At 49.4% G+C, this 72,089-nt stretch overlaps 1 pseudogene; it reads left to right on the forward strand.

The window, feature by feature from the left end:
• The first annotated feature begins 9,222 nt into the window (after positions 1-9,222).
• LOC115600031 lies at positions 9,223-35,775 on the forward strand (annotated as a pseudogene).
• Positions 35,776-72,089: the final 36,314 nt, after the last annotated feature.

Raw genomic sequence — 72,089 nt, forward strand, 5'->3', positions numbered from 1 at the left:
CAGGAATAGGGGAGAAGTAAAATATCTCATGGAGTGTAAGTGCAAAGGAGTGATCCCAACTCAAGCCAGGAGGGGCTCACAACCCCAGTACCCTGGGCCACACCCAGTTCCTCCTTGGGTTTTGGGTGCCAGCGTAGCTCCTAAAGATGAAGTAAAGGATGATCAGTGGGTGTCCAACTCTATGGGTAACCTCCTCATTCCACCTCACACTCCACTTTCACCCACAGGAGGACTGATGTAGGTTTTGGCTGCCCTCACCCCACAAAAATCTCTCCTCTACTTTCTCACTGCACTAGGGCTTCTTTCATAGGCACGGGGTGACTCCATCTGGGCAAAAAGCTCTCTGGGTACCCCAAAGATCAGACAGCTTTTGGTCAAAGTTTGACATGAGTGAAAAATCATTGAATCCATCCAGGAGAAAAATTTGGCATCGTCCAGGAATGTGGGAAAAGGTTTAGGATCTTCTGGGCCCATCTCCACCATCAGAAAATCCATCAGGGTGAGAGACCCCAGAGATGTCCTGACTGCAGGAGACGGTTTAGCGACAGCTCGGATCTGGTCCAACGGTGACACCATCACACAGGCACCATGTCCTACACCTGCCCTGACTGTGGGAAAGGTTTTAGCAGGAGACCATCTTTTATCCAGCATCAACAGATCCATACGGGTGAGAAACCCTTTAAATGTTCTGAGTGTGGGAAGGAGTTTTCCCAGAATTCCCATTTATCACAGCATCGCCGCATCCACACGGGAGAGAAACCCTGTAAGTGTCTGGAGTGTGGGAAGGAGTTTACCTGGAGTTACAGTTTATCAAAGCATCAGCGGATCCACATGGGGGAGAAAACCTATAAATGTTTTGCGTGTGGGAAGGAGTTTACCCAGAGTTCCTCTTTATCACAGCCTCACCGCATCCATACAGGAGAGAAGTTGTATCCCTGCACTCACTGCGGGAAAGCCTTCAGCAATAGCACCTCTTGGATTAATCACCAACATGTCCACACTGAGGAAAAACCCTACACGTGTCCCTAGTGTGGGAAGGGCTTCAGAGCCAGCTCCGGTCTCTCCTATCACCTACGGATCCATACGGGTGAACGTCCCAACAAGTGTCCTGACTGTGGGAAGAGATTTTCCAGGAGCTCTGATCTCATCAGGCATCGTCTCATCCACACAGGGGAGAAACCCTACTCGTGTTCCCACTGCTCCAAGAGCTTCAGGCAAAGCTCCCATTTGCTGAATCATCAGGACCTCCATAGGGGTGATCGACCCTAAAGCTGCTCCCAGTGTGGGAAGAGTTTTTACCAGAGCTACGATCTCATCACCAGACCCACCAGGCCATCTCTTTTTCCAAGCTTTAAAGTTTCCAAGCTTCCACATCTTTTGATTCTTTGAAAACAAACAAGGTAAAAGAAGGAAGTGATTATCATGATGACACACTCATCAGGGGAGGTGTCTGAATGGGCTCAGGTCTATCTATTTTTTTAGCTAGGGAACACCCAGATATGTCGGAGGGTGCAGGCTTACGGAGCAAAGAGACGACTCAATATGAGTTAGCAACAAAGCTCAATTTTATTAAGCAAAGTGTTACATTTATACGGTCTTGGCGTCTTCGTGGCTCATGTTGATTGGCTGCGTGCTGCTGTTCACACACCTGTTGTCGCGTTGCGATTGGGTGCTGCTTATCATCCTTGTCCTGCTTTGCTGATCGCAGGCATCCTGTTTGCAACTTTTTATCTGCCGTAACTTTCTTCTTCTCAGGGGCTCAGAACTGGTTAAATACAACTGTTTATGTGCTGTCTATGTGATGCTTTCCCATCCTGTTATTCTTCTTTTCTGCTGCCAACTCCCTTATCTTTTTGCACATAGCTGATCTTTTAATAACCTTGCAGCTGGGCCTCAAGGCCCTTAGCTCACTCTGGCTAAAGCTAAATAGTCAGGATTGCTCACATATCCGCTTTCTTCCAAAAACTCCCAACAGTCCCGTGCTGTTGTGCCAGCAGCAGGTGGTTGTGCTGGAGTGCCCTGACATTTCCTGTAGCCCCACAGGGCTGTGCTTGGCCACTCAATTGAGCAGCTGCCCGTACTACGGTTGGAGCTCCCCTGGAACCTCCAGGTGGCCAAGGGGACAATGACCTCACTCCTTGACAGAGCCCTTGGCCACCTCTCCTGCAGGCTGTCCTACACTGTCCATGCCTGCAGCTCTTTCCCTTCAGGCTGTTGTCACCCTTCCTGCTTTCCCACCTAACTCTCACCCCAACTTTACCAGACCTTCTCTGGTGTCCCACTTCTCCCCCTGGCTTTGTGTAGAAAACAAAATCCTGGGCTGATCCAGAACCCCTCTGAGTAAACCTCTAACACAAGGATACCCTTTGGGTGAGACTTCTTGTTCTTTCCCTCCAGTCTGAACCTTCCAAGGTGACCTTTGTGGAGGTTTTGGACTACCAAGAGAAGTTCCATCATAAAGTCATAGAACTGTCTGGGTGTGAAGGGATGTGACAGACCAGACTTGTATTTCTCATGATCACTCCAAAAGGACTGCCCAGACCACCTTTGTGGAAACTTCCTCATGGTACAGTCTGGAGTTTTGCTGGGATGGGTAAAAACTCATGGGCAGATTAAGGGTGATGTCGTCGGAGAAGAGTGTGTGCCTCAGTGTACTCAGTCTTGCTCTGGGCTGGGGATTTAGGAATGCCCCAGGACATTCCTCTTATTACTTTTTGTTTGTCTGATTTTGTTAGGCCTGTTTTGTTTCTTTCCTAGAGAAAGAATTTCTCCTCTAAGTGATAATGTGACCGTCAGTCCTTTCACTCTGTACCAGTCAGTGGTGTCAGAGGATCTGTCAAGCATTTTCTGGGACTGTATGATTTCAGTCCCTCTCCCAAGAAGGTCCAGGTCTGGCACGAAGGTTGGATCCAGCAGTACCTAGCTCCTCTCTGAGGAGCTTAAAAAGCAAGGGGGTGCGAGCTGTGTCTCCCTGGGTGCCCTCCCCAGGTCATGACAAGTGCCCACCAAGACCTTTCCCACGGGGCTGCTCCCAGCCAGGCAGCCCCAGCCTGTGCCATGGCCCGGGTGAGTCCCCTGCAGGGGCAGACACTGGCACTTGTCCTTCGGAGATTTCTCTCCAGCTGAGCTCTGCTGCTCCTTGATGCCTTTCATGCAGGCACAGCCCAGGACAGGGTGCACTCCTGCTGGAGACAGCTCTATCTGATGGGATGGCCTCAGCAGTCCCTGCTGGCCAGGAGAGAGCCCGGGCAGGGCTGGGAGTTCCCCCCATGCAGGCACTGAGCCCAGCAGGAGGATGGAGATGCTCTGGCAGAAAGACTCAGCCTCAACTGAGAACACCCTTGGCTTTGTCGTCCAGGGTTTCACTTGCCAGCCCAGAACAGCTCCCTCCAGGCTCTCCCAACTCCCCTCCCCTCTCTCCCAGCACAGCCCAGTTGCTGCTGGCCCCACACCAGTGCCCAGCCCAGGCTGCTCTGGGCAGTCCCAGCACAGCCCTACCCCTCTGAAGGGCACAGCAGGTCCTGGGGGGCAGAGAGAGCTCAGAGCCCCAGATGGGTGACCATGCATGGCAAAAGGAGCAGGATTGTGCTGCAGCTCCTGGGAGGTTTCGCTCCTCCACCCTGGGGCTGCACCCACACCCCCCGCCCCGCAGCCGGGACCCCCCAACTGGTGACCACCAGAGCATCGCCCCCCCCCCCCCCCCCACCAGCCTGGTCTGTGCCCCCCCTGCAGGTAGCGGGAGGTGATGGGAGGTGATAGGAGGGGGGTGGTTATCCCAGTACTGCCCAAACTGGAGGTGACCAGAACAAGATGGGGAGGGCAGGGAGGATGGGTGGGAGGGAGGAACTAAACTTATCCCTGGGGTGAGGGAGGTGGGATTGGCAACCCTCCAGCTCGTCTGAAGGGTGGAAGAGCTGTGATTTTAGCTCCCTCAAAATAATATGGGGGGAGCTCAATAAATACTGGTGGGCAGGGCTGTGATAAGGGGACCCCAAAGTCACTCCAAGGGTTTGGGGTCTGCAACTGGGGACCCTCAAATCACCTTCGAACCAGGGATAAGGATGGCAAGTCCGGAATCCTTCCAGGGGGCTTGATAACCCCAGGACTTGGAAGCCACAATCAGGGACTCCCTTAGGAGACCCCAACTCATCCCACTGGATGGCAGCTCATCCTGCATGTGGGTGCAATAGGGGAATCCTATAGGCCATGGTGGGATTTGTTACCATGACAGGGGACCCAAACTCATATCGAAGAGGTTAGGTGGGATATAAGACCCCTGAATCATCCCAGGGGTTTAAGATAGCAATGGGGGAGTCCTAAATTACCTCTTACAGTGTCAGCACAATTGGGTCATCACAGCTCAAGCCAGCAGTGGCTCAAAACCCTTCACGCCCTGCCCCACACAATGGCCCCTTTGGGTTTTGGTTGCCAGTGCAGCTCCTAAAGAGGAAGTAAAGGATGATCAGTGGGTGTCCAACTCTATGGGTAACCTCCTCATTCCACCTCACACTCCACTTTCACCCACAGGAGGACTGATGTAGGTTTTGGCTGCCACCAAAACAAAAAAAGCTCAAACCTTATTTTGTCACCATACTATGGCTTCTTTCTCAAACATGGGATGACTCCATCGGGGCAAAAACCTCCCTGGGTGTCGTAAGGATAGGAAAGATTTTGGTATAAGTGTAATTTTGAAAATCATTGAAATCCATGCAGGAGAAAGGTTTGACATCAGCGAGGAACGCTGGAGAAGGTTTAGGATCTGCTTGGTCCATCTTCACCATCAGAAAATCCATCAGGGTGAGAGACCCCAGAGATGTCCTACATGCAGGAGACAGTTTAGCGACAGCTCGGATCTGGTCCAACGGTGACACCATCACACAGGCACCATGTCCTACACCTGCCCTGACTGCGGGAAAGGTTTTAGCAGGAGACCATCTTTTATCCAGCATCAACAGATCCATACGGGTGAGAAACCCTTTAAATGTTCTGAGTGTGGGAAGGGGTTTTCCCAGAGTTCCAATTTATTAAACCATTGCCGCATCCACACGGGAGAGAGACCCTATAAGTGTCTGGAGTGTGGGAAGGAGTTTACCCGGAGTTCCTCTTTATCACGTCATCACCTCATCCATACAGGAGAGAAGTTGTATCCCTGCACTCACTGTGGGAAAGCCTTCAACAACAGTACCTCTTGGATCAATCACCAACATGTCCACACTGGGGAAAAACCCTACACGTGTCCCCAGTGTGGGAAGGGCTTCAGAGGCAGCTCAAATCTCGCCCAACACCTACAGATCCATACGGGTGAACGTCCCTACAAGTGTCCCGACTGTGGGAAGAGCTTCCGTCAAAGCTGCCATTTGAAGAAGCATCAACGCCTCCATACCAGTGAAAAACATTAAAGCTATTCCCAGTGAAAAAGGAGATTTTACTGGAAATTAGATTTCATCTGTCATTACCTGACCCATCACAGCCATCACCATGGATGAAGGGTCAAGTTGCCCTCATTTTACAAGCTCCATCACACCAACGGTGCTTTCTCCAGCCTCTCGTGGAGAACAAAATAGACTCAGATCAGGAACCACTTCATATCCCACCCAAAATTTCAGATTTAATATCTGTTTCAGCATCATGAAGGATTTTTTTTAAATATGAGGAAAAATCAGAAAAGTATTTCCTAAAGGGATGTGGCAGGATCGGATCCTGGACACTTTTCCTGCACAGCAGGCTGGGAGTGCAGCTGAGGGAGCAGTAGAAGAGGGAGGCAGCAGACTGCAGGACAATGCTGACAGCAACAGAGCAGGATCATCTCTACTACATGGTTTTAAATCCTTCCAGGGATGGTGCTTCCACCACCTTCCTGTGCTGACCATTCCAACACCTAACTACTCTCTCAGAAAAGAAATTCTTCCTCAGGTAAAACCTAAACCTCCCCTGGTGCAACTTCAGGCCATGTCCTCTTGTCCTCTCATTGTTCACTTGAGAGAAAAGGCCAGCACCCACCTCAACACAACCTCCTGTCAGGGAGATGTAGAGAGCAAGAAGCTCTCCTCTCAGCCTCATCTTCTCCAAACTGCACATTCCCAGTTCCCTCAGTCTCTCCTCAGAGCACTTGTTCTCCGGACCCTTCACCACCTTGTAGATGCCTGTAGAGTCCAGGAGCTGGCACAGCTCTTCAGAGGAGCATTACTGCTCCTTGCCTGTCAGGAGGGATGCTTGATGAGCACTCCTGAAACCTCTGTGACACCATGGGTGATGTGATGGGACACCTCGAGCAGCCTGCAGTAAGACTTCTGTCAGTTCTCTCCTGAAATAGGAGAATTACAACTTGGATTTTTTTTCAAGACGATTGAAAGTGTTGGTGAGAGCTCAGTGAAAAGAATCTGGCTGAAAAGCCCTACAGCATCTACTTTGCTTGATTGATTTCTTGTGAAATCAGTAGTTTTACAAAAATTCATATTTAAAATAATTAAATTTAAAACTATGTTTAATGGAACATATATACAGTGGTTTTATAGAAATAGAAGTAGTAGAATTGTAGAAGCAATAGTTTAAGGGAGTCTCATGGAAATATACTAGTTCACTAACATAGTAGTTGTGGGTATGGCAAGGGTATATGTGATAATGAAATGTACTTACTTTGGAAAACTTATCACTCAGAGCCAAATGAGAAAAACTAATGAGAGGGTTTTGGACTGCTAGAAAAGAAAGACAAGTGCTGCAGGTCATCCAAAAGACACAGTGATGAAGACTAAGACAATGAAGGCTTGTTAATGCTGTTTTGTTTCTTGACTAGAGAAAGAATTTCTCCTATAATTGGTGATCTGACATTATGTCCTTTCATTCTGTATCAGTCAGTGGTGTCAGAGTTATCAGTAATGATGAGGTTCACTGTCACCTCACATCTGGTTTTGTTATGCTGTACGGTTATGAAGTTTGTGATCACTGTAAAGAGTTACTCCACATAATGCCACCAATAATTCTCTAATCTGTAGTTCCCTATCCTAAAAGACATCAGTTTGTCAAACACTCCTTTTGAAAAATTGAATTAGAAATGCTTTTGGAGAACTAAATTGACAGGTACATCAAGTCCCAAGGATGTTGCTACAGAACCCTTAGCTTTGGAGGTGACACTGCTTGAAGAACAAGGACTCTGCACATCACACATATCACCACTGCCTGAACTGAAGAAGCTGGAGTGAAGATGCTAAGCTTGTAGCCATCATGATATCATTGCCTTATGATATTGCCTTATGATATCATCATGCCTTGTGATGTTTGGACTCATGGGGTGAGGGGATTGGATTGTTGAGATGTCATTTGAGTATGTGGTTTTGTGATCCAAGCAATCAGCCTTTGTGATTGCACAGACTGAACATTGAAGTATCTACTTTTGTGCTTTTATTATCTATTTATTCATACATAACTTTCAGTGAATTTGTGTTCCATAAAACTTGCTTGAAAATAAACTTTGTTAGAGGAACAGAACTGATATAATGACTGTAGAGAAAAAGACCTTGAGTGTCATTTCATCTTAATCTGACCAGGGGGTATTTGGATGGTGTCAGGAGGTTGTTTACCCTCCAAGGGTAACTTTTCCCTCAGAGGGAAACTCTGGCCTGGGAGATGGAATCTCCTTTGGCTGTTGCCTGGGTCAGGCCATGGGATGTGATAGTCCTGTGCTGTTGTGCCAGCAGCAGGTGGGTGTTCTGGAGTGCCCTGACATTTCCTGTAGCCCCACAGGGCTGTGCTTGGCCACTCAATTGAGCAGCTGCCCTGAGTGAGGTTGGAGCACCCCTGGCACCTCCAGTGTCACACCGTGGCTTGCATGGGCAGAGGAGGGAAAGGAGATTCCCCCTGGCACTGCCTGGGTGTCCAGTGGGAGAGTGGGAGAAGCAGAGGTTGTGTCTCTAGAGGGGAACTGGCTGGGCTGGAAAGGAGGCAGGGGACATGAGCACTGATGACTTTAGTGTGTGTCCCATTGGGTTCCTGGGGAGCCCCAGGGAGAGCTGGAGGGAGCCCCGAGAGAGTTGAGCAAGTGGCAAAGTCTGGTGCTGGTCCTGCGCTGCTGGGCCGGGCTCCTGAGCCTGAGAGAGCTGCTGGCAAGCAGAGTGCTGCAGAGAGAGAGCTCTGGGCAGGAGCAGCTCCTCTGCAGAGCGCAGCAGGGCTGAGGGCACTGCCTGCAGGCAGCAGGGCAGGGGAGAGAGAGGAGGGAGAGAGAGGAGAAAGGCAGCCTGGGCTGGGAGGAGAGCTGAGAGCTGCCTGGGCTGGGGGAGAGAGAAATCTTCCCAGCCTCTGCCATGGTGAGTCTCTGGCTGCAGGGCAGGGAAGCTGGGCTTCCTGGAGGGGGTCTTCCTTCTCTAGCTGGCAGCCTGTGCCACAGCTGCTGGGATCCTTGCGGAGGATTTTGGTGGGCAGGAGGAAAAGGTTTGGCAGAGCAGGGCTGTCCTGGAGCAGCGTCAGAGGGAGAGGGCATGGGGCTGCCTTCTGCTGGAGATGGCTGCAGGGGCTGAGGGGGTGTGTGCAGGCAGGGCTGCCCAGGGCTGTCCTTCAGAGCAGGGTCCTGCAGCCCAGGGGCTGTGTGCTGGGGCAGGGACTCTGCTGCCTGCCTGCCTGCCAGGGGCAGCTCTGAGAAAGGGTCAGACACTGAGTGCTCTGAGCTTGGTCCCTCTGCTGTCAGCAGGGAGAGACAGACACAGCCCAGCTCCCCCTTCTCTGCATGCAGATGCAGGCAATGCTCTTTGCTCACCATGTTCTGCCTGAGATCTGCAGCAGTGCTGAGGGGTTCTGACACCCAAGAACACTCCCCAGAGGAAATGGGTGTAGCTATAAAAAAAATAAAAACCAACCTTTCTTACTGTCCTCTTTTTTGAGGGCTCTTTTATGCAAAGAGCACCGAAGCTGCAAGACTTCGGCATCACCAATGATTTCACATGAATAATTTCTATTCTGGTATTAGTCTCTGTCCCCACCATTCACATGAAGGCTCTGTTTCACAGCTGGGACAACTCCTTGGCAGCCAGTGAACAGAGTCCCTGCTCCTCCTGACACAAACAGCAACAAGCAGGGCTGCAGCCATGGGCTTCAAGGAAGAACTCCTAGAAAAGTGCATGTGTGAAGGATGGAGATATGGAAGGGGAAATGGGTCTCATTTTTCAGGGAGTTGTCTCCTAAATTTTTGTGTTTCCCTCTCAAACAGCTCTCCATGCCTTTTAAAAGCAGCAGATGTCCAACAGCAGCTCCATCAGGCAGTTCCTCCTCCTGGCATTTGCAGACAGGCGGGAACTACAGCTCTTGCACTTCTGGCTCTTCCTGGGCATCTACCTGGCTGCCCTCCTGGGCAACGGCCTCCTCATCACCACCATCGCCTGTGACCACCACCTCCACACCCCCATGTACTTCTTCCTCCTCAACCTCTCCCTCCTCGACCTGGGATCCATCTCCACCACTCTGCCCAAAGCCATTGCCAATTCCCTCTGGGACAACATGGACATCTCGTAAAAGGGATGTGCTGCATAGCTCTTCTTCTTTTTTTTCTTAATTTCACCTGAGTTTTATCTCCTGACCATCATGTCCTACGACCGCTACGTGGCCATCTGCAAACCCCTGCACTACAGGACCCTCCTGGGCAGCAGAGCTTGTGTCCACATGGCAGCAGCTGCCTGGGCCACTGGGTTTCTCACTGCTCTGCTGCACACAGCCAATACACTTTCCCTGCCCCTCTGCCAGGGCAATGCCCTGGACCAGTTCTTCTGTGAAATCCCCCAGATCCTCAAGCTCTCCTGTGTGGGAAAACAGTCTGCGGAGGCTGAAGGATTCCATGTGCAGATCAATATGATTCTATGAAATCGTTTATTAACAACTTGCACTCACTTTATATTGAGAAGTCTTGTTTACACCATCTTATCATGCAGGTGGCTTTGTATTCCAATTACACATAACATTCTCATGGAAAGATTCTTCTCACATAATTATTTTCCTCTTCTGTTGTCAATTAAGTTATCTCTTTCCCATTAGCTCATTATCAGAAAGCTTCTAACTAGGCCTCAATAACCATTAACCCAATGTGGCCTATATTAAAGTAAGTCAGGATTGCTCACAACCTGTATATTTCTGAACTGTTTCCCCAACACTCCTGCTCACACTCCCACCTCACGAAACTTGGGCTTATTGTTGTCAGTGCATGTTTATCATTTGTGTGTTTTGTTTTCATAGTGGTGTCCTATGTGGAGATATTCAGGGCTGTGCTGAGGATCCGCTGTGAGCAGGGAAGGCACAAAGCCTTTTCTACGTGCCTCCCTCACCTGGCCATGGTCTCCCTCTTCATCAGCACTGGCATCTTTGCCTACCTGAAGCCCCCCTCCATCTCCTTCTCATTCCTGGACCTAGTGCTGTCATTTCTGTACTCAGTGGTTCCTCCAGCAGTGAACCCCCTCATCTACAGCATGAGGAACCAAGAGCTCAAGGGGGCATTTTCAAAACTGAGAACTAGTTATTTTTCAAAGTGTTAAAAATTTAGTTCTTATTTTCTAATGTAACTCATTATACACTCAACCAGTCTCCATGGATTTTTTATTGGGTTTGGTTGTAGATATGTGTTATTTCTTTTTTTTTCTTTCCGTTTTTTGCCTATACATGAAGTCATTATTTGTGCCCTTTCCTATTATGTATTTTTCCATGTATTTGACCCCGAGATTTTTATTAAGAGATGTGTTATTTCATTGTATTTAAATAGAATAAAGAACCTTCCAGTGTTTTGTTTTCTTGAAGACCTTCCTTTGATACACTTTTCTGGAGCTGCAGGGCCGTGCCTGTGTGTAGAGGTGAAGGGGAAAGAGTCCTGGCACAAGGGCAATGCCCGGGAGAACCAGCGCTTGATCTTTTCCAAGCTGTCCACTTTCCAGCTCCACAGTCTCCTTCTGCACCCTTGGGTAAGGCCTGAGTGCTCTGGCAGCTTGGTCACAACCCTGCGGTGTGACAGTCCTTTGCCCGCAGGCAGGGACAGGGCACGGGCACTGCTGGGACAGAGCTGGCCTCCAGAACAGCCCTTCCATCATCACAGGGGATCTCCTCAGCTCAGCTCTTCTTCCACACTTGCTCTCCAGAAGATGCCCAAGGAATCGACTCTGCAGAGATTGTTGCTGTGCTGCTTTCTCTGTGGGCTCCCTCTGATGCCATCATGGTCCCAGGGGGGGGTTGTGGACTTAGGGCTGGTTCCTTTGTCACTTCTTTGGTGTCCAGAGCCCTCAGGGTTGGTGAATGTTGTGCAATAAAGACAGTCCATGGCACTGGAATCAGGCAGGGCCCCTCTGAGCACTCTCCATGGGCACCCAAGAGCTTGTGTGGGAGGTGGTCAGTGGCAGTGAGCACCATCAGCTGGGTCTGCCTCCCAGCTTGACCAGCACAGCCCATGAACAGAGTCAGGTGGATAAGGAAAAGTGTGTCCAGCAAATCTAGGGAGGTTTTCCTACCCCTCTGCTCTGACCTAGTGAGACCACACCTGGAATACTGGATACAGGTAATCAAGAGAGATAGGGATGTACTGGAGAGAGTCCCGGGGAGAGGACGGATTATTAAGGGACTTGAACATCTCTCATATGAAGAATAACTGAGAGAGTTGGAGCTGTTTAGCTCTGTGAAAAGAAGGCTGAGGAGGGAATCTTTTGAATGTCTATAACTATCTGAGGGGTAAGTGTCAAAAGGAAGGGGCCAATCTCTTTTTAGTGGAAAAATGGGTTTAAGCTACAACATAACATTTTCTACTTCAACATGAGGAAAAACTTCTTGTCTGTGAGGCTGTGGGAATACTCGAACAGGCTACACAGAGAGGTTGTGGAGTCTCCTTTTCTGGAGATTTACAATACATACCTGGGTGTGTTCCTGTGTGGCCTGCCCTGGGTGATCCTGCTTTGGCAGAGGGGTTGGACTGGATGATCTCTAGAGGTCCCTTCCAACCACTAACATTCTAGGATTCTGTGATTCTATGACCTCAGTCCCTGGGACAGTGATGGGGTCCAGCCTGCTCCAGGTAGGTGAAGGACAAAGAGGGGATTGCTGAAGCAGAGTGGGCAGGGGACAGAAAGGCATGGGGTGCACCTGGCTTTTAGCAAGCCCTTTGCCATGCTCTACCATTGTCCTGTTGTAGCCAGATTGGTGATGTCTGGATTGAAGAGGTGGGTGATGTGGTGGGTGGGAAGTTCACGAGATGATTAGGGTCACAGTGCCATCAGTGACTCAAAGTCCTTCTGGAAGGATGTGATGGTGCCTCAGTGTCCAGAACTTGTGCCAACACTGTTGCCTGTCTTTATCTATGGGCATGATCACTTGTCTACTTCTGCTGGCCATGCTATTCCTGATTAAAGCCAGGATGTTGGTGGCCTGCTTGTCCACCAGCTCTGACTGAGGCTGATGCTGTGGATGAGATTAAGAAGTGAGTTCCATCGGGACAGGGGCAGGGTTGTCTTAAGTTTAGTGGGAGGTGTCCCTACCCGTGCATGCAGGGGGTTGGAAGTAGATGATCTTTAACCCTTCCAACACAACCCATTCCATGATTCCATTGTTCTGTGACACAGTCCCAGCCAGTTCCAGGCCTGGGCATCTCCACAGCCACCACCAGGGCTTTGTGATGCAGGGTCTGGTGCCTGGACCCCATTGTCATGGGGGTCTCTGTGGTGACCCTGGGGGTATATGAGGCGTATGGAGACCTGGGGTTCCCATTACCAGGTTAGCACCTCCCTCGGGAGTCAGCAGCTGCCCTGGGTGACCATGGAATGTCTGTGGCAGAAAATGCCCGAGATGTCCATAGAGAAGGAGGTGGAAGCCTGCTGCCAGCCCTCCACAAGACCCCAAGGTCAGTGAATGAAGGAAGGGCCAGAACAGAAGTTCCCCTGCAGGCTGTGGGGAGAGGGCAGCTGTCCCCTGAAGCCCATGGAAGAGCACAGAGGGGCAGATGTTGATCTGCAGCCCATGGAGGAGCACTCTGTACCAGGGTGACATCAGTTATGAATGAAACGTAAAATTTTTTAAAGTCACATTTGAGCAACATGAGGATGGCTGGGGCAAGGGGCAGTTACGTGAGATGGCTTTTGTCTCCAGCAGGCACCACCAAGCACCACCAGGGCTTTGTGATGGGGTTGGTGCAGTTTCTCAGCTGTTCCCTTTACAGCTGAGACCCAGGCCCGATGAGGAGCCATGACAGCATCTTCATATTCTCATGCTGTTTTAATCCCATCACCCACAGTTGGTTCCATTTCTCCAGGAACCCATGACATTACTGAGAGTGTAGGGTTAAATGGGGATGGTGCAGCATGCACAAACCTTTGCCTCACAGGCTTAGGGCATGGCATGTGATAAGGATCTACAGTCTCATCATTGGTATAGATCACATCTCGTACAGCCAATTCTTTCAGATACCTGAGAGCTTTTCCAAGTGTGGCTGCTTTGACCTGTGGGCAGTCTATTTCCACTTTATAGGGATATTTCCTGTGTTTATGAAATGTGTATCTCCTAGGTATAAGTAGTTGATTTTTCAAAAATTTCTTCTATCTTGGGGATGTCAAAACGTGTACGGTCGTATAAGTAGGAACCAACATGGCTCTAGAGGACCCATCAAGGATGAAGAGGCAGATGAAGTATAACTACAATAGCTGAGACCTTGTTCTCACTTCACCTTCCCACATGTCTGCTGGAAATACAGCACAGCAGAGAGGGAACAGTCCTGGAGGTTCCTGGAGTGTGTGGAAGAGACCTTCCTTAAACATCCTGATGCAACCAACCAGAGAAGACATTGCAATGAACCTGGTGTTTCAAGCAGAGAAGGACTTGTTGTTGATGTGATGGTTGGAGGCCATCGTGGGCACAGTGATGATGAAATAATAGAGATCTCCCTCCCTAGAATCAAAGAATCATCAAAGTTGGAAAGACCTATAAGATCTCTGAGTCCAGCTGTCCACCCTAGAAACCCTACCCACTAGACCATCCACTGTAACTCTTCCTCTGCCTGTCTTTTGAACACCTCTAGAGATGGTGCCGCCCCCGCCACCACCTCCCTGGGCAGCCTGTTCCAATGCTGAACAACTCTTTCTGTGAAGAAGTTTTTCCTGTTATCTAACCTGAACCACCCCTGGTTGAGCTTTAACCCATTTATTCTTGTCCTGTCACTGCTAACAAGAGACAAGAGCCCAGCGTCTGTCTCACTACCATCTCCTTTGAGGTAGTTGTAGAGAGCAATGAGGTCTCCCCTCAGCCTTCTCTTCTCTAAGCTGATCAACCCCATTTCCCTCAGCCTCTCCTCAAAAGTTATGTTCTCTAGACCCCTGATCAGCTTGGTTGCCCTTCTCTGCACCCTCTCCAGCACCTGTTTCTCACTGCTCTGCTGCACACAGCCAATACATTTTCCCTGCCCCTCTGCCAGGGCAATGCCCTGGACCAGTTCTTCTGTGAAATCCCCCAGATCCTCAAGCTCTCCTGCTCACACTCCTACCTCAGGGAAATTTTACTTATTGTGCTCAGTGCCTGTTTAGGATTTCTGTGTTATGTTTTCATCTTGGTGTCCTATGTGGAGATCTTCAGGGCTGTGCTGAGGATCCCCTCTGAGCAGGGAAGGCACAAAGCCTTTTCCACGTGCCTCCCTCACCTGGCTGTGGTCTCCCTCTTCATCAGCTCTGTCATCTTTGCCTACCTGAAGCCCCCCTCCATCTCCTCCCCATCCCTGGACCTGGTGGTGTCATTTCTGTACTCGTTGGTTCCTCCAGTAGTGAACCCCCTCATCTACAGCATGAGGAAACAGGAGCTCAAGGATTGTACCAGGAAACTTATTTCATTTACATTTGTCAACAGTGACAAATTCATCACGTTTCTCCACAAATTACTCCCACATTACATGATTCAATTCTTTTTTAATTTTTGTTTCGTTTTTTTGTTTGTTTGTATGTGGTTTTCTGTAACCACTGCATTCGTCATTACTGCTTTTTTTATTTTCATTCATGGTTATGTACCTACATTATTGTTTAGACTTTGATTGCTAAAACTCAGAAATGTCCCTCCTTTGTCTCTCGTGGTCCCGATATAAAATTTTTTCTAAAACTTAGAGTTCTTGATTGTCAACTAACTAAAACCATCTGTTTTGCTTGACATCCTGTCCTTCCAGTGTCTCACCTGACCCACTCAGAATGGTGTCACTTTCAAACTCCCTGAGGGTGCGCTTGATCCCACTCTCTGTGTCACTGATAAAGATATTGAACAGGACTGGTCCTGTTATAGACCCCTGAGGAACCATATTGGAATCTGACCCAGTCCCCAACACCTCCCTGCAAAGAAAGAATTGGCATTTCTAGGCCATGAATGGCCAGGTTTTCAGAGGAACAATTCAAAACTAAAAGGTAAAAATTAATCCAAGGACAGTTCCAACATCTCTGTGAATGATTCACCCATGGGTCAGTGGGAGAGCCTCCCAGGATGACCTTGTCAGCTGAGGGTGGGAGATTTCTGCCAATGGGGTCAGAAACTCCCGGTGGGAAGCCAGAGTAGGGACAGGGTGGGGATTTGATACCAGCAGCAGAGCTGGGCTGAGGGACTCAACACCCTCTGTGCCTGAGTCTGTACTGAAGGGGTCTGTGCTCAGGGAAAGGGCACAGGAGGGGAGCACAGGTGGGCAGGAGCCTCAGGACATCCCAGAAGGACAAATCCAGGGTCTGCCCCTGACAGGAACTCACCCTGGCCATGGCCCAGGCTGGGGCTGCCTGGATGGGAGAGCCCTGTGGGAAAAGCTTTGGTGGGCAGAAGCTGGGCAGGAGGAGTCTTGTGTCCTGGCAGCAAGAGAGGCCACTAGCACCCTGGGCTGAATGACCAGGAGTATGGCCAGGAGATGGAGGGAGGGGATTGTGCAGGTTATTGCATCTGGAATCCAGTTGGCCAACACAGGAGAAATGTTGGCAAACTTCAGGGAGGGTCAGTGAATGTCCCCCAAGACAGGCCAGGGCTGGAGCCTTTGCTGCCAGTGCTGAGCAGGGTGGACCTGAACCCGGTCTGCCAGGGTTGGTCAGCTTGCTGTAAAAGAGGTGCCTCCAGGAGTAGAACTCAGGGGAATGTCTGGTACCTTCCTCACCCCTCCCCTTCTCAATGATGGAATTTCTGCCTTGTGCCTTCCCTGATGCACATCTGATGCCCTCACAATGCTTGCTGGCCAGAAGGTCTCCAGAGGGCGAGGCAGGCTGCTGCACTGGCAGTGACCTCTTCCTCATCACCATTCCAGCCACCTCCCCTTGGCCTCTCCCCTTTCCCTCTGCCCCATCTTGTCTCTGCTGGTAAGAGTGGGTTTGTGATGGACATTTTGTCCCCACGGTGCCCTACTGCTGACCCATCAGGCTCCTGGAGCACAAGTGATCTCACAACCAGCATCACCATTTGTGTCCCCTGTGCCCGTCTCTGCCCATCCCCTCCCCTGACTCCTCGTCTCTGCTGGACCCCACATCCAGCAGCCAAACCCATCCCTTTTCCTGGCCTTGCCCTCTCCCTGCCCCACACCTGGGCAGAGCCAGGCTGGGACATGTAAGCTTTGGCCTTTGCAGGGCCCATTTCATAGGAGACAATTTCTCCTGTGATTATAAGGACCCCATTTGGCTCCCCATCCCTGTCTGCCAGCTCAGGAAGTGGGTAACATGAGAAGAACTGTTCCTTCTACCAAAGGCTGAGGCAAAGAAGCCATTCAGTCTCTCAGCCTTTTCCTATCCTTGTTCACTCTTTCCTCCTGGCATCCAATAATGGATGGAGAGTCTCCTCCACCCTCCTTTTGTTGTTAATATGTTAACAGAAAAATTAATTATGTTCTCCTTTTTTTGATGTGTTTTACCAGATCTTCCTCTTTTTGCTTCATCACTCTTTCCCCCTGGCATCGAGTACAGCATGGAGATTCCCCTTCACCTACCTGTTATTGCTTATATAAATAGATAATATAAAGAATATAACTATTTTTAATAGTATAAATGTTTTTATTGTCTTTTACGGAAATAGCTAGATTAAGTTCATGGTAGACTTTAACCTTTTGATTTTCTCCCTCCATAAATAATAAATAAACTTCTCCCTCCATAGCCTCATGTCGTCTTTGTAGTCCCCTGATTGCCCTGCACCTTTTTTGAAAGACCATAAACTCTCCTTTTTTCCCTGAGTTGTTACCAGGTCTCTCTATTCAGCCAGGCTGGTCATCTTTCCCACGAGTTTGTCTTACGGCACATGGGGATAGCCTGCTCCTCAGCCTTTAATAGTTCCTTCTTGAACTTGTTGATTTCAAGACTTCCTGCACTACTTTGCCCTTCAGGACTGCCTGCCAAGGGACTCTCTCAAACAGAAGCAAGCCAGAGCCTGCCTACTGGAACTCCAAGGTGACAGTTCTGCTGAGCCTTCTTCTTACTTCTCCAAGAATGAAGGACTCTGTCATTCTGTGATCACTCTGCCCAAGAGAATCTCCAACCATCACCTCAGCCACAAGTCCTTCTTTGTTCACAAGAATCAGGTCTAGTGAGGGGATTCCTCCAGTTCCCTCACCAGCTCGGTAAGGCAGGTTTTTTTCTAAACATTCCCATTACCTCCAGGACTATTCCCTCTCTGCTGTGTTGTATTTCAGCAGACACCTTGGAAGGTGAAGCCCCCCATGAGAACAAGGTCTGGTGATCATAAGAATAATTGAACTGCCAATTGACCACCCTGGTTGGGTGCTCTAGAGCAGACTCCCACCATGGTATCTGCCCTGTTGTCCTTCCCACTGATCCTTTCCCATTCACACTCCACCCAGTCCTCACCATGGTTCAGATCTGGGCAATCAAAACTCTCCCTGACACCCAGGGCCACCCCACCGCCTCTCCTGCCTGGCCTATTGCTGCACAAGAAGGGGCACAAACTGCTGAAGGAGAAGGTGAATGGAGCCAGTTTGCAGAGCTGGAAGCCATCCAGCTGGCTGTAGACACTGGGGGAGGAGAAAAGGGGAGAGTGCTCCATCTCTGTAATGGCCCCTGGATGGTGACCAATGCCCCATGGGGATGGGTACAGCAATGGGAGCAGAGCAACTGGCAGCATCTGGGCTGCTTCCCCCTGGCAAGATGCTGTGTCCCATCCATAGAACCTCTCTGTAAAAGTCCATCATGTACCTGAGAGGTGGGACACAGAAGAATATCCCAAGAACAAGCAGGTGGGTCAGGCTGCAAAGGTCAGTGTGGCTCAGGTGGGTCTGGACTGGCAAGATGAAGGTGAAATATTTTATAGTTTGGTGGGCCCATCCAATCCACCAAGGAATAGATGGAACACACAGATAGGGTCATGAGGGAGGGGTGGACTGAGCATGGATGTTATTGAACAGCTGATCCATGAATGTGAAACATCTGCTGCAGTCAAGCACAGCAACTTAATCTCTTGGTATTATTCATGAAGTTTTTTAACCCTGAACAAGACATCAACCACACCCAGGGCCATGTTGGCTCCTACTAATGGGACCACAAAGGTTTTGACATCCCAAGGACAGTAGAAATTTTCAAAATTTAACCATTGTAATTAGCGATATGGAGAATGAGAAGATGAGGAATGATGTCCCCTCCTTAAAGGAGAAAAATGGAAAAATTGAAATTATAACTAATTTCCAGAAGATGACACTCAAAGTACAGAGATGGATCTTGCACCAGTTTCTCCTAAGAAAAACAGTGAAAAATATAAATCATAGAATCATAGAATCATAGAATCCTAGGGGTTAGAAGGGACCTCGAAAGATCATCTAGTCCAACCACCCCTGCCAGAGCAGGGCCACCTAGAGTACATCGTGCAGGAACGTGTCCAAGCGGGTTTTGAATGTCTCCAGTGAAGGAGACTCCACGACCCCCCTGGGCAGCCTGTTCCAGGGCTCTGTCACCCTTACAGTAAAAAAATTTTTTTGAATATTCAACTTGAACCTCCTGTGCTCCAATTTACACCCATTACCCCTTGTCCTATCACTGGTCATCATTGAGAAAAGCCTAACTCCATCTCCCTGACACTCACTCCTTACATATTTGAAAACATTGATGAGGTCACCCCTCAGTCTCCTTTTCTCCAAACTAAAGAGACCCAGCTCCCTCAGCCTTTCCTCATAAGGGAGATGTTCCACTCCCTTAATCATCTTAGTAGCTCTGCGCTGGACTCTTTCAAGCACTTCCCTGTCCTTCTTGAACTGAGGGGCCCAGAACTGGACACAATACTCCAGGTGCAGCCTCACCAATGCAGAATAGAGGGGGAGGAGAACCTCTCTTGACCTACTAACCACACCCTTTCTAATGCACCCCAGGATGCCATTGGCCTTCTTGGCCACAAGGGCACATTGCTGGCTCATGGTCATCCTCTTGTCTACCAGGACCCCCAGGTCTCTTTCACCTACACTGCTCTCCAGCAGGTCAGCCCCCAACCTATACTGGGACATCGTGTTGTTCTTCCCCAAATGCAAAACTCTACACTTCCCCTTGTTGAACTTCATCATGTTTCTCTCTGGCCAACTCTCCAGCCTGTCTAAGTCTCTCTGAATGGCAGCACGGCCTTCCGGTGTGTCAGCCACTCCTCCCAGCTTAGTGTCATCAGCAAACTTGCTGAGGGTACATTCTATACCCTCATCCAAGTCGTTGATGAAGATATTGAACAACACCGGTCCCAGTACCGACCCCTGAGGGACTCCACTAGTCACACACCTCCAACCAGATTCTGCCCCATTGACTACAACTCTCTGACTCCTTCCTTTCAACCAGTTCCTGATCCACCTCACTACCTGATCACCAAACCCATACTTGGTCAACTTATCTACAAGGATGCTGTGAGAGACGGTGTCAAATGCTTTACTGAAATCAAGATAAACCACATCTACCGCTCTTCCATCATCTATCCACCTAGTAATTTCCTCATAGAAGGCTATGAGGTTAGTCAAACATGATTTACCCTTGATAAAACCATGCTGACTGCTCTTGATGACCCCCATGTCCTTGATATGCCTGGAGATAGTGACAAGAACAAGTTGTTCCATCACCTTTCCAGGGATGGAGGTGAGGCTGACCGGTCTATAGTTACCCGGGTCCTCCTTCTTGCCCTTCTTGTAGACTGGAGTGACATTTGCTATTCTCCAGTCCTCAGGCACCTCTCCTGTTACCCATGACTTACTGAAGATGATGGAGAGTGGCCTAGCAATGACCTCCGCCAGCTCCCTCAGCACCCTTGGATGCATTCCATCTGGACCCATCGACTTATGGATGTCCAGATTACTCAGCTGATCCCTAACCCAACCCTCATCTACTACGTCAAATTCCTTATCTATCTTGACTACTTCTGGGGCTAAATGAATCTGGGGCTCATGTGGAAACCCTGCAGGAGTAAAGACAGAGGCAAAGAAGGCGTTCAGCACCTCTGCCTTCTTTAAATCCTCTGTCACCAGGGCTCCCATCTCATCCCTTAGTGGGCCAATATTGCCTCTAAAATAACAGTATGTAGAATGTGTCACCTGAACTATGTATGTGATGTCCATAGCGGCTGCAGTGTCACCATCAGTGCCACACAGCACAGCCCAGTGATACAATTAAGCAGATTGCAGAGCTAACATTCAGCATAAAAAGGAGTGAGGAAGGTGTGACATCCCACAGCTCTAAGAACAGCTCTGAGACCAAACCAACCAACATGGTGACCAGTGACTGTGAAACCCATACAAGGAAAAATTACAACTTGATGTTTCAACTTGCTCTGATCAGATCTTTCTTTGTTGTTGAACCCCAGCCAGACACTGAACATCGCTCAGTTACTCACTCAGCTTTCCCACTGAAGTGAGGTGGATGAATGGACTGAGACAAGAAAAGTTTAATGATTGATTAATGATTCAATACTCCTCTTTGCTCATTCCCATTCCTCTCACCTATGCTGATGCTCTCAGCTTCAGGCAGTCAAAGCTCACAAACATTTCAGCACTCTGATTGCCTCCTTACTCAACTCTGTCACTGTGTTTGTGTCCATCTCTTTGTGTCTCCTGACACAAAGGATTTCTCATAAGATTATCCCTTGTAGAAACGTGACCTCATTAGGGGCAGCTCATACTTAGCCTATGGTTGAGGAGTGTGTTTGATTGGCCATGAAACTTTATCATGCTTTGCTTTGCTTTGTTTGCAAAGAGGAAAACTCCTGCTGTGCCCGTGTGCAGCAGTTCTCTAAGGAAAAGAGGGGGGAGCTGGTGCAAAGGAGCTGAACCATCCAGCTGCAGAGACCAGGGGAGAAGTCTGATGGGAGGAGAAGTGATGCAAGTCCCAGGGGCCAAGGAGAGCAGTGGTGGTGTTGGGGAGGTGAGGAGCAAGGGTGTCTATCCAGGGTCAGACCTCCAGGAACTGCTTCTCCTGCTGGTGCAGACCTCCTGAGGAGACCCTCTGGGTCATTATCACTTGGAGAATGCTGCTAGAACCTCTCCTCTGAAGTACAAAGTAATGAAATATTTCCTTTCAAATAAGAGTGTAAAAGTGCACATCGAAATCTTCCTCCTGATATCCACCAGGAACAAAATTAAAAACTCCAAGGAGCTCTACAGGTCTTGAAGACATTAATGAAAAAGCAAAAGATAAAAAGCTCCTTTGGTCTTTTCAAGTTCATTAAATGAATTTCAGATATTGAGAGAAGAGTGAAAAAAATCTCTGATAAAGTCAAAATACCTTCACACAAAAAACCTTCACACACTGATGGGCCCCCCTGAGCCTGCCAGAGCCTCCCCATGGCCTTGTTACAGCAGATCCCTGGAGGCCATGATTGCAGGAAGCAAAGGCCCTGTGCTGGTGGCTGTAATGCTGAGAAAACCCTTTGCTTTATTGGATGCCCCTGTTGATGCCCCTGTACTCAGCGCTGCTGAGGCCACACCTCGAGTACTGTGTCCAGTTCTGGGTCCCTCAGTTCAGGAAGGATATTGAGGTCCTGGAGCAGGTCCAAAGGAGGGCAACCAGGCTGGTGAAGGGACTCGAACACAGACCCTATGAGGAGAGGCTGAGGGAGCTGGGGCTGTTCAGCCTAAAGAAGAGGCGGCTCAGGGGAGACCTCATCGCTCTCTACAACTACCTGAAAGGAGGTTGTAACCGGGTGGACGTTGGTCTCTTTTGCCAGACGACTTTCAACAAGACAAGAGGGCATGGTCTTAAGTTGTGCCAGGGGAAGTTTAGGTTAGATATTAGAAAGAATTTCTTTACTGAGAGGGTGATCAGGCATTGGAATGGGCTGCCCATGGAAGTAGTGGATTCTCCGTTCCTGGAGATATTTAAAAAGAGACTGGATGTGGCGCTCAGTGCCATGGTCTAGCAACTGCAATGATGGTTCAAGGGTTGGACTCGATGATCTCTGAGGTCCCTTCCAACCCAGGCAATTCTATGATTCTATGCAGCAGAAAGGCCAAGCCCTGACCCCAGGCCCTGGGAAGGCAGATCCTGAGAGCCTCAAGAGAAAGTTTCCTCTCCCCAGCCTTGGTGGTCCAGGACACTGCTATGGCCAAGGGGACAATGACCTCATTCCTTGAAAGAGCCCTTGGCCACCTCTCCTGCAGGCTGTCCTACACTGTCCATGCCTGCAGCTCCTTCCCTTCAGGCTGTTGTCACCCTTCCTGCTTTCCCACCTAACTCTCACCCCAGTATTTCCAGGCCTTCTCTGGTGTCCCTCTGATCTCACTGGCTTTGCCTTGAAAAAAAAATCCTGGGCTGATCCAGAACTCCTCTAGGTAAACCTCTAACACAAGGATACCCATGGGGTGAGACTTCTTGTTCTTTCCCTCCAGTCTGAACCTTCCAAGGTGACCTTTGTGGATGTTTTGGACTACGAAGAGAAGTTCCATCATAAAGTCATTGAGCTGCCTGGGTGTGAAGGGATGTGACAGACCAGACTTGTATTTCTCATATATTTCTTATGGTCACACATTTCTCATGGAGCATCCTCTCCATCATGAAATACATGACCATGTATTTCTCATGGTCACTCCAAAAGGACTGGCCATACCACCTTTGTGGTAACCAATGAGGAGCCTGGTAGGGGACCTACATAACACACAAAACATTCTGTGGGGGGAAAAAAGTACGTGGTCAGTCTGTATCCTTAGCTGCCAAGGTTTTTGGAGGCAGTCACAGGTTGCAGCCCAATCTGTGTCCCTATATTAGCCCATGTTCCACCTTGAGGGATGTAGGCTGCTTTGCACGTCCTCCCTCCGGTTAGGAGAGTGCTTGTGAGCTGTGGCCCTGCAGGCTTCACAAACACAAAGAGTCTGGAGTTTTGCTGGGATGGGTAAAAACTCAGGGACAGAATTAAGCGTGACGTGGTCTGAGTGTGTGCCTCAGAGTCTGGGATGGATGCTCCTGATCCCATCCCTCTACTCAGTCTTACTCTGGACTGGGAATTTAGGAATGCCCCAGGACATTCCTCTTATCGCTGTTTGTTTGTCTGATTTTGTTAGGCCTCTTTCGTTTCTTTCCTAGAGAAAGAATTTCTCCTCTAAGTGATAATGTGACCGTCAGTCCTTTCACTCTGTACCAGTCAGTGGTGTCAGAGGATCTGTCAAGCATTTTCTGGGACCGTATGGCCATGCACGGCCAGTTACACACCCATGGCTTTCTTTGCCAGGGTTTCACTTGCCAGCCCAGAACAGCTCCCTCCAGGCTCTCCCAACTCCCCTTCCCTCTCTCCCAGCACAGCCCAGTTGCTGCTGGCTCCACACCAGTGCCCAGCCCAGGCTTCTCTGGGCAGTCCCAGCACAGCCCCAGCCCCTCTGAAGGGCACAGCAGCTCCTGGGGGACAGAGAGAGCTCAGAGCCCCAGATGGGTTACCATGCATGGCACAAGGAGCAGGAGGCACCCTGTGTCCCCTGCTCTCCTCTCCAGGAGATCCGCAGAGCTCTGTAGCCCCTTGGGACCATCCCCTCTGCCCAGCCCAACACAACAGCCCTGGCCCTTGTGTTCCCAAAGAGCTCTGACTGCTCCAGGCACAGAGCAGCCTTCCCAGGGCTGTCGCAGCCAGGGAAGGGCTTTCACTTCCCATTCATTCCTGAAAAACTGACCAGAGAAATGAGAGAAAAAAAATGGGGAAGGTTCATTTATTTCGCTTACATTTAGTGGAGTCCCTCCATTTACACAAAGTTTCTTGATCACAAAAGGCGGGTGCATAGTAAAGTAGGAGGGATGAATAATGACATCACTTTTCCTTCCTATACATTCCTGCTGCACTTAGAATGGGCATCAGAGAAAAATAAACTGTTGAATAGTCATTTTTTTTACTTAATACAAGCCATGCCACACAAACATTAAGTATCCATATCACACAATATGGGTGAAAAATGGGGAGGGGATGAATGCTGACATTTCTTTAAAATAAGAACATAGAATATTGAAAAAAGGAAAAAAAAACAAAAGAAAAGACTTGACAGTTCATGGCATACATCTACATCCAATTGCAGATGAAGGCAGGCAATCTATGGCTGCTGAAAAATATCAGTCATCAGCTTCCTCAGAGAACCCTTGAGCTCCTGGTTCCTCATGCTGTAGATGAGGGCGTTCACTGCTGGAGGAACCACCGAGTACAAAAATGACACCACCAGGTCCAGGGATGGAGAAGAAATGGAGGGGGGGCTTCAGATAGGCAAAAGCTGCTCTGTTGATGAACAGGGCAACCATGGCCAGGTGAGGGATGCATGTGGAAAAGGCTTTGTGCCTTCCCTGCTCAGAGGGGATCCTCAGCACAGCCCTGAAGATCTCCACATAGGTCACCATTATGAAAAAAAAACCAGCCAAATGTTAAAAAGGAACTGATGACAAGAATCCCAAGTTCCCTGGGGTAGGAGTGTGAGCACGAGAGCTTGAGGATCTGGGGGATTTCACAGAAGAACTGGTCCAGGGCATTGCCCTGGCAGAGGGGCAGGGAAAATGTATTGGCTGTGTGCAGCAGAGCAGTGAGAAACCCAGTGCCCCAGGCAGCTGCTGCCATGTGGACACAAGCTCTGCTGCCCAGGAGGGTCCCGTAGTGCAGGGGTTTGCAGATGGCCACGTAGCGGTCGTAGGACATGATGGTCAGAAGATAAAAACTCTGCTGTGATGAAGAAGAAAAAGAAAAAGAGATGTACAGCACATCCCTTGTAGGAGATGTCTGTGTTGCCCCAGAGGAAATTGGCCATGGCTTTGGGCAGAGTGGTGGAGATGGATCCCAGGTCGAGGAGGGAGAGGTTGAAGAGGAAGAAGTAGATAGGGGTGTGGAGGTGGTGGTCACAGGCGATGGTGGTGATGATGAGGCCGTTGCCCAGGAGAGCAGCCAGGTAGATGCCCAGGAAGAGCCAGAAGTGCAAGAGCTGCAGCTCCCGCCTGTCTGCAAATGCCAGGAGGAGGAACTGCCTGATGGAGCTGCTGTTGGACATCTGCTGCTTTTAAAAGGCATGGAGAGCTGTTTGAGAGGGAAACACAAAAATTTAGGAGACAACTCCCTGAAAAATGAGACCCATTTCCCCTTCCATATCTCCATCCTTCACACATGCACTTTTCTAGGAGTTCTTCCTTGAAGCCCATGGCTGCAGCTCTGCTTGTTGCTGGCTGTGTCAGTAGGAGCAGGGACTCAGTACACTGGCTGCCAAGGAGTTGTCCGAGCTGTGCAACAGAGGCTTCATGTGAATTGTGAGGACAGAGACTAATACCAGAATAGAAATTATTCATGTGAAATCATTGGTGATGCCGAAGTCTTGCAGCTTCGGTGCTCTTTGCATAAAAGAGCCCTCAAAAAAGAGGACAGTAAGAAAGGTTGGTTTTTATTTTTTTTATAGCTACACCCATTTCCTCTGGGGAGTGTTCTTGGGTGTCAGAACCCCTCAGCACTGCTGCAGATCTCAGGCAGAACATGGTGAGCAAAGAGCATTGCCTGCATCTGCATGCAGAGAAGGGGGAGCTGGGCTGTGTCTGTCTCTCCCTGCTGACAGCAGAGGGACCAAGCTCAGAGCACTCAGTGTCTGACCCTTTCTCAGAGCTGCCCCTGGCAGGCAGGCAGGCAGCAGAGTCCCTGCCCCAGCACACAGCCCCTGGGCTGCAGGACCCTGCTCTGAAGGACAGCCCTGGGCAGCCCTGCCTGCACACACCCCCTCAGCCCCTGCAGCCATCTCCAGCAGAAGGCAGCCCCATGCCCTCTCCCTCTGACGCTGCTCCAGGACAGCCCTGCTCTGCCAAACCTTTTCCTCCTGCCCACCAAAATCCTCCGCAAGGATCCCAGCAGCTGTGGCACAGGCTGCCAGCTAGAGAAGTGTCGCAGTGAGAGTTTGATGCAAACAGATGCGAGACGGAGACTCAGTTTGATGCAAACAAATGTCCAACTTTATTGAATCAGAAGGCAATATTTATACACTAATCTAAGAGCTAATGCCACGTATACATATTGCTGATTGGTGATTTCTACATCTCGTTACACACGTTTTAACTTGATTGGCTACAAAACCTTTAGCAACAATTAACTAACAAAGCTTATCTTTCACACATTCGAGCTTCTTCGTGGATGTTGCTATCTTGCCGAGTCCCTTAATCTAATCGTCTTGCTTACTCCTTAACCTTCGAGTGTTCTAACGTGCTGTTCCTTGTGGTTACAAAATATGCTTTAAGCAGCACTGTCCTTGCACACAGCCCAAAGCTTATGTTGAAATTATCAGCAATTGTTCGGTGCTGACAGTCTGAGGCTGTACTGCCTCAATTCCCCCTTCTGACTGAACAAGATAAACTCTTTTCATGACAGGATTGAGCATCCATTGAAAACATTGGAAGATACAAGGTAGCAATGTTAGCAAAAGCAAGAAAGCAAATGTGATTGCAAATGTGCAACCCCTTCTTTAAGTGACTGTATTGCAGCATGTATAGATTGAGAGTGATCAGAAAGATTCATACAACACATTCCATTAAAATCTTCACAAATATGACCTAAAAGCTAACAATAAAAAGAGCAGTACAACAGAATAGCACAATCAACAACCAACATATAGACGAGGGATCCCTAAGTCGACATATAAACGATCACATGAATTACAACATTAACAAAACATGTTATCAGTACAACACAATACTAAAAGGACATTTCACACTGCAGTGGAAGGACTTTAACAACTTTTTAGTATGAGGAAGTTCAGATGTCCACTGGCGCATAGAACCAAGGGGTAGAGGAGGCTTATCCGACAAAAATTGGTCGGGGGGCCCCAAAAGCGTCCCCAGACCCCTCCCGGATCACAGCACGGTGGAGTCCTAGTTTCCTCCATGGTTGCCAAATTAAAACCTAAAAAGCCAAATAAAATTATTTACAGACAAAATTCCAAGCCTTTAAATAGCAAAGGCACACACACTCTTTTTTTTTTTCTTCTTCTTTTTTTTTCTTTCTTTTTTTTTTTCTTTTTCTTTTTCTTTTTTTTTTTTTTTTTTTTTACTCTGTGTTCTCTGTACGAGGAGCAGTTCTCATTCTCCTCAGCAACTTTCAGGCCATGGTCTATAAAAAAAAACCAAACCCGGGGAAAGCAATAAAAGTTTGTTGGTGAATTTAGATACATTTTTAGAGGTATGGTGGGCTCGTTTTCTGAGCAGCAGCAGTGTGTGCGGGGGGGGGCGAGAAGCGGCTGCGGAGGCAGGAGTGGGAGTGCTCTCCGTACCAGGAGCAGCTCTTGCTCTCCACAGCAACTTCCAGCCTCCAAAAAGGAGTACTCATTCTCATAACTGTGTTTTTTGTCTTACTTCTCACCAATATATAAGAAAAACTAACAACCACCACTAGAAGATTAAAAAATGAAATGATATTGCTACTAAAATCTGGTAAAGTCACCCTGAAACAAAATGAAATGGTACAATTTCCTAAATCAAAACTGCAAGTATAATTACCAACCAAGTTTTTTATCTCTGTATGAAACACCAGTGTACCATGCACCACAATATGCATCAATATTGAGAACTATATTGCAATTATTGAGAAGGAATTAACAGAGTATTAATGAGCATTTTTGTGTCGTATGGCATCAACAATTGAGCAGTAAAAAGAATGTTGCAAATGAGATGACTCAAGCCGATTTCAAACTGTACTGCGCAATGACAACTTTGGCTTCTTTTACCATTTTCCAATCTAATGCAACCCATTGACCTCCTCCTCCTGGTCCCACAATCACTGGAAAACCATCGGACTCATATTGGGAACCATTTCTCCTTCAACTATAGCATTTGAATAATTCCCTTCCATCTAGTTACTGGATACACATTACCACCTCCCCCACTACCCTCCCCTCCCCATGCTGGATCTGGAAGAGGTAGAGCAGTGGGTGTTAAAGGGTTAAGGGAAATAGGAGCAGGAATAGGGAACGGATCAGGGGGTAAAAATGGATTAGTGCTCCCTTGTTCGGGATGTTCCCTGGAGCAAAAACTAGAGTTTTTTCAGGGGTATACTCATCCTTGGTTTCCAGTTCTGTCAGCTTCTTCAGCAGTTTCCTTAGTTGCTTGTCTCCGAGTCCCAGTTCCTTCCTTGGCTGTTGCTCTATAGCAGGCACTGATGGTGTTGACAGGTGAAGCAGAGGATTAATTGATGGCAACTGTGGTCAAGAAGATAAATCAGGCTTCCGAGGTGGAAAGGTGGCAGAGCAGTCGGGAGCCGCGGTAGGCAGGCACGAGGGAGGGAGTCTGCATTCCAAGATTCCTCGCCTGTGTTCTCCGGCTTCTCTCCCTCTGTGAACTCCGATGATTCTGGTGGTGTTTTCGGTTGCTTTTGGTTTTGCTTCTCAGTCCCATTTTAGTTTTCATCCAGCCCCCAGGGTCAAAGGGTTCTGGGTCCAAATCCGCATTCACCATAGAGGCAGTGGTTGGCAGCGGGGGGGCAGAAGGGGGAGCAGATGAAGTAGTAGACTCTTTTCCTTTTAAAGTTTCAAAAAGTGTTCGCCAAGGTACTAAGAGTTTGGCGGTTTCATTATTGCCCCGTGTAGTGGCATCCCATAATTTAACTCCGACCTCCCAAAATGTAGGGTCATAAATAGAGACCGAATTGATGTCAGAAAAATGCTCACGAGTCCATTTTAAAAGCAGTTTTAGATCATGGCCAGGTATAACTTTTTTATCCTTATTAAGTAAAGTCTTTAAAGTATAATAAACGTCTCGTTCTTCTTTTAAATCCATAACAAAAAGTTTCTCCAAGCTCACCTGCCAATCGCGAGGAGGTGATGAAGGTGCGCACCACAATTACCGGCTTCCTTTCAGCCTTTTTCTTCACTCCCGAGTTCTTGGAGACCTGCGACCGGATAATCTTCAATCTTCAATCTTCTTTTTTCTTTAATATTTCTTTGGCAATTTTTAAGTTTTTATTTACAGTCTCTAGCCCGTTCTACGTCGGGGTCCACCATTTGTCGCAGTGAGAGTTTGATGCAAACAGATGCGAGACGGAGACTCAGTTTGATGCAAACAAATGTCCAACTTTATTGAATCAGAAGGCAATATTTATACACTAATCTAAGAGCTAATGCCACGTATACATATTGCTGATTGGTGATTTCTACATCTCGTTACACACGTTTTAACTTGATTGGCTACAAAACCTTTAGCAACAATTAACTAACAAAGCTTATCTTTCACACATTCGAGCTTCTTCGTGGATGTTGCTATCTTGCCGAGTCCCTTAATCTAATCGTCTTGCTTACTCCTTAACCTTCGAGTGTTCTAACGTGCTGTTCCTTGTGGTTACAAAATATGCTTTAAGCAGCACTGTCCTTGCACACAGCCCAAAGCTTATGTTGAAATTATCAGCAATTGTTCGGTGCTGACAGTCTGAGGCTGTACTGCCTCAGAGAAGGAAGACCCCCTCCAGGAAGCCCAGCTTCCCTGCCCTGCAGCCAGAGACTCACCATGGCAGAGGCTGGGAAGATTTCTCTCTCCCCCAGCCCAGGCAGCTCTCAGCTCTCCTCCCAGCCCAGCCTGCCTTTCTCCTCTCTCTCCCTCCTCTCTCTCCCCTGCCCTGCTGCCTGCAGGCAGTGCCCTCAGCCCTGCTGCGCTCTGCAGAGGAGCTGCTCCTGCCCAGAGCTCTCTCTCTGCAGCACTCTGCTTGCCAGCAGCTCTCTCAGGCTCAGGAGCCCGGCCCAGCAGCGCAGGACCAGCACCAGACTTTGCCACTTGCTCAACTCTCTCGGGGCTCCCTCCAGCTCTCCCTGGGGCTCCCCAGGAACCCAATGGGACACACACTAAAGTCATCAGTGCTCATGTCCCCTGCCTCCTTTCCAGCCCAGCCAGTTCCCCTCTAGAGACACAACCTCTGCTTCTCCCACTCTCCCACTGGACACCCAGGCAGTGCCAGGGGGAATCTCCTTTCCCTCCTCTGCCCATGCAAGCCACGGTGTGACACTGGAGGTGCCAGGGGTGCTCCAACCTCACTCAGGGCAGCTGCTCAATTGAGTGGCCAAGCACAGCCCTGTGGGGCTACAGGAAATGTCAGGGCACTCCAGAACACCCACCTGCTGATGGCACAACAGCACAGGACTATCACATCCCATGGCCTGACCCAGGCAACAGCCAAAGGAGATTCCATCTCCCAGGCCAGAGTTTCCCTCTGAGGGAAAAGTTACCCTTGGAGGGTAAACAACCTCCTGACACCATCCAAATACCCCCTGGTCAGATTAAGATGAAATGACACTCAAGGTCTTTTTCTCTACAGTCATTATATCAGTTCTGTTCGTTAAACAAAGTTTATTTTCAAGCAAGTTTTATGGAACACAAATTCACTGAAAGTTATGTATGAATAAATAGATAATAAAAGCACAAAAGTAGATACTTCAATGTTCAGTCTGTGCAATCACAAAGGCTGATTGCTTGGATCACAAAACCACATACTCAAATGACATCTCAACAATCCAATCCCCTCACCCCATGAGTCCAAACATCACAAGGCATGATGATATCATAAGGCAATATCATAAGGCAATGATATCATGATGGCTACAAGCTTAGCATCTTCACTCCAGCTTCTTCAGTTCAGGCAGTGGTGATATGTGTGATGTGCAGAGTCCTTGTTCTTCAAGCAGTGTCACCTCCAAAGCTAAGGGTTCTGTAGCAACATCCTTGGGACTTGATGTACCTGTCAATTTAGATCTCCAAGAGCATTTCTAATTCAATTTTTCAAAAGGAGTGTTTGACAAACTGATGTCTTTTAGGATAGGGAACTACAGATTAGAGAATTATTGGTGGCATTATGTGGAGTAACTCTTTACAGTGATCACAAACTTCATAACCGTACAGCATAACAAAACTGAATAAGAATGAAAAATTTCATAGAATCATAGAATTGGTTGGGTTGGAAGGGACCCCAGAGAACTTCGAGTCCAACCCTTTTGATATTTACAAAATATCAAAATTATAAATACAGAAAGTACCCATTTTGAGTATATTTTTCTCTATCTTCTAGCTGAAAAGGTTAATTACAACATTTAATTTTAATTCCACCATTACTTACTATAATGATTAATTTTTTTTTAAATTTCTTTCTGCTCGGAAATCGCCTTTTAAATTTGTCCCTATGTCTTAAGATTCATCCTAAAGAGTACAAGTGGTATACAATTCCTCTTCCCTGAATTTCCATCATATCTCAATCCAAGCATTGCACCTGCTGTCCCTTACTGCCTGACAAGGCAGAGGAGCTGAGGGAGTCCCTGATCAAACAGGTGGATGCACACTGGAGTCCACTCCAGTCCCTCCTCCTGTCACATGCAGCAAGACAAACCAGGCAAGGCAGAGCAGTGCAGTCCCATTCAGGTCACCTACACTTTTGTCCCAAATCTGGGTTTCATCACTCAGTGTGCATTAAGCCAGTCAAAAACACAGAGCTGAGATATTGGGTTTTTTCCAACACTGAGCAGGGTTGGGTGCTGGGTGGTAATTCCACAAAGGCAGCACTTTAACACTTGTAACACCAGATGTGAGGTGACAGTGAACCTCATCATTACTGATAACTCTGACACCACTGACTGATACAGAATGAAAGGACATAATGTCAGATCACCAATTATAGGAGCAATTCTTTCTCTAGTCAAGAAACAAAACAGCATTAACAAGCCTTCATTGTCTTAGTCTTCATCACTGTGTCTTTTGGATGACCTGCAGCACTTGTCTTTCTTTTCTGGCAGTCCAAAACCCTCTCATTAGTTTTTCTCATTTGGCTCTGAGTGATAAGTTTTCCAAAGTAAGTACATTTCATTATCACATATACCCTTGCCATACCCACAACTACTATGTTAGTGAACTAGTATATTTCCATGGGACTCCCTTAAACTATTGCTTCTACAATTCTACTACTTCTATTTCTATAAAACCACTGTATATATGTTCCATTAAACATAGTTTTAAATTTAATTAATATTTTAAATATGAATTTTTGTAAAACTACTGATTTCACAAGAAATCAATCAAGCAAAGTAGATGCTGTAGGGCTTTTCAGCCAGATTCTTTTCACTGAGCTCTCACCAACACTTTCAATCGTCTTGAAAAAAAATCCAAGTTGTAATTCTCTTATTTCAGGAGAGAACTGACAGAAGTCTTACTGCAGGCTGCTCGAGGTGTCCCATCACATCACCCATGGTGTCACAGAGGTTTCAGGAGTGCTCATCAAGCATCCCTCCTGACAGGCAAGGAGCAGTAATGCTCCTCTGAAGAGCTGTGCCAGCTCCTGGACTCTACAGGCATTTACAAGGTGGTGAAGGGTCCGGAGAACAAGTGCTCTGAGGAGAGACTGAGGGAACTGGGAATGTGCAGTTTGGAGAAGATGAGGCTGAGAGGAGAGCTTCTTGCTCTCTACATCTCCCTGACAGGAGGTTGCGTTGAGGTGGGTGCTGGCCTTTTCTCTCAAGTGAACAATGAGAGGACAAGAGGACATGGCCTGAAGTTGCACCAGGGGAGGTTTAGGTTTTACCTGAGGAAGAATTTCTTTTCTGAGAGAGTAGTTAGGTGTTGGAATGGTCAGCACAGGAAGGTGGTGGAAGCACCATCCCTGGAAGGATTTAAAACCATGTAGTAGAGATGATCCTGCTCTGTTGCTGTCAGCATTGTCCTGCAGTCTGCTGCCTCCCTCTTCTACTGCTCCCTCAGCTGCACTCCCAGCCTGCTGTGCAGGAAAAGTGTCCAGGATCCGATCCTGCCACATCCCTTTAGGAAATACTTTTCTGATTTTTCCTCATATTTAAAAAAAATCCTTCATGATGCTGAAACAGATATTAAATCTGAAATTTTGGGTGGGATATGAAGTGGTTCCTGATCTGAGTCTATTTTGTTCTCCACGAGAGGCTGGAGAAAGCACCGTTGGTGTGATGGAGCTTGTAAAATGAGGGCAACTTGACCCTTCATCCATGGTGATGGCTGTGATGGGTCAGGTAATGACAGATGAAATCTAATTTCCAGTAAAATCTCCTTTTTGACTGGGAATAGCTTTAATGTTTTTCACTGGTATGGAGGCGTTGATGCTTCTTCAAATGGCAGCTTTGACGGAAGCTCTTCCCACAGTCGAGACACTTGTAGGGACGTTCACCCGTATGGATCCGTAGGTGTTGGGCGAGATTTGAGCTGCCTCTGAAGCCCTTCCCACACTGGGGACACGTGTAGGGTTTTTCCTCAGTATGGACATGTTGGTGATTAATCCAAGAGGTACTGTTGTTGAAGGCTTTCCCACAGTGAGTGCAGGGATACAACTTCTCTCCTGTATGGATGAGGTGATGACGTGATAAAGAGGAACTCCGGGTAAACTCCTTCCCACACTCCAGACACTTATAGGGTCTCTCTCCCGTGTGGATGCGGCGATGGTTTAATAAATTGGAACTCTGGGAAAACCCCTTCCCACACTCAGAACATTTAAAGGGTTTCTCACCCGTATGGATCTGTTGATGCTGGATAAAAGATGGTCTCCTGCTAAAACCTTTCCCGCAGTCAGGGCAGGTGTAGGACATGGTGCCTGTGTGATGGTGTCACCGTTGGACCAGATCCGAGCTGTCGCTAAACTGTCTCCTGCAGTCAGGACATCTCTGGGGTCTCTCACCCTGATGGATTTTCTGATGGTGAAGATGGACCAAGCAGATCCTAAACCTTCTCCTGCGTTCCTCGCTGATGTCAAACCTTTCTCCTATATGGATTTAAATGATTTTCAAAATTACACTTATACCAAAATCTTTCCTATCCTTACGACACCCAGGGAGGTTTTTGCCCCGATGGAGTCATTCCATGTTTGAGAAAGAAGCCATAGTATAGTGACAAAATAGGGGTTGGGCTTTTTTTGTTTTGGTGCGAGCCAAAACCTACATCAGTCCTCCTGTGGGTGAAAGTGGAGTGTGAGGTGGAATGAGGAGGTTACCCATAGAGTTGGACACCCACTGATCATCCTTTACTTCCTCTTTAGGAGCTGCACTGGCAACCAAAACCCAAAGGGGCCATTGTGTGGGGCAGGGCGTGAAGGGTTTTGAGCCACTGCTGGCTTGAGCTGTGATGACCCAATTGTGCTGACACTGTAAGAGGTAATTTAGGACTCCCCCATTGCTATCTTAAACCCCTGGGATGATTCAGGGGTCTTATATCCCACCTAACCTCTTCGATATGAGTTTGGGTCCCCTGTCATGGTAACAAATCCCACCATGGCCTATAGGATTCCCCTATTGCACCCACATGCAGGATGAGCTGCCATCCAGTGGGATGAGTTGGGGTCTCCTAAGGGAGTCCCTGATTGTGGCTTCCAAGTCCTGGGGTTATCAAGTCCCCTGGAAGGATTCCGGACTTGCCATCCTTATCCCTGGTTCGAAGGTGATTTGAGGGTCCCCAGTTGCAGACCCCAAACACTTGGAATCTCCTTTCCCTCCTCTGCCCACGCAAGCCACGGGTGACACTGGAGGTGCCAGGGGTGCTCCAACCTCACTCAGGGCAGCTGCTCAATGGAGTGGCCAAGCACAGCCCTGTGGGGCTACAGGAAATGTCAGGGCACTCCAGAACACCCACCTGCTGCTGGCACAACAGCACAGGACTGTCACATCCCATGGCCTGACCCAGGCAACAGCCAAAGGAGATTTCACTGTTGTCTCCGACGAGGCGTGGTGACCTGGTTCAAGAACGACTCAGCAACCAACCCCAGGTTGTCCGGGCCATCAGCTCACAGACATCAATATGATGGATGGCAAATGGCGTTTATTGTTTATGTTACACCGCATTTTATAGCCTAGGTTTACACCGTCATTTCCGTCTGCTTGCGTTAGGGACCCGTACCTATTGGTTGTCAGGAGGGAAGCCTTATGTTAACTTTCTGTACAGCACGATATCTTCCGTCCGCCAAACCTTAACTGTCACATTTCAAACCTAAACTACCACACTGCAAGCCTTAACTACCACATTTCACCCCCTCCCTATGCTTAACTGAATGGGGAGAAATATAGAAAACTTAAAACATTAAAAATATTAAAAGTATAAGGCACACCGGGTTATAAGGCACATCTAAAGGTCCATGCAACTAAATTAGTAAAGGATTGTATAAAAGGCTTGTATAAAACATAAGGCACACCAAACAAAAGTGTTAGTAGAGGGTAACCGTTAATCATGGTGTTCACTTATCTATAAGGGAGGTAACTAACGATTGGATTATATAACCAAAACCACTTTCTTAAACGAGCTGTCTACGTTTCACTAACATTATATTATCTTTTTCTAAGCGGTCTTTAACAAACAACACAAGCTTACTCAATATACAGGGTCCGAAGACCAGCGCTATGATGAGCAGTATGAACGGTCCCATTAGTGTGGAAATGAGGGCGGTTAGCCATGGTGTGTGGTTAGACCATGACTCAAACCATCCTTGCTGGACTTCACTGTCTCTTTTTCTTTTTTCCAAACCTTCTCTGAGCTTGGCCATGGTATTGCGGACAACGCCGGTGTTGTCTGCATATACGCAACACTCTTCTCCTAGAGCAGCGCAATGTCCTTTTTGTTGTAAAGACAAGAGATCTAGTGCCCTACGATTTTGGAGGACAACTTTAGACAATGAAGTCAGGGATTGTTCTAAGGCGCTGATTGATTTCTCAATTTGAGCTAGATCCTCATCCACTGTTATTTTAAGGGAATGAAACTTTTGATTTTGCTCAACTGTTGGGGCTATTTGGGTACCGGTGGGGGTCACGTGTTTGGTAGTAGTTGTGGTGCTGGTGGGAATTATAGTACAAGCTTCGATCTCGTATAGTAAAGACTCAGCTGTCGGTGGGTTAAGGGGTGAGTTGGATTTGACAGCTTTGGGTGCTTGTGGTATGGACTTAATAATTTGCATTGGCGCCCCTCTATCTTTGTAATTTCCCTGAAGGAATGGGTACCACATCTTACCTTTAAGCCATCTTGCATCATCTGGGTTTAAAATTTCCAGGACCAAATAGGAATGATTTGGTCCCCAACTTACTTGTAGGAATTCATCCTCTATCTCTGGTATCCAGCTCTTGCCTGTCACAATGGTCTCACAATCCATATATCCACAAACTAATGGATGGTTACAATAATCTTTACTTGGGTGTGAGCTGGGGCACCAATATAGTTCCCTATATGACTGACCAAGTGCCTGAATGCTCGGTTCTATCTCCTCAGGCTGTGGTACTCCGGGGAATAGAACATCAAATGTAATCTTAAAAGTTGGGGCTCCTGCCGTTATGCATTCTTTTATCACTATGCCACGTTTTGGGTTCCACAGCATCCACCTGAATAACTGGTGTTGATTGCAATTTGCCTCTCCTGCAATTACAAACCCTAAAACCAGGATAACAGAAAGATATAGTAGATCTCTTCTGTACGGGTTGTTCTGCCGGTGTGTGGGTGCTGTTGATGCGGGATTCTCTGGTTCTGTCAGGACGTTCGTTGTTCCGTCGTCCTTGCTGCCTACTGGGCCATGTAGGTTAGGAGGGTGCCCGACGAGTTGGTCCTGTGAACAGAAACTTAGAGTTTTTGTTAGATTAACTCCACTACTATTATTGTTATTATTATTACTGTTGCTATCATCACTAATCTGGAGGTCTGGTTTAATAGACTTAAGCGGACACCACTTAACTATACCATCTTTTTTGATAGCTGCATAACCTCGCCCCGTGAGAACTAGTCTCCATCCCTGTTCCCATTCACCCAACTCATTCCTGGCCTTGACTAATGGGCCTTCCTCCATAGCTCTAGTGGCCCAATGTTTTTGGGCCGGGCTGTTTGCCTCTTCTCCTCTGGGGTACTGATTCAGGGCTAATAGAGCGGTTGCTAGAAGGCGTGCTTGGTCTCCTGCGGGAATGGTGTTGTCGAAGCCTTCTGCTTTTGCCAACACCTGTAATTTAGATTTCAGAGTCTGATTCGCGCGTTCGACTATGGCCTGGCCTGTGCTATTATATGGGATACCATGTAGTAGAGTGATGCCCCACTTCTGGACGATGGCTTGTACAGATTTGGACACGAAGTTTGGGCCATCGTCCGTTTTGATCTGATTAGGAATGCCGAGCCATGCCATAGCCATCAGCCAATGCTGGATAGTCGCTTTGGAGTCAGTCTTAAGGTGCTGAGTGGCTACAATCATTCCACTATATGTGTCTACGGTTACCGCTAGCCATGCTCTAGGTTTCAGCAACTGGCAGAGTGTAAAATCTGTCTGCCACACTTCGGAGGCTTTGAGACCTCTGGAGTTTACTCCGCTGGACCATAGTGGTGCTTTCTGACAGTAGGGACATGTAGCTACGATGTGTTTCGCATCAGTGACTGGAATCCTGCATTTCTTCGCCAACGCTTTAGCTCCATTGTGGAGAGACTCGTGTAGCTGACGGGCGTCTCTCAATGTCCACAGTCCTTTTGCAGCAGCATCTGCTTTCTCATTACCGATCTGGAAGAATCCTTTAATTGGGCTGTGGCTGTTGACATGAATGACCGATATAGTGCCTTCCCAGGAAAGAAGTGCTTCTTCTAGCATTAGAGCTACTGTAGATGTTGACACGCCGGGCCCAGACATGGCCAGGCAAAGTTTGGCCACGAACATCGAGTCAGTTACTATGTTGAGATGCTCTGTTGGGAACAGTCCGCACGCTAGTGCTACGGCCGACGCTTCTAGCTGTTGGACTGAGAGAGCAGGATCGGTCATTTTAACGCAGTGCCGTTCTCCTCCCGATTGCCATACTGCAGCCGTGGTTGAGGTCATTGAGGACGCATCTGTGAAGACCGTTGGTCCCTGTTGAGGCCGGTCCACGATCTTCAGCGGGAGGTCCATGTTGACAATTGCTAGCATTTGGGTCCAAGGGGGCTTTGATGCATATCGAACTTTTCCAAATCCAAGGAGGGCTATGGCTAGATAGAACGCTAACGCTGCTAAAGGGGCCCAATCTGCGCATGCAATCTTTATTTTCCTCCAGTCTGTAACGGGAATATCCTCCCGCAATCCCCTTTTGCTACATCCGCGAGTGTGTCGGGTTCCGATCCCTCCCTTACTATCATTTGAGTCTGAGTCTGCCCGGGGCCACTCGTCCCCGGAACTGTCCGACTCAGAATCGGAACTCGACTGACTGGCTACTTCCGGGCTCCGATGTTTTTTCTTCCGGCTCCGGTGCCGCCCACTTTCCTTTTTGGGGCTCCGACCCCTCCCACCTCCTTTGTGGGCGGGCAGTTCCCTCCCCTTTGGCTCGCCCCAAGGCCTGCCTGGGGAGGAGTTTGCCCTGCAGTGACAGATCTGTGGGCGGACCCAACCGCCCTTTTCCTCCTTACTCTCCTTATAAGGGCATAGAACTGGATAGATGCTCTGATTGGTTCCTGCTGCCTGGTTCGTGTTTCCCGCTGCCTGGCTCGCGGTTCCACCCCCTTCTTGATTACCCGCATCACCCCTCTTTTCCTTTTCGCTCGGCGCGCTCGGCGCGGCGCAGGGAGCGGAGCAGAGCGGGCTGAGGCTGAGCAGGTCCGGGCCACCTCCCGCCTCCTTTTCGCTTTCCCCGCCTTCCCGTCCGCGCACGCCCATCAGTCCCGGCGCTCCCTCCTCGTTTCCGGCAGGGGCGTTTTCGCCCCACCCTCCGTCTGTTGGATCGGCGCCATCTTGAGCCGCATAGGGAGGCGGTCTCGACCAAACGTCATTGGGTTTTGATTTTTCCGTGGCAGCCCTGGCTTCCTCAGCTAGCCCGCCCCAGATGGATTCTGTTTGTTTTTGCTCTTCCGCGAGCGGAATAGGGCTTGGGGGCTGGAGGGGGGTGTCCCCCTCGTGCCGGTCCGCCTGGGGACCGTCATCGGTTGGGGGTGCGGTCTGCGTGGCTTCACCGACCCCGATTTTTGGGACGATTAGTAAACAGTCCCTTGCCTTTCTCCATGTCTCCTGCTCCTCTAGGGCTTTTTTCAAGGCACCCCTGACCTTCCCACATGCCTTGAGGCGTTTTCCCGTGCCTGAGGATATGGTCTCCTCGGCTAATGCATTAGTGCTTTTATTCCACACCTCTGGGTGGAGGATATCCACCGCCTGGTCAATGACCCCAGTCTCTAACAGCCTCGAAACTGCGAGGGTAAAATCTTTGGGCCTACACTCAATTCCCCACTGTCTATGCACCTCAGATACGACCTTTACAAGGGCTTCCATCCTCCTTGTCGGTCCGGGAGCGTCCTCCCCGCCGGGCTGGATCATGCCGCTCTGGCCGCCGTTCACCCGAATCCAGGCGAATTCCCCGAACCCGAATCCGATTCCGACCTCGATTTTCTCTGATTCCCGGGTTTCGGCACCAATTTGTTGCCTCCGATGAGGCGTGGCGACCTGGTTCAAGAACGACTCAGCAACCAACCCCAGGTTGTCCGGGCCATCAGCTCACAGACATCAATATGATGGATGGCAAATGGCGTTTATGTTACACCGCATTTTATAGCCTAGGTTTACACCGTCATTTCCGTCTGCTTGCGTTAGGGACCCGTACCTTTTGGTTGTCAGGAGGGAAGCCTTATCTTAACTTTCCATACAGCACGATATCTTCCGGCCGCCAAACCTTAACTTTCACATTTCAAACCTAAACTACCACACTGCAAGCCTTAACTACCATATTTCACCTCCCAGGCCAGAGTTTCACCTTGAGGGAAAAGTTACCCTCTGAGGGTTAACAACTTCCTAACACCATCCAAGTACCCCTTGATGAGATTAAGATGAAATGACACTCAAGGTCTTTTTCTCTACAGTCATAATATCAGTTCTGTTCCTCTAACAAAGTTTATTTTCAAGCAAGTTTTAGGGAACACAAATCACTCATAAGTATGTATGAATATAGATATTATAAAGACACAAAAGTAGATACTTCAATGTTCAGGCTGTGCAATCACAAAGGCTGATTGCTTGGATCACAAAAACCACATACTCAAATGACATCTCAACAATCCAATCCCCTCACCCCATGAGTCCAAACATCACAAGGCATGATGATATCATAAGGCAATATCATAAGGCAATGATATCATGATGGCTACAAGCTTAGCATCTTCACTCCAGCTTCTTCAGTTCAGGCAGTGGTGATATGTATGATGTGCAGAGTCCTTGTTCTTCAGCAGTGTCACCTCCAAAGCTAAGGGTTCTGAAGCAACATCCTTGGGACTTGATGTACCTGTCAATCTAGTTCTCTAAAAGCATTGAATTGTTCAAGAGTTGCACTTTACAAATTGATGACTTTTAGGACAGTAAATGGGTACCGCAAATCTGAGACTTCTTGGTGGCATTATGTGCAGTATCATTATTCACTGTGTGATCACAGATTTCACAACAGTAGAGCATAACACAACCAAATAAGAATGGAAAATTTACACAAATGCAGCACAATTATAAACAAAAAAATAACATGTAATTAATTTTGTCTCAGTTTTTGTCCTTCTGCACCTTTCGGCAACTTTCATGTATCCCATAATCTGATCTCATGGATGAGTTTTCCATAGTAACTACATTCCATTATCACATGTACCCTTGCCATACACACACACCTACCTATATTAGTCAGCTATTAAATTTCCATGAGACTCCCTTAAATTATTGCTTATACATTTCTACTACTTCTGTACTTCTACTTCTGTGAAACCATTGCATATATGTTTCTTTAAACTACTACTTCTATTTCTATAAATCTACTGCTTCACAAGAAATGAATCATTCAAGCAAGGAAGATGTTCTGGGGCTTTTCATCCAGATTCTTTTCTACAGAGCTGTCACCAGTTTGTTCCATCCTCACGAGAAACCATTCGAGATGTACTTCTGTTATTTCAGGAGAGAACTGACAGAAGTCTTACTGCAGGCTGCTCGAGGTGTCCCATCACATCACCCATGGTGTCACATCACCCATGGTGTCACAGAGGTTTCAGGAGAGCTCATCAAGCATCCCTCCTGACAGGCAAGGAGCAGTAATGCTCCTCTGAAGAGCTGTGCCAGCTCCTGGACTCTACAGGCATCTACAAGGTGGTGAAGCGTCTGGAGAACAAGTGCTCTGAGGAGAGACTAAGGGAATTGGGAATGTGCAATTTGGAGAAGATGATGCTAAGAGGAGAACTTCTTGCTCTCTAGAACTCCCTTGCAGGAGGTTGTGTTGAGGTGGGTGCTGGCGTCTTCTGTCAAGTGAACAATGAGAGGACAAGAGGACATGGTGTGAAGTTGCACCAGAGGAGTTTTAGATTAGATCTGAGGAAGAAGTTTTTACTGAGAGAGTGGTTTGGGGAGGCTCTGAGGAGTCTCGAACCCGGGGCCTTGGCATTGCAGTACTGCAGCTTAGCCAGCTGTGCCACCAGAGCTTCACCTTGGAGGCGATGAGCACTAGTGGCGCAATGAAGGTAATACAGTGCCCTAAGAGTGCGCTGCCCTGTGGCTGTGAACCTCACCTTTTATTGGCCCCCTGGTCCTGCTCATGCTCAGTAGGGGGCCTGCCCTAACCAGGCACAGGTGGACTTGATACAAGCTCACACCCACTCCTTGGCAATTAGAGGCACCTCGTTGCCTTGTTACTCTACATTGATGGGTTTTCAAATGTGAGTGGGAACGGAAGCTCTTCCCACAGTCGGGACACTTGTAGGGACGTTCACCCCTATGGATCCGTAGGTGTTTGGTGAGACTCGAGGTGGCTGTGAAGCTCTTCCTGCACTTGGGACACTTGTAGGGTTTTTCACCTGTATGAATCCGTAGGTGTTGGGTGAGAGTAGAGCTCGTTGTAAAGCCCTTCCTGCACTCAGGACACTTGTAGGGACGTTCACCCCTATGGATCTGTAGGTGTTGGGTGAGATTTGAGCTTGCTCTGAAGCCCTTCCCACACTGAGGACACATGTAGGGTTTTTCCCCAGTGTGGACATGTTGGTGATTAATCCAAGAGGTGCTGTTGTTGAAGGCTTTCCCACAGTGAGTGCAGGGATACAACTTCTCTCCTGTGTGGATGTGGTGATGCTGTGATAAATGGGAACTCTGGTTAAACTCCTTCCCACACTCCAGACACTTATAGGGTCTCTCTCCCATGTGGATGTGGCAGGTCTTATATCTCACCCAACCACGTCAATATGAGTTTAGGTCCTTTGTCATGGTAACAAATCCCACCATGACCTATAGGATTCCCCCATTTCACCCACATGCAGGATGAGCTGCCATCCAGTGGGATGTATTGGGGTCTCCTAAGGGAGTCCCTGATTGTGGCTTCTAAGCCCTGCATTTATCAAGTCCCCTGGAAGGATTCTGGACTTGCCATCCTTATCCCTGGCTCGAGAGTGATTGAGGGTCCCCAGTTGCAGGCCACTAACCCTTGGGATGACTTTGGGGTCCCCTATCACAGCCCTGCCCACCAGTATTTATTGAGCTCCCCCCATATTATTTTGAGGGAGCTAAAATCACAGCTTTTCCACCCTCCAGACGAGTTGGAGGGTTGCCAATCCCACCACCCTCATCCCAGGGATAAATTTAATTCCTCCCTCCCACCCATCCTCCCCCGGTCGCCGTGTCATTCTTGAACCAGGTTGCCACGCCTCGTTGGAGGCAACAAATTGGTGCCGAAACCCGGGAACCGGAGAAAATTGAGGCCAGAATCGGATTCGGGTTCGGGAAATTCGCCTGGATTCGGGTGAACTGCAGCCGGAGCGGCAGGATCCAGCCCGGCGGGGAGGACGCTCCCGGACCGACAATGAGGATGGAAGCCCTTGTAAAGGTTGTTTCTGAGTTGCATAGACAGTGGGGGATTGATTGTAAGCCCAAAGATTTTACTCTCGCAGATGCGAGCCTGTTAGAGACTGGGGTCATTGACCAGGCGGTGGATATCCTCCACCCAGAGGTGTGGAGTAAATGCACTAATGCTTTAGCCGAGGAGACCATGTCCTCAGGCACGGGAAAACACCTCAAGGCATGGGGGAAGGTCAAGAGTGCCTTAAAAAAAGCCCTAGAGGAGCAGGAGACATGGAGAAAGGCAAGGGATTGTTTACTAATTGTCCCGAAAACCGGGGACGGTGCAGCCACGCAGTCCGCACCCTCAACCGATGACGGTCCCCAGGCGGACCGGCACGAGGGGGACACCCCCCTCCAGCCCCCAAGCCCTATTCCGCTCGCGGGAGAGCAAAACCAAACAAAATCCGTCTGGGGCGGGCTAGCTGAGGAAGCCAGGACTGCCGCGGAAAAATCAAACTCCGATGACGTTTGGTCGAGACCGCCTCCCTTTGCACCTCAGGATAGTGCTGATCCAAAAGAGGGAGGGCGGGGCGAAAACGCCCCTGCCGGGAACGAGGGGGGAGCACCGGAACTGATGGGCGTGCGCGGACGGGAAGGCGGGGAGAGCGAAAAGGAGGTGGGAGGTGGCCCGGACCCGCTCAGCCTCAGCCCGTTCTGTCCCGCTCCCTGCGCCGCGCCGAGCGAAAAGGAGAAGGGGGGTGGTGCGGATAATCAAGAAGGGGGTGGAACCGCGAGCGGGCAGCGGGAACCAATCAGAGCATCTATCCGGTTCTATGCCCTTATAAGGAGAGCGAGGAGGAAAAGGACGGTTGGGTCCGCCCACAAATATGTCATTGTAGGGCAAACTCCTCCCCAGGCAGGCCATTGGGCGAGCCGAAGGGGAGGGAACTGCCCGCCCACAAAGGAGGTGGGAGGGGTCGGAGCCCCAAAAAGGAAAGTGGGAGCCGGAAGAAAAAACATCGGAGCCCGGAAGTAGCCAGTCAGTCGAGCTCCGATCCCGAGTCGGACAGTTCCGGGGACGAGTGGCCCCGGGCAGACTCAGACTCAAATGATAGTAAGGTAGGGATCGGGACCTGACACACCCTCGGTCGTAGCAAAGGGGGATCGCAGGAGGATATTCCCATTACGGACTGGAGGAAAATAAACAATGCATGCGCAGATTGGGCCCCTTCAGCAGCATTAGCATTCCCAGTTATGGTGACAGGAGAAGGTGATGAGACACGAAGAATGTACACCACTGTAAATCCGAAGGATATACAGGCAATTGTTAAAGCAATTGCGGATAAGGGACTTAATTCTGCCATGGTTACCACCCTCATAGATGGGCTTTTTGGGGGAGATGACATGATCCCATTTGATATAAAACAAGTTAGCAGACTAATTTTTGATGGGGCAGGCATGATCATTTTCAGGCAAGAATGGGAAGATAACTGTGCAAAGCAACTAGCCCGAGCAGTCAGGGCAGATCACCCACTGCATGGCTCCAACCTGCAGCGACTGATGGGTAGAGACCCATCAATGGTTACCCCCCAGGCACAAGCCCAAGGCATGCAGGCCCATGAAGTTATGACAACCACCCGTGCAGCTAGAGAGGCCATTCGTGCTACCTGTAGGGTTGTAGTCAAGCCATCACCATGGACCACAATAAAACAGAATGAAAGTGAGAGCTTTACACAGTTTGTGGACGGTCTGCAGGCGGCCGTGGACTCTTCGTCCCTGCCTGCAGATGCAAGAGGCCCGGTCCTTGCAGACTGCTTACGTCAGCAGTGTAATTCAAAAACCAAGGAAATCCTTCGATAACTGCCAGTAGGGTCAAGTACTGCTGACATGATTAAACATGTCATGAATGAAGAGCATCTAGCCCCGATTCAGGTAGCTGTTCGCACTGCAATAGCTGATGTGATGGCATGTTATAAATGTGGCCAAGCGGGCCATGTGGTGGCAAACTGCCCCCAACTGGTGAACCAGCCACCAGAATCTAATCCGCGCCAGAAGCAATGTAGGGGACCGTGCTGGGTCTGTGGAAAGAAAGGGCATTTCGCTAAGGACTGCAAATCCAAAAAGCAGGGAAACGGGACGGGGAGAGGGCGCCCGGGCCGCACACAGCCCTCTCCCCCTTGGGATATGAGGCGGCCCAACTACGTCAACCCTGGATGGGACAAGGCACTCTTGAACCTGCCGCCCCCCCGAGCGACAACCAACTATATGGCCCAACCAGCAGTCCAACCGAATTTGCCCACGCTTCAGGGACAGCCGGAACCACCCCTTGGGGACAAAACCCCAGGGTGGCCCTGGCAGTAAGGTGCGATAACCCACCAGTGGTGTACGGGATCTGCTCCCTCTATAATACCTCAAATAGCACCACCATTAGCGTCCCCTTTTTAATTGACACAGGAGGAGATGTTACAATTATTCCTGAGGCAATTTGGCCCCCATGCTGGAAACTGGAAGACGCACCTATGGTGGGTGGAGTTGGGGGAGTAACCCGAGCTCGGAAGAGTGCTCAATTGGTAGCAATCATGCTCCACACTGAAAAGGGACCAGAGAAAACCATCACCCTCTTCCCGTATGTCATGTCAGGAGTTCCATCCTTGCTGGAAAGGGATGCCCTAGCCCTATTAAAAGCCAGGGTGACAAATTTACCCTCAGGGCCACTGCTGCACACCCGCTCCTACCAATCAAACTGACATGGAAATCATCCAACCCAGTGTGGGTCGAGCAGTGGCCCCTACCAAAGCCTCGAATGGATGCTCTTGAGCTAGTTGACCGCGAACTACAGCGAGGTCACATAGAGCCTTCCACTAGTCCATGGAACACCCCAGTTTTTGTAATACCCAAACGATCTGGTGAGGGATTTCGCCTCCTTCATGACCTGCGTGAAGTAAGCAAAATAATCCAACCAATGGGTCCTGTCCAAACGCTGCTGCCTATGAACTCTATGATACCAGAAGGACAACCTTGTGCTGTCCTTGATATTAAAGACTGTTTCTTTTCAATACCCCTGCATGAGGAGGACAAGGAGCGGTTTGCTTTTTCTGTCATATTTCCAAACAGCCAACGCCCCAACCTACGCTTCCAGTGGAAAGTGCTGCCCCAAGGAATGATCAACTCGCCCACCATCTGCCAGATCACAGTGGATTGAGCGTTAGTGCCTATCCGACTCACTGACCCGTCTGCAACTATCATCCAATACACGGATGATATCTTGATCGCTTCACCATCAGGAAGCCAAGTAGACCAGCTGGTGTCAACAATTTCAAACACTTTGAAAGCACATGGGTTCAAAATCGCGAGTGCAAAAATTAAAAGAGGACCATGTGTAAGCTTCTTGGGAGTGGAAATCACAAGCACCTATGTTACCACCCCGCAGATGAAAATCCATCGGAACATCAAGACACTCCACGATATGCAGCAGCTAGTGGGGTCCTGGCAATGGCTCCGTAACATAGTCCTGATCCCTCCTGAAATCATGGCCCCCCTGTACGATCTTTTAAAATGAAAGAACCCATGCGAGCAAAAAACTCTGACACCAGAAGCAATGAGCTCTCTCAATTTCATCGAGCAACAGATGTCCTCAAGTACTCTCACCAGATGGAACCCGAACATACCACTTGATCTGTATGTGTACTTCACAAAAGGAGGGGGAGTAGGAGCACTGGCCCAGGGCTCTCCCGAAACAGCCAAACCAGTACAATGGATAGTCCTAGGAAAACCATCACGTGCGTTCTCTCCAGGACTTGAATGCCTTGGTAGCCTCATCATGAAAGGCCGGAAATTCGCCCTAAGACACCTAGGCATCGAACCTGCCAGGATATACCTACCCTTCCGCAAACAGCTCCCAGCACAATCAGTGGCGATGTCAGAGCATCTAGCCACAGCCCTCCTTGGATATGGAGAAGTTTGATATGTATCAAAGCCCCCCTGGACCCAAATGCTGGCAATTATCGACATTGACCTCCCGCTGAAGATCATGGACCGGCCTCAACCGGGACCAACGCTCTTCACAGACGCGTCCTCAGTGACCTCAACCGCGGCGGCAGTATGGCAATCGGGAGGAGAATGGCACTGCATTAAAATGACCAATCCTGCTCTTTCAGTCCAACAGCTGGAAGCGTCGGCCGTGGCACTGGTGTGCGGACTGTTCCCAACAGAACATCTCAACATAGTAACTGATTCGATGTTCGTGGCCAAACTTTGCCTGGCCAAGTCTGGGCCCGGCGTGTCAACATCTACAGTAGCTCTAATGCTAGAAGAAGCACTTCTTTCCTGGGAAGGCACTATATCGGTCATTCACGTCAACAGCCACAGCCCAATTAAAGGGTTCTTCCAGATCGGCAATGACAAGGCAGACACCGCTGCAAAAGAACTGTGGACATTGAGAGACGCCCGTCAGCTACACGAGTCTCTCCACAATGGAGCTAAAGCGTTAGCAAAGAGATGCGGGATTTCAGTCACTGTCGCGAGACACATTGTAGCTACATGTCCCTACTATCAGAAAGCACCACTGTGGTCCAGCGGAGTAAACCCCAGAGGTCTCAAAGCCTCCAAAGTGTGGCAAACAGATTTTACACTCTGTCAGTTGCTGAAACCTAGAGCATGGCTAGCGGTAACCGTGGATACATATAGTGGAGTGATCGTGGCCACTCAGCACCTTAAGACTGACTCCAAAGCGACTATCCAGCATTGGCTGATGGCTATGGCTTGGCTTGGTGTTCCTAATCAGATCAATATGTACAATGGCCCAAACTTCGTGTCCAAATCTGTACAGACTTTCGTCCAGAAGTGGGGCATCACTCTGCTACATGGTATCCCATATAATAGCACAGGCCAGGCCATAGTCGAACGAGCGAATCAGACTCTGAAATCTAAATTAAAGGTATTAGCGAAAGCAGAAGGCTTCGACAATACCATTCCCTCAAGAGACCAAGCACGCCTTCTAGCAACCACTTTATTAGCCCTGAATCAGTACCCCAGAGGAGAAGAGGCAAACAGCCCGGCGCAAAAACATTGGGCCACTAGAGCTATGGAGGAAGGCCCATTAGTCAGGGCCAGGAATGAGTTGGGTGAATGGGAACAGGGATGGAGACTAGTTCTCACGGGGCGAAGGTATGCAGCTATCAAAAAAGATGGTAGAGTTAAGTGGTATCCACTTAAGTCCATTAAACCAGACCTCCAGATTAGTGATAATAGCAATAGTAATAATAATAACAATAATAGTAGTGGAGTTAAACTAACAAAACCTGTAAGTTTCTGGCCTGGTTTGAGCCAGGATAAAGGTGATTTTCTGTTTTGTACTTTTACTTTTAGCTAAGTCTCTTGTAAGTAGTTGCACTTGCTGAAATTAAGAGCAAGTTTCTCAGACAGTGTGTGCTTCTAGGATTGATAACACTTGATGTTTATAGTTACTGCTAGAGACTGGTATGCAGAGCCAAGGACACTGCTCAGCTCTGAGGAAAACATTTTACCCTCCAGAAGGAGTAAAGAGGTCCCACCTGAACCCTCCTTTAGGGAGGAACAGACAAGATAGATGCCAGAATTGACCAAACAGAGTATTCCATCCCATATAAGTCACACTCAGTATAAATTTGAGGCATTACGAGGGCCGAGCCAGATCTTTTCCGGATTTCCTGATTTCCTGCTTCCCTTCCTTCTCGGCATCCTAGAAGGATTCCGTCCGTTTGTCTGCCTGTGGTCCTGATCCATGCCAGCCCATATCTGTGTGTTCCTGCCTCCAGTTCCCGACTGCTGCCGACTCCAGGAGTCCAGCCTGGACTTTCCCAGGGCTGCCCTGCAGCCTCGGTGGTGACGTGAGAGTTATTGGGGGAGAGGGGGGAGGAATGTGGTTTCCATTTTCCTGTATATTTGTATATATTTAGTAATTTTTCCTATTTATCATTACTGTTCATTAAAGTTGTGTAGTTTAGTTTCCAACCCATAAGTCTCTCTCCCTTATTCTCTCTCCTTTCTCTATCAAGGAGAGAGACATTAATAGAGAGCATCTGTTATTCGGTTTAATCGCCGGGCCAGTGTTAAACCGTGACAGTTTCTGTTCCCAGGAGCAGCTCGTCAGGCACCCTCCTAACCTACATACCCCGGTGTGCCTTATACTTTTAATATTTTTATTTTTTTAAGTTTTCTAACCTTCTACCCATTTAGTTAAACATAGGGAGGGCGGAAATGTGGTAGTTAAGGTCTGGCGACCGGAAGATATCGCGCTGTACGGAAAGATAGGGCCTCCCTCCTGACAACCAATAGGTACGGGTCCCTGACACGAGCAGGCGGAAGTGACGATGTAAACCTAGGCTATAAAATGCAGTGTAACATAAACAATAAACGCCATTTGCCGTCCATCATATTGATGTCTGTGAGCTGATGGCCCGGGCAACCTGGGGTTGGTTGTTGTGTCGTTCTTGAACCAGGTCGCCACGCCTCGTTGGAGGCAACATCCCCCTGTAGGGGAACAACATAAGGAGTCTGCTAATCACCAAGGAGTGGGTGTGAGCCACTACACCTGTGCCCAGTTGAGGCAGGGCCCCACGGAGCATGCGCGAGGCCGTGGACCAATAAATAGTGAGTCTCACATCCACCAGGCAGCTCACTCCAGAGCTAGCTGCGAGCGTGGCTGGTTGCGTCCTCAGCAGCAGGCTAATCTCGCAGCAACTCTACGTTAGGCTACATCGCTCAGCTATCCAGCCCGGCGACGCCAACCTCGCTCTCCTCCCGCTACATCCCCCCCTCCCCATCTTGTGCTTCTCACCCCCAGTTTGGGCAGTACTGGGATAATCACCTCCCTCCCATGACCTCCCATCACCTCTCAGTACCTGCAGGGGGGGTGTCACGGTTTAACACTGACCCGGCAATTAAACCGAATAACAGACGCTCTCTTTAATCTCTCTCTATCCTTGATAGAGAAAGGAGAGAGAATAAGGGAGAGAGACTTATGGGTTGGAAACTAAACTACACAACTTTAATGAAACAGTAATGATAAATAGGTAAAATTACTAAATATATACAAATATACAGGAAAATGGAAACCACATTCCTCCCCCCTCTCCCCCAATAACTCTCACGTCACCAACGAGGCTGTAGGGCACCCCTGGGAAAGTCCAGGCTGGACTCCTGGAGTCGGCAGCAGTCGGGAACTGGAGGCAGGAACACACAGATATGGGCTGGCACGGATCAGGACCACAGGCAGATGAACAGACAGGATCCTTCCAGGATGCCGGGTGAAGGAAGGGAAGCAGGAAATCAGGAAAAGATCTGGCTCGGCCCACGTGATGCCTCAAATTTATACTGAGTGTGACGTATATGGGATGGAATACTCTGTTTGGTCAATTCTGGCATCTATCTTGTCCGTTCCTCCCTAAAGGAGGGCTCAGGTGGGGCCTCTGTGTCCTCCTGGACGGTAAAATGTTTTCCTCAGAGCTGAGTGTCCTTGGCTCTGCATACCAGTCTCTAGCAGTAACTATAAACATCAAGTGTTATCAATCCTAGAAACAGACACTGAGAAACTTGCTGTTAGTTTCAGCAAGTGCAGCTACTTACAAGGGACTTAGCTAAAAGCAAAAGTACAGAAACAGAAAACCACCTTTATCCTGGTCCAAACCAGGACATTCCACCCCTTATTCCATACCATTTGCGTCATACTCCAATCATTACTATCTCTTATTCTTAAACATATTATACACAAATTACTACTATCTCTCTGTGCTAAAATTCACTAAGTAATTCAGTCTATAATTGCAGATGTTCATCTATTGTAGCAGATTCTTAAAAGAAGGACCAGTCTTCATAGTTCATGTCCATGGTTCACAAGTTGCAGGTTGCAGATGGTAACTCCAAGGAAGTTACTGGATGCCAGCCGATGAACCTAGTTCGGCTTCATCACCACAAAATCATCCTGAAAAACACTCATAGAACACTGTTAGTTTATGCAACAGTTCACATAACAGTAGTTATGGTGGGATACAAGTTCATGACTCCCAAAGAGTCCATGCATTACTGATTAAGCTAGACAAGCAGAAATTAGGAATTCTCACCTAGTGTTAGATTCTCTTGTGGTACACATTGTACTTCTCCATCTTTCATCATCACCCACCAAGTGTGTCCAGGCCCTTGAGCGAAAGCAACCCCACGAATGGGTTTGCCTTTGCCCGAGGCAGGATAAACCCAAACTGTTTTCCCTAGCAGATTCTTTTCATGCACCACAGGCACTTTGTCCCCATCTACTGTGTGTAGAAGATCTGACTGAGCAGGACCAGCTCGATTGATGGAACCCCTGGTATTAACTAACCAGGTAGCTTTTGCCAAGTGCTTGTCCCAGTTTTTGAAAGTTCCACCACCCATTGCTTTTAAGGTAGTTTTTAACAGACCATTGTACCTTTCAATTTTACCTGATGCTGGTGCATGATAGGGGATATGGTATATCCACTCAATACCATGTTCTTTGGCCCAGTTATTTATGAGACTATTTTTGAAGTGAGTTCCATTATCTGACTCAATTCTTTCTGGTGTACCATGTCTCCACAAGACTTGTTTCTCTAAGCCCAGAATAGTGTTCCGGGCTGTGGCATGAGGCACAGGATATGTTTCCAGCCATCCTGTACTTGCCTCCACCATTGTAAGCACATAGCGCTTACCCTGGCGGGTTTGAGGCAGTGTGATGTAGTCGACTTGCCAGGCCTCCCCATACCTATATTTTGACCATCTCCCTTCATACCACAGAGGTTTCAACCTTTTAGCTTGCTTAATTGCATCACATATGTCACAGTCGTGGATAACCTGCGCAATAGAGTCCAAAGATAAATCCACCCCTCGGTCACGAGCCCATCGATATGTTCCATCCCTGCTTTGATGACCTGAAGCATTGTGGGCCCATTTGGCCAAAAACAGTTCACCTTTATGGTCCCAGTCCAGATCTATCTGGAACACTTGAGCAGCTTCATCTGCTCGTTGGTTATTTTGATGTTCCTCAGTCGCTCGATACAAAGGTACATGGGCATCTACGTGACGCACTTTTACATCAAGTTTCTCTAACCTAGCAGCAATGTCTTTCCAGAGTTCAGCAGCCCAGATAGGTTTATCTCTACGTTGCCAGTTATTTTGCTTCCACTGCTTTAACCAACCCCATAAGGCATTTGCTACCATCCATGAGTCAGTATAGAGATAAAGTCTTGGCCACTTTTCTTGGTCAGCAATGTCCAAAGCCAATTGGATAGCTTTTACCTCTGCAAATTGACTTGATTCACCATCTCCTTCATCTGTTTTTGCAACTAGTCGTGTAGGATTCCATATGGCAGCTTTCCACCTTCGATGGCCTCCTACCAGACGACAGGATCCATCAGTGAAAAGAGCATATTGTTTCTCACTCTCTGGGAGCTGGTCGTATGGTGGGGCTTCTTCAGCCCGTTTTACCACTTTTCCTGGTGGCATTCCAAAGTGTTTGCCCTCTGGCCAATGTGTTATTGCTTCTACAATTCCTGGACGATTAAGTCTTCCTATCCTAGCTCTCTGTGAGATTAAAGCAATCCATTTACTCCAGGTAGCATCGGTAGCATGATGGGAAGATTCTCTACCTGTGTACATAAAACCCAGTACAGGTAATCGTGGTACTAGGAGGAGCTGTGCTTCAGTACCAATCACTTCTGAAGCAGCTCTGACTCCTTCGTATGCGGCCAGTATCTCTTTCTCAGTGGCTGTGTAGTTGGCTTCGGAGCCTTTGTAGTTTCGACCCCAAAATCCTAGAGGTCGGCCTCGAGTCTCTCCTGGAGCTTTCTGCCAGAGGCTCCATGTAGGACCATCACCTCCATCTCCGGTGTAAAGCACATTTTTGATGTCTGGCCCTGTTCGAATTGGTCCAAGGGCCATTGCCTGTACAATCTCCTGTTTAATATTCTCAAAAGCAGCTTGTTGTTCTGAGCCCCATTTAAAGTCTTTCTTCTTCCGGGTAACCTCATAGAGAGGTTTCACAATCTGATTATAAAAAGGAATATGCATTCTCCAGAAACCAACAGTTCCTAAAAAGGACTGTGTTTCCTTTTTGGTAGTTGGTGGGGCCATAGCTGTTATTTTGTTAATCACGTCCATTGGGATGTGGCGACGTCCATCTTGCCACTTAACTCCCAGAAACTGTATCTCTTGTGCAGGTCCCTTGACCTTGCTTCTTTTAATAGCAAAACCAGCCTCTAGAAGGATTTCAATTATCTTCTTGCCTTTCTCATAGACTTCCTTTGCTGTGTCACCCCACACAATAATGTCATCGATGTACTGTAAATGTTCTGGAGCTCCCCCCTTTTCCAAGGTGTCATGGATCAGTCCATGGCAGATGGTAGGACTGTGTTTCCACCCCTGGGGCAGTCGATTCCAAGTGTACTGGACACCTCTCCAGGTGAAGGCAAATTGTGCTCTGCATTCTGGTGCTATAGGGATAGAAAAAAATGCATTAGCAATGTCAATGGTAGCATACCACTTGGCTGCCTTTGACTCCAGCTCATACTGAAGTTCTAGCATGTCCGGCACAGCAGCACTTAGTGGTGGTGTAACCTCATTCAGGGCACGATAGTCCACTGTCAGCCTCCACTCTCCATTTGGCTTTTTCACTGGCCATACAGGACTGTTGAAGGGTGAATGAGTCTTGCTGATCACTCCTTGGCTCTCTAGTTGCCGGATCAGCTTGTGAATGGGGATCACAGCATCTCTGTTGACACGATATTGTCTACGATGCACTACTGAAGTAGCATTTGGCAACCGCTGGTTTATAGTTCTTAGCAATCCCACTACAAAGGACTTATCTGAAAGGCCAAACAAAGTATGCAGCCATTCTGCATTCTCAATCTTAATAGCTGCAGTACCAAAGGACCAGCGGTACCCTTTCGGGTCCTCGAAATCACCTCCCTTGAGGTAGTCTATGCCAAGGATGCACGGAGCATCTGAACCAGTCACTATTGGGTGTTTATGCCACTTTATTCCAGTGAGGCTCACATCAGCCTTCACAATAGTCAGTTCTTTAGATCCCCCCGTCACTCCAGAAATAGTGACGGAGTCTGTGCCTTTCTGATTCGATGGCAATAGGGTGCACTGCGCACCAGTGTCCACCAAGGCTTTATACTTTTGTGGCTCTAATGTGCCAGGCCATCGAATCCACACACTCCAATAGATTCGGTTGTCCCTCTCCTCCACCTGGCTAGAGGCAGGGCACCTCTAAGCTTGAGCACATACAGCATTGTCAGTATGTGCATTACTGGAGCTTGCATCCCCAGTACTCACACCTGATGTGCAGGGATCTTGAGTCACCAGCATATTTGGATTGGGTAGCTCCACACTGGAGATTTGAGCAGCCATCTTTTTAGAAGGACCTCCTTTTTCCTTCGGCTTACTCATCAACTTAATCACTCGGTCCTGTAGGTCAGCAGTAGGTTTCTTGTCCCACTTTGTCATGTCCTCTCCACACTCACACAGGAGTGCCCATAGAATTCCTCTTGCGAAATTCTGTTTCCCTCAATTCTGTCTCATAGGAGGGCGTCTCCTCTTAATGGTGGCAATGGGGCGTCCTCCGTCTGTCTGAGGAAAAAGGGGTGAATGCAGTTTCTCAGATGCTCTCTTGATAGCTGAGACCCAGGCCCGATGAGGGGCTGTGACAGCCTCTTCACACTCTCGTGCAGTTTTAATCACATCACCCACAGCTGTATCCACTTCTGCAGGAACCCATAGCAGTACTGATAGAGTATGGTTAAAAGGTGATGGTGCAGCATGCACAAACCTTTGCAACATAGGTTTAGGACATGGTACGTGATAAGGGTCTTCAATGCCATCATCATTATAGATCACTTCTCGTACAGCCAATTCTTCCAGATACCTGATAGCTTTTCCAAGTGTGGCTGCTTTGACCTGTGGGCAATCTATTGCCTCTTTATAGGGATATCTCTCCCTGACAGCTGACAAGAGTCGTTTCCACAGGCTAGTAGTTCCAGCCTTTTCCCCAAATGCCCGATCAATAGCTGCATCTTTGGCTACAGGGCCCAACTGCCTAGCTTCCTTCTGAGTTAATGTTATGGTAGCAGCCCCATCATTCCAGCATCGGAATAACCAAGAGAGGAGTGGTTCACCTGTAAAACGGCTGTAGTCTTTTCTCAGAGTACGCAAGTCTCTCATGGAATAGGGCTGAGCAGATTCTGAGTCTGAGTCCTCATCTGACTCTGCTCTAGCTGCTTTACCAAAAGAGGCAGTATCCCCTGTTTCCTCTGTTTCCTCTATCACCTGATCATCTTGTTCAGACTTGGAAGGGTTAATTTCTGATTTCCCTGGTTTTCCTTTTCTCCTAGTTACAGAGTCAACAAGTAACTGGGTGGGCTGAGGGGGAGAGGCTGAGGCGTCTGCAGCTGTAGCAGCAGCAGGGCTTGCTTTCTGAGCAGCAGGAGCAGTGTCTGTGGGAGTAGAGACAGCAACTGGAGCTTTAGCAGAAACACTGGCAATGCTTGCCGACCTTATCTGAGTTGTGCCCTTGCGTGAGGGGGGGCGAGAAGCGGCTGCAGAGGCAGGAGTGGGGGTGCTCTCTTTACGAGGCGAGCTCGTTCCCCTAGTTGTAGTTGTCTTACTCCTCACCAATATATGGTAGCACATGAACACCTGAACACCAAAAATCAGGAGGCAAAAAACTATAACAATCATAATGCCATTTGGACAAGAATCCACTGAACTCAGCCCAAGGGTGGTATGTTTCCTCAAAAGAACTCTGAAAACATAATTGCGAACAAAGTTCTTAATCCTTCTATGAAACATCACTGCACCATACACCATGATATACATCAATATTGAGGACCATATTGCAACGATGGTCCTTAAGCGTCTCTTACGATAGGAAAGCCACATATTAGCACTCATTCCAGCTGCAAAAATACACATCACATTCCCTAAATTCCAAAGGTACGGCATGATTGGTTTAATTTCCAACCCTGTGAAATTTCCAAAGGAAAAAGTCTGATTCCCACTCAGCAAAGCCATTCTCCCACTGGAGTTGGAATTCAGACTATTCAGGCAAATTGGTCAAGATTTAAACTGGACTCGAGCCAATTAGCACAGGCCCCACATTGGGCGCCAATAAATCTGTCACGGTTTAACACTGGCCCGGCGATTAAACCGAATAACAGACGCTCTCTTTAATCTCTCTCTATCCTTGATAGAGAAAGGAGAGAGAATAAGGGAGAGAGACTTATGGGTTGGAAACTAAACTACACAACTTTAATGAAACAGTAATGATAAATAGGTAAAATTACTAAATATATACAAATATACAGGAAAATGGAAACCACATTCCTCCCCCCTCTCCCCCAATAACTCTCACGTCACCAACGAGGCTGTAGGGCAGCCCTGGGAAAGTCCAGGCTGGACTCCTGGAGTCGGCAGCAGTCGGGAACTGGAGGCAGGAACACACAGATATGGGCTGGCACGGATCAGGACCACAGGCAGATGAACAGACAGGATCCTTCCAGGATGCCGGGTGAAGGAAGGGAAGCAGGAAATCAGGAAAAGATCTGGCTCGGCCCACGTGATGCCTCAAATTTATACTGAGTGTGACGTATATGGGATGGAATACTCTGTTTGGTCAATTCTGGCATCTATCTTGTCCGTTCCTCCCTAAAGGAGGGCTCAGGTGGGGCCTCTGTGTCCTCCTGGACGGTAAAATGTTTTCCTCAGAGCTGAGTGTCCTTGGCTCTGCATACCAGTCTCTAGCAGTAACTATAAACATCAAGTGTTATCAATCCTAGAAACAGACACTGAGAAACTTGCTGTTAGTTTCAGCAAGTGCAGCTACTTACAAGGGACTTAGCTAAAAGCAAAAGTACAGAAACAGAAAACCACCTTTATCCTGGTCCAAACCAGGACAGGGGGCACAGCCCAATATGGTGGGGGGGGTGCGATGCTCTGGCGGTCACAAGTTAGGGGGTCCCATCTGTGGGGTGGGGGGTGTGGGTTCAGCTCGGGGCAGTGGAGCGAAACTTCATGGGACCTGCTGCGCGATCACGGGAAGCGGTGGTGTGAGGAAGAAAAGGTGGGGAGGGGCCTTGGGGGGAGGGACCTGACCTGAGGGGGACAAATTTGGAAGTTGGAAAGGGGCGGAACACCAGGGTTTTGTCCTGGGGGGGGTTGGAGACATGAGGCTTGTGGCATGGGCAGGGGGAGGGGACACATCACAGCTGGGTGGTGCTGACCTAACCTCAACACAAAGCCCTTGGGCCCTGGAGATAAGAGGCTGTTAATTCACTGTTTTCAGGTGTAAACTCAAGGGGACAATGACCAATCAAGTGGGTACTGCCCTGAAGGTTCTTCTTTTTTTCTTCCATTTCCATTTCACACTCCGCTTGTTTCAGATCCTGAGACAGAAATCACTCTAAAATAATTTTTGTCTCTTCAGGCCAAGTCAATTTTTGGGATGCTGCAGACTCCAACTCTGCAAGACCAACAGTCTCCCTGTAGAGTAGGAAGTTTGTCCAGATGACATTCAAGGTTCCTTCCAGCTCAAATCATTCTATAACTAAAGTGTGTGGAGATGGCTTTGCTCCTCCACCCTCTTGAAGAGGTTGGGAGGTCGCTAATCTTACTGCCCTCACCCCAGGGATAAGTTTAATTCCCCCCTCTAACCCATTCCCCTCCCTCCCCATCTTGTGCTGCTCACCCCCAGTTTGGGCAGTACTGGGATAACCACCCCCCTCCCATCACCTCCCATCACCTCCCGGTACCTGCAGGAAGGGCACAGCCCAGGCCGGTGGGAGAGGGAGGCGATGCTCTGGCAGTCACCAATTGGGGGATCCCGGCTGCGGGGCTGGGGGTGTGGGTGCAGCTCCGGGGTGGAGGGGTGAAACCTTCCGGGAGCTGCAGCGGGATCACAGGAAGTGGCAGGGGGAGGAAGAAAAGATGGGGAGGGACCACGGGGGGGAGGGACCTGACCTGGTTGGTGAGCTTGGAAGTTGGCAGGGGGGACACACCAGGGTTGTGTCCTGAGGGGGTCGGGGACATCAGGCTTGTGGCATGGGCAGGCGGAGGGGACACATCACAGCTGGGTGGTGCTGACCCAAACTCAACACAAAGCCCCCTGGCCCTGGAGATAAGAGGGTTTTAATTCACTGCTTTCAGGTGTAAACTCAGGGGGACAATGACCAACCCAGGTCAGGGGTACTGCCCTGAAGGTTCTTCTTCTCACTTTATTTCCATTTCACACTCAGCTTGTTTCTGATCCTGGCACAGAATTCATTCTGAAATAATTTTTTCTGTTCACAGCACCTTGAGTTTTGGGAGGTTGCAGAGTCCAACTCTGCAGTCCCATAAAACAAGAGATCAGAGGCATTGGGTTTTGGTGCCAGGACTGGAACTGTGGCAGTTTCCAGAAGCTTCTCACAGGAGCCTCCCCTGTGGCCTCCCCTGCTTCCAAAAAAACCCTGTACTAAAGCAAGACAGTTTTAATCTTGAGTAGTGAGATTTTAGATTTGATAGTAGGAGAAAATTCTTAAGCATGAGGGCTGAAAGGCACAGGAATAGTTTGTCCACAGGAGCTTTGGATGCCCTCTCCCTGGAAGTGATCAGGGCCAGGTTGGAGGGGTCTGGATCAATCTGACCTCCTGGGATGTGTTCCTGCCCATGCAAGGGTGTTGCAATTAGATGATCTTTAATGCCCTCCCAACCAAAACATTTCTATTATTCTGGGTTAACAGGTTCCTGTCCTGGTTTGGGCCAGGATAAAGGTGATTTTCTGTCTTGTACTTTTGCTTTTAGCTAAGTCTCTTGTAAGTAGTTGCACTTGCTGAAATTAACAGCAAGTTTCTCAGACAGTGTGTGCTTCTAGGACTGATAACACTTGATGTTTATAGTTACTGCTAGAGACTGGTATGCAGAGCCAAGGACACTGCTCAGCTCTGAGGAAAACATTTTACCATCCAGGAGGACAAAGAGGTCCCACCTGAGCCCTCCTTTGGGGAGGAACAGACAAGACAGGTGCCAGAATTGACCAAACAGAGTATTCCATCCCATACACGTCATACTCAGTATTAATTTGAGGCATCGCGAGGGCCGAGCCAGAATTCCAGACTTCTGGACTTCTGGATTTCCTGATTTCCTGCTTCCCTTCCTTCACCCGGCATCCTGGAAGGATCACGTCCGTTCGTCTGCCTGTGGTCCTGATCCGTGCCAGCCCATATCTGTGTGTTCCTGCCTCCGGTTCCTGACTGCTGCTGACTCCAGGAGTCCAGCCTGGACTTTCCCATGGCTGCCCTGCAGCCTCGGTGGTGACGTGAGAGTTATTTGGGGGAAAGGAGGGAGGAATGTGGTTTCCATTTTCCTGTATATTTGTATATATTTAGTAATTTTTCCTATTTATCATTACTGTTCATTAAAATTGTGTAGTTTAGTTTCCAACCCATAAGTCTCTCTCCCTTATTCTCTCTCCTTTCTTTATCAAGGAGGAGAGAGAGATTAATAGAGAGCGTCTGTTATTCGGTTTAATTGCTGGGCCAGTGTTAAACTGTGACAGTTCCTCACACCTGTTTGAAACGACAATGCAAAAAATGTCACTCAAAGGGGCTTTTTGTTAGCAGGGGTCCCTCTAGCTTTTGGGTGGCTATTTAAGTATGGTTATAGCTCATTAATATGTTAGTACATTGAATATCACTACTCAGTATTTTTCTGCTCAACACTCAAGGCTGTGACCAAGATAAGTTGTGGGGAGCTGTGGGGAGTGCTACTTCCCATCACTGCCACCTCTCTTGCAGTTATCTTGCAGGCCTGTCTCAAGGCCAGGCTGTTGCCTACTTGGGATGTTTCTTCCCAAGAATTAGAACTTGGTTTTGTCTACTTCTTACTTGTTCACTGCTATGTGAGCCCTATCATTCTTCTGTGTCTTTTCCCCCAGATCTTTCTTTCTTTCCATTACTAAATGGCATCAGGGCTGTGTGGTCTGCACTCCCCTCTCCACTGGCTCCTGCTGCTCTGTCACTTGTATGGGGGGGATCCTCGTCTCCCCTGCATCCCGCTGGCGCCGGGCTGGCCTGGCTCTGCCTGCTGCCCAGAGGTGCCTGGCCCTCCTGTCCCTGAGCTGGGCTCTCCTGGCTGCCAGGCTGGGCTTGGCTCTCCCCTGCATGCTGGCAGAGCTCTCCTCCCTCCCAACATGGGCCTGGCTCTCCCTGCTCCTGGGCTGGGCTCTCCATGCTCCCAGGCTGGGCTCGGCTCTTCCCGCTCCTGCCTCTGCTCCGGGCCTCCCCGCACCCCACTGCAGCTCTCCCTGCTCCCCAAAGGGGCCACCTCTCCCCGCTCCTTGGCCAGGCCAAGCCCAAGGGTGGCTGGGTACAGGCTGAGCCGCTGCCCCATGTCCTGCAGCAGCCTGGCCGCCCGCTGCCAGTACCAGAGCTCCCTGCCAGGGTCCAGCCTGGCGTGGTGCCAGGGGCTGTGGTCCAGCTGCTGGCGGCTGAAGTCCCAGCGCTGGCCCACTGTGCCACCAGCCCTGCCACCCTCCCAGGCCTCCATGGCCATCTGCACCCAGGCAGGGACACAGAGACACCCTGAGGGCCGGACACAGGGCAGGGCAGTGGAGAGGAGCCAGGGAGCCAGCGCTGGCCCTGCTTCCCCCTGCCTGTTCTGATGCACAGCACTTGCTGGGGGGTAAGGGGTCCCAATGTTCCAAATCCCCCACCCCTCCTAGGACCCCTAAAATCCCTCGGTGCCCTCTCAGGGCCCTGCTTGGGCTTCCTCCGCCATCTCAGATCCTTTCAAGATTCTCATGTGCAAAAGTGCCACATCAGCACCTGCCACAGGGGATATGGGGACCGTGTGCACAAAGGGGAAAGGGTGTGCAAGGGCCAAGGGGCTTGCAAGGGTGTGCACACAAAGCCTTCTGCAAAGGCCACGTCTGCAGCAGGGCAGGGGTGTGCAAGCCTTTACCTGTGCAGAGGGGTGCGCAGAGGCCCTCTGTGCAAAGCCGAGGGGCAGTGCACAGCTTAGGTGTGCACGGCTGTGCACCAGGGCCACGTGTGCCAGTGACGAGGCGTGCAAGAGGCACGCAGCCGCAGGCAAAGGCCCGATGTGTGCCGGGGTGTGCAGGGACCGGCTGTGCCTGCCAGGGCTCTGCAAGGTTGCTCACGACTCTTCACCTGGGAGCTGCTGAAGGAGTGAGTGCTCCTTGATGTCCTTCAGCCGCTCCCTCAGCTGCACAGCTGAGGCAGTGCCACAGCGTGGCTCCTGCCCTTCTGCAGGTGGAGGCCTTCAGCCCCAAGGCCCCCACCTTGGTGCTGCCCATGGTCTTCATCTGCTCCAGCTGACGGTGCTTCTGCTCACTGAAGAGCTGCTGTGGGGATGGGAGGGGAAAGGTCAGTGCCTCCCTCTGGGCCCTATAGACACCACCTTGTATGGAAAGAGCAAAAATAATTGAGATTGAATCCTTGTATACCAAATATGAATGATGTTTTGTATCCTTGCAGTAATCATTAAAAATATCATTTATCAAAAATAATTGACTTAATGCTTTGAAAGAGAGGATGTTAAAGAAACCCTGCCAACCCCATCCTGGACTCCGGCCCAGTCCTGGTCATGGTTGGTCAGGAAATGACCAAGATGTTTCCAAATAGTGCAATATGCAAAGTCCTCCTGACTTGCCGGGTGTTTGGTATATAGGACTGGATCCCCTTGCAGGGATTTTGGATGCCTCCCCTACACACCGTGTAAGATTTTCCCCCTTGCAGGGAAGGGTTCTCCAAATCCTCACTGCAAATCCTCCTTTAGAAGTTGTAGATGCTGGAAGTGTTGAAGGGCAGGTCAAGTTGGTCTTGGAGCAACCCGGGTTGGTGAAAGGTGTCCCTGCCAATGGGACTCAATGATCTTCAAGGTTCCTCCAACCCATTCCATGGAATCCTCTTGCCCAGCGTCTGGTTCAGTAAGGCCCAGGTCCCACCTTTGGTTTTACTCCAGGTCCTGGAGGTGCACCTGGAAGCTCCTCCCAGCCTCATTTCTGTTGGGCACTTTGAGGGCTCAAATTTGTCCCCCCACCTCCCTGACCCCCAGGGGCTGTTGAGCACCTGCCCTAATTACCGAGCTCTGGCAGGCTCAGTGGGACCCATTGATACCTTGAGGCCTTTCAATTTTTTTGTCCTGACTTTGATTTCTGGAGATATGTCTTCAGTCTTCTCTCAGTATCTGAGGTTCATGCAGTGATCCTCAAATTTCCTAAAGAGCTGTCCTAAAAGATATTTTCTAATATCCTTTACATCTTCAAGACCTGAAGAGCTCATTGTTAATAATTCTTGGTGGACTAAACGAGGAAGTTTTCAAAATTAGAGGAGAGGGTCTAGCAAAATTCTCCAAGTGATAATGATACAGAGGGTCACCTAAAAATGTCTGCACCTGAAGGAAAGTGATAGAGAAAATGGAAAATCTCCCTTATGAGGGTAAGCTGAGAGAGCTGGAGCTCTTCAGCTTGCAGAAGGGGAGAAGGAAGGGAGACCTCATTCATGTTTACAAATACACAAATGGAGAGAGCCAGGAGGATGGTGCCAGGCTCTTCTCAGTTATGCCCAATGATAGGACAAGAGGCAACAGACAGAAGCTTGAGCATAGGTGGTTTCATACAGACACAAGGAGAATTTTTTTTTTCTTTGAGGGTGACAGAGCACTGGCACAGGCTGCTCAGGGAGGTCGTGGAGTCTCCTTCTCTGGGGACATTCAAAACCCACCAGGAGTTGTTCCCAGGTGACCTCCTGTAGGTGACCCTGCTCTGGCAGGGGGGTTGGACCCAATGATCTTTTGAGGTCCCTTCCAAACTCTGACTTTCTGTGAGTCTGTGATTTTCTACCCAGTGCTCAAGGCTGTGACCAAGATAAGTTGTGGGGAGCTGTGGGGAGTGCTCCTTCCCATCACTCCCATCTCTCTTGAAGGGGTCTTGAAGGCCTTTCTCAAGGCCAGGCTGTTGCCCACTTGGTATACATTTTTCCCAAATTACTACCTGGTTTTCTCTAATTCTTACTGTTTCTTACTTAATTCTTACTGCTATGTGAGCCCTATTTTTACTCTGCATCTCTACCTTCTTCCCCTTTTTTGTGATTTTTCACCAAATGTGATTTTTTGCATAACTTTTACTTATTTCAGTTAATAAAAAACATCAGGAGTATATGATCTGTTCTCTCTCGTCCACTGGTTCCTCCTGCCCTGTCACCAATATGGGGGGGTTGTTCTTCTACCACCTTTTAATTCAAGATCAAATTCAGACTCAGTCTCAGAAGCAGTAGATTCACTCCAAATATTTCCTCCATGTTCCTCAGTATCCCCAAATCCAGGTTCTTACCATGATGGTTAAAAAAAACAACAACCCTACCCAGAGGAGAGATTTTTGGTTTATTAAATTCTGCCCAGAAAAGGTGCCAGGAGACAGTTCCCCAAAGCCTGAGGCCTTTGGAGAAGACTTTAGGGTTTGCTGTGCAGACCAAAGACAAAGAAGAACCTTCAGGGCAGTAAAGGCTGCCTTGGTCATTGTCCTCCTGATTTACACCTGAAAGCACTGATTCAACAGCTTCTTATCTCCAGGCTCCTGAGGTCTTTGTTTTGTGATCAGGTCAGGATGTGTGTCCTCCCATTCCCTCCTCTCCACCCCCATTACACCAGCCCTTCAGGTTTTTAAACCTGGAATAACTTTTGTGTCTGTTAACCCTTTCCTTTCAATAACAAATCTTCCCTTTGAGACTCATGGGGGTATTTTACACATCCCATAACCTTCAATTTTGTTCTTGTAGAACCATGAATCACAGAATAGTTTGGATTTAGGGGACATGAAAGATCATCTAGCTCCAACCCCCTGCATGGGCAGGGACATCTCCCACTTGACCAGGATGCTTTAAGCCCCTTCCAACCTAGCCTTGAAGAGTTCCAGGGATGATTCTGTGATAAAATGTGTTACCCTTGGAAGTGATGAAGGGGGTTTCAGGTGATCATTCCCAAAGCTTTTGAAAAAGCCTTGCAGTATAGAAAGTTTTTTAATCACTGGGAACTCTCTCGGAGGGGAAATGGGAGAATGAATGAATCCCTGAGGGTTGCAATGAAAAGTGTATTAATAGCATCATAATAATAATGATCTAATATTAACAATGATTATGATGGCTCCTCTGGGAAGGTGACGGTCATGGTAAGTAGAGGAGGAGGTCCCAGGTGTGGGAACATTGCCTGGTAGGATGGGACCCACTGGGAAAGGGAGCCATGGAAGAAGCCAAGCCATGCCCCCAAACTTCGACCATAGAATGATTTGGGTTGGAAGGGAACTTGAAAGTCATTTAGTCCATACAGGGAGACTCTTGGTGATCATACTGTGGAACACTGGTGTTGGGCAGGTCAGAGCACTTTTCTGGATTTTATCCCACAGTCACCTGTATCCCTCATTCCAGAGCCGAAGAGAGCCCAACACAACTTTTCTGATCTCCCTTCGTCTTTTTTAGTTGGACTCTGCAGCCTCTGATAACTCGAGGTGCTCCGAACAGAAAAAATATATTTTAGAGTGAATTCTGCACAGGATCAGAAACAAGTGGTGCCTGAAGTGGAAGTGAAGGATAAAAAAGAACCTTCAGGGCAGTACCCCTGACCTGGGTTGGTCATTGTCCCCCTGAGTTTACACCTGAAAGCAGTGAATTAAAACCCTCTTATCTCCAGGGCCAGGGGGCTTTGTGTTGAGTTTGGGTCAGCACCACCCAGCTGTGATATGTCCCCTCCCCCTGCCCATGCCACAAGCCTGATGTCCCCAACCGCCCAGGACACAACCCTGGTGTGTCCCCCCTGACAACTTCCAACCTCACCCCTGGCTATGGTCCCTCCCCCTCGAGGTCCCTCCCCTCCCCACCTTTTCTTCCTCCCCCCCGTTGCTCCTTGCGATTGCACTGCAGCTCCCAGGAGGTTTCACTCCTCCATCCCTGGGGCTGCACCCACACCCCCAGCCCCGCAGCCAGGACCCCCCAACTGATGACCGCGAGAGCATCGCCCCCCCTCCCCACCAGCCTGGGTTGTGCCCCCCCTGCAGGTACTGGGAGGTGATGGGAGGGGGGTGGTTATCCCAGTACTGCCCAAACTGGGGGCGAGCAGCACAAGATGGAGAGGGAGGGGGTGGGTGAGAGGGGGGAATTAAACTTATCCCTGGGGTGAGGGCAGTAAGGTGAGGGCAGCCTCTTCAAGAGGTTTGAGGAGCCAAGCCATCTCTACACACTTTAGTCATAGAATGATTTGGGTTGGAAGGAACCTTGAATGCCATCTGGACCAACTTCCTGCTCTACAGGGAGACTGTTGGTGGTCATACTGTGGAACACTGGGGTTGGCCAGTTCAGAGCAGCTGCCCTGGACTTTAGCCCATGGTGCCTGTGGAACCCACTTAACAGAGATGTGGACAATCCAGAAAAATATTTCTGATCTCCCTTACTCTTGCAGAGTTCGAGTCTGCAGCATCCCAAAAATATAGGTGCTCTGAAGAGAAAAAAATTATGTTACAGTGATTTCTGTCCCAGGATCAGAAAAAAGCTGAGTGTGAAATGGAAAGAAGAACCTTCAGAGCAGTAACCTTGACTTGGTTTGGTCATTGTCCCCCTGAGTTTACACCTGAAAGCAGTGAATTAATTGCCTCTTATCTCCAGGGCCCATGGGCTTTGTGTTGAGGTTGGGTCAGCACCACCCAGCTCTGATGTGTCCCCTGCCCATGCCACAAGCCTGATGTCCCCAACCCCCCCCAGGACACAACCCTTGTGTGTCCCCCCTGCCAACTTCAAACATCGTCCCCCCCTAGGTCAGGTCCCTTCCCCCCATGGCCCCTCCCCACCTTTTTTTCCTCCCATCGCTTCTTCCCGGGATTTCACTGCAGCTCCCAGGAGGTTTCACTCTGCCACCCCGGGGCTGCACCCATACCCCCCGCCCTGCAGCAGGGACCTCTCAACTGGTGACTGCCAGAGCATCGCCACCCCCTCCCCACCGGCCTGGGCTGTGTTCCCCCTGCAGGTACCAGGAGGTGATGGGACGGGGTGGTTATCCCAGTACTGCCAAAACTAGGGGCGAGCAGCACAACATGGGGGACGGAGGGGGATGGGTGAGAGGGGGGAACTAAACTTATCCCTGGGGTGAGGGTGCTGGGACTGGCAACCCTCCAACTAGTCTGGAGGATGGAAAAGCTGTGATTTTATCTCCCTCAAAATAATATCATGGGAGCCCAATAAATACTGGGCAGGGCTGTGATAGGGGACCCCAAAGTCTTCCCAAGGGTTTGGGGTCTGCAACTAGGGACCCTCAAATCAGCCTGGAGCCAGGGATAAGGATGGCAAGTCCGGAATCCTTCCAGGGGACTTGATAACCCCAGGGCTTGGAAGCCACAATCAGGGACTCCCTTAGGAGACCCCAACTCATCCCACTGGCTGGAGGGCCGGGCCCAGAGAGTGGTGCTGAACGGGACTGCATCCAGTTTGCAGCCGGTCACTAGTGGTGTCTCCCATGGATCAGTGTTGGGCCCAGTTCTGTTCAATATCTTCATTGATGATTTAGATGAGGGGATTGAGTCCATCATCAGCAAATTTGCAGACGACACTAAGCTGGGGAGGAATGTCGTTCAGCTGGAAGGCAGGAGGGCTCTGCAGAGGGACCTGGACAGACTGGAGAGTTGGGCTGATTCCAATGGGATGAGGTTCAACATGGCCAAGTGCCGGGTCCTGCACTTTGGCCACAACAACCCCATGCAGCGCTACAGGCTGGGGACAGAGTGGCTGGAGAGCAGCCAGGCAGAAAGGGACCTGGGAGTCTGGATCGACAGGAAGCTGAACATGAGCCAGCAGTGTGCCCAGGTGGCCAAGAAGGCCAATGGCATCCTGGCCTGTATCCGGAACAGCGTTGCCAGCAGGTCCAAGGAAGTGATTCTGCCCCTGTACTCAGCCCTTGTGAGGCCACACCTCGAGTACTGTGTCCAGTTCTGGGCCCCCCAGGTCAGGAAGGATATCGAGGTCCTGGAGCAGGTGCAAAGGAGGGCAACCAGGCTGGTGAAGGGACTTGAGCACAGACCCTATGAGGAGAGGCTGAGAGAGCTGGGGCTGTTCAGCCTAGAGAAGAGGAGGCTCAGGGGAGACTTCATCGCTCTCTACAACTACCTGAAAGGAGGGTGTAGCCAAGTGGGGATTAGTCTCTTTTGCCAAACGACTTTCAACAAGACAAGAGGGCATGGTCTTAAGTTGTGCCAGGGGAAGTTTAGGTTAGATATTAGAAACAATTTCTTTTCGGAAAGAGTGATCCGGCATTGGAATGGGCTGCCCAGGGAAGTAGTGGATTCTCCGTCCCTGGAGATATTTAAAAAGAGAGTGGATGTGGCACTCAGTGCCATAGTCTAGCAACCGCAACGGTGGTTCAAGGGTTGGACTCGATGACCTCTGAGGTTCCTTCCAACCCAGCCAATTCTATGATTCTATGATTCTTAAAGGTGAAGGATCAGATGGCCCCATGTGCTGTAAGATGAACTGGTGGGGAAAGATGCCCAGCCTGACTGAATAGAGAGATCTGGTAAAAACTCATCTAAAAAAGGAGAGTTTGTGGCCTTTGGAAAAAGGAACAAGACACTCAGGGAGACTTTAAAGATGTCAGGAGGTTACAGAGGGGAAAAAATTACAATGGCCAGACACAGTGTGAAATTGATCTGTCTTCTGCCATTGAGGAACATAATCAATGTTTCTTTGAACACATTAGCAACAAAAGGAGGGTGAAGGAGAACCGTCATCCTTTATTGGATATCATGAAGAATCAGCAACCAAGGGTGAGGAGAAGGCTGAGGTACTTAATGCCTTCTTTGTCCCAGCCATCAGCAGTAGGACCAGTTGTTCCTAGGGTACCCAGTCCCCTGAGCTGGCAGACAGGGACAGGGTGCAGAATGGAGCCCCCATGATCCAAGGGGAGATGGTCAGTGACCTCCTGAACCACCCAGAGACACACAAGTCTGTGGGGCCAGATGGGTCCCACACAAAGGTACTGAGGGAGCCGGCAGAAGTGCTCACCAAGCCTCTTGTCATCATTTATCAGCAGTCCTGGCTGACTGGGGAGGTGTCAGTAGACTGGAGACTGACAGCTGTCATCCCCACCTACAAGAAGGGCCAAAAGGAGGATCCAGGGAGATACAGGCCTGTCAGCTTGACCAGTGCCAGGGAACGGGATGGAGCAGATGGTCTGAGTGCCATTACACAGCATGTGCAGGACAGACAGGAGATGGGGGACAGACACCATGGGTTTATGAAAGGCAAGGACAGCTTGACCAACCAGATCTCCTTCTGTGACAAGGTGACCATTGATTGAATGAGGAAAGGTGGAGGATGTTGACTACCTTGACTTTAGTAAAGATTTCAGTAGCATTGTCCACAAAAACCTTCTGGAGAAACTGGCTACCTCTGGCCTGGAGCAGTGGCCTCTTCAGTGGCTAAAACCTGGCTGATGTCTAGGCTCAAAGAGTTGTGAGGAGTGGAGCTCAGTCCAGCTAATGGCTGCTCACCAGTGCTGTTCCCCAGGAAATGCTACAGATTTGGGGAGGGGTGTCTGGAAAGATGGCTGGCACAGAAGGACCTGGGTGTCCTGGTTGACTGCAGACAGAACATAGACCAGCATGTGCCCAGGTGACCAAGAAGGCTACCAGCATCCTGGGCTGCATCAGAAATAGTGTGGGCAGCAGGAGAAGGGAGCTGATTGTTTCCTTGTACTCATCACTGGTGAGGCTGCACCTCGAATCCGAGGTCAGTCCTGGGCCCCAAAGCACAAGAAGGACATTGGGGGGCTGGAGCTGGGGACCCACACATGTCTGGGACTACCCCTGGCACCTCCAGTGTCACCCGTGGCTTGCGTGGGAAGAGAAAGGAAAGGAGATTCCCCCTGGCACTGCCTGGGTGTCCAGTGGGAGAGTGGGAGAAGGAGAGGTTGTGTTTCTAGAGGGGAACTGGCTGGGCTGGAAAGGAGGGAGGGAGGGGACATGAGCGATGACTTCCGTGTGTGTCCTATTGGGTTCCTGGGGAGTCCCAGGGATAGCTGGAGGGAGCCCTGAGAGAGTTGAGCAAGTGGCAAAGTCTGGCGCTGGTCCTGTGCTGCTGGGCCAGGCTCCTGAGCCTGAGAGAGCTGCTGGCAAGCAGAGAGTGCTGCAGAGAGAGCTCTGGGCAGGAGCAGCTCCTCTGCAGAGCGCAGCAGGGCTAAAGGCACTGCCTGCAGGCAGCAGGGCAGGGGAGAGAGAGGAGGGAGAGAGAGGAGAATGGCAGCCTGGGCTGGGAGGAGAGCTGAGAGCTGCCTGGGCTGGGAGAGAGAGAAATCTTCCCAGCCTCTGCCATGGTGAGTCTCTGGCTGCAGGGCAGAGAAGCTGGGCTTCCCGGAGGGAGTCTTCCTTCTCCAGTTGGCAGCCTGTGCCACAGTTGCTGGGATCCTTGCGGAGGATTTTGGTGGGCAGGAGGCAAAGGTTTGGCAGAGCAGGGCTGTCCTGGAGCAGCGTCAGAGGGAGAGGGCATGGGGCTGCCTTCTGGTGGGGATGGCTGCAGGGGCTGAGGGGGTGTGTGCAGGCAGGGCTGCCCAGGGCTGTCCTTCAGAGCAGGGTCCTGTAGCCCAGGGGCTGTGTGCTGGGGCAGGGACTCTGCTGCCTGCCTGCCTTCCAGGGGCAGGTCTCAGACTGCCCGGGGAGCTCCCTGGTGCTGGCAGAAGCTGTGGCTGGCAGGAGACAGGGAGCACAGGGTAGGGTCCTTCTCCTCCATCTGCTCACAGGAGAGGTGAAGTGCATCTGTGCTGCCATGTGCCCACCTCCCCCTGCCCAGGGGCTGGAGGGGCCTGCCAGGCATTATCACCATCTGGGAGGGGTTGTGCAGGGCTGGGGGAGGGAAAGGCTTTCCTGAGTGCCTTTCCTCTGCCTCTCTCCATTCCCCCATCAGCTGCTCTTGCTGTTGATGTCAGGCTGGGAGCTGGACTTTCAGCTGCAGGCACAGCTCTTGTGTCTCCTCCCATGCAGATGGTTTCAGGCAAGGAGGTGTCCAGCTGTGCTCTGCCCTGGGAAGCTCTGGGCAGTGCGGTCTGAGTGAGGTTGGGCAGGGAGCTGACCTCCCTTCATCAGATGCCCTCATTCCATCCCTGGGCTGTCTCCTTGGGCTGTCTGTCCAAGCTGGGAGCTGCCTTCCAGAGGCCACAATGAGCCTGGTGTGTCCTGGGCTGGAAACGGGGTGCTGAGACCTTGGGAAAGGGTCAGACACTGAGTGCTCTGAGCTGGGTCCCTCTCATCTCAGCAGGGAGAGACAGAGACATAGCCCAGCTCCCCCTTCTCTGCATGCAGCTGCAGGCAATGCTCTTTGCTCACTCTGTTCTGCCTGAGTGCTGCAGCAATACTGAGGGGTTCTGATACCAAAGAACACTCCTCAGAGGAGATGGCAAGAGCTTTAAAATAAGAAAGAACAAAACCCAAAAAACACCTTTAAAGCTCCATTTTGTTTTGAGGTTTTCTTTACACAGGGAGAACTGTAGCTGGGAAGGCTTTGGATCATCAGTTCTGAAATATAAAATGTCCACTCTAGGACTGGTCCCTTTACCCACCATTCCCATAAAGCCCCTTTTTTAGAGCTGGACAACTCCTTGGCATCCATTGAAGAGAGTCCCAGCTCTTCCTGAAAGAGATATCAAAAACTAGAGCTGCAGCCATGGGCTTTAAGGAAGACCTCCTAGAAAAGTGCATGTGTAAAGGATGGAGATATTGACGGGGAAAAGGGTCTCATTTTTCAGGGAATTGTCTCCTAAATTATTGTGTTTCCTCCTCAAACAGCTCTTCATGCCTTTTATAAGCAGCAGTTGTCCAACAACAGCTCCATCAGCCAATTTCTCCTCCTGGCATTTGCAGACAGGCGGGAGCTGCAGCTCTTGCACTTCTGGCTCTTCCTGGGCATCTACCTGGCTGCCCTCCTGGGCAACAGCCTCATCATCACCACCATCGCCTGTGACCACCACCTCCACACCCCCATGTACTTCTTCCTCCTCAACCTCTCCCTCCTCAACCTGGGATCCATCTCCACCACTCTGCCCAAAGCCATGGCCAATTCCCTCTGGGACAACACGGACATCTCCTACATGGGATGTGCTGCACAGCTCTTCTTCTTTTTGTTCCTCATTCAAGCAGAATTCTCTCTCCTGACCATCATGTCCTACGACCACTACGTGACCATCTGCAAACCCCTGCACTACGGGACCCTCCTGGGCAGCAGAGCTTGTGTCCACATGGCAGCAGCTGCTTGGGGCACTGGGTTTCTCACTGCTCTGCTGCACACAGCCAGTACATTTTCCCTGCCCCTCTGCCAGGGCAATGCCCTGGACCAGTTCTTCTGAGAAATCCCCCAGATCCTCAAGCTCTCCTGCTCACACTCCTACCTCAGGGAAATTGGGCTTATTGTTGTCAGTGCATGTTTATCATTTGGGAGTTTTGTTTTCATCGTGGTGTCCTATGTGGAGATCCTCAGGGCTGTGCTGAGGATCCCCTCTGAGCAGGGAAGGCACAAAGCCTTTTCCACGTGCCTCCCTCACCTGGCTGTGGTCTCCCTGTTCATCAGCACTGGCATCTTTGGATACCTGAAGCCCCCCTCCATCTCCTCCCCATCCCTGGACTTGGTGGTGTCATTTCTGTTCTCAGTGGTCCTCCAGCAGTGAACCCCCTCATCTACAGCATGAGGAACCAGGAGCTCATGTGTTCTCTGAGGAAATGTTTAGGGTTTTTCAGCAGCCAATAGAGTCCTCCTGTCTTCTGCAAATGACTCACACTATGCGTCAGGACATTCCAAGTCTGTAATCCTTTGCATTTTTTCCTATTTATTCAGCTGTCGTTTTCTTTCTATCAAAGTAATGTCTATACTCTTCCTTCCTACATTATTTTTCACCCTCCTATTTAACTAAGAAAGTCATGG

The sequence above is a fragment of the Calypte anna genome, chromosome W, assembly GCF_003957555.1.
Source record: "Calypte anna isolate BGI_N300 chromosome W, bCalAnn1_v1.p, whole genome shotgun sequence".
In the NCBI taxonomy this organism is placed as follows: domain Eukaryota; kingdom Metazoa; phylum Chordata; class Aves; order Apodiformes; family Trochilidae; genus Calypte; species Calypte anna.